Source organism: Pan troglodytes, chromosome 6 (genome assembly GCF_028858775.2).
Source record: "Pan troglodytes isolate AG18354 chromosome 6, NHGRI_mPanTro3-v2.0_pri, whole genome shotgun sequence".
Classification (NCBI taxonomy): Eukaryota; Metazoa; Chordata; class Mammalia; order Primates; family Hominidae; genus Pan; species Pan troglodytes.
Window position 1 is genome coordinate 145760311 of NC_072404.2, and position 53406 is coordinate 145813716.

At 40.2% G+C, this 53406-nt stretch overlaps 1 protein-coding gene across 8 annotated transcripts; it reads right to left on the bottom strand.

Annotated features, from left to right (window-relative positions):
• Positions 1–301: 301 nt before the first annotated feature.
• Positions 302–43118, bottom strand: CEP41 (centrosomal protein 41). 8 transcript variants are annotated; one of them, XM_054687705.2, is made up of 12 exons: positions 42310–42500; positions 30205–30321; positions 29369–29432; positions 18370–18417; positions 13642–13703; positions 12581–12650; positions 6028–6172; positions 4112–4263; positions 3349–3416; positions 2182–2296; positions 1514–1729; positions 302–497 (listed from the first exon to the last, which is right to left on the bottom strand). In XM_054687705.2, the coding sequence occupies exons 3-12, from the start codon at positions 29424–29426 to the stop codon at positions 349–351; spliced, it is 1083 nt and encodes a 360-aa protein (XP_054543680.1). In that variant the 5' UTR covers positions 29427–29432; positions 30205–30321; positions 42310–42500; the 3' UTR covers positions 302–348. The 8 variants fall into 8 exon arrangements, with proteins under 8 accessions (XP_054543680.1, XP_063671664.1, XP_016813648.1 ...); XM_063815594.1 differs by lacking the exon at positions 30205–30321 and adding an exon at positions 35268–35440 and having other exon boundaries at positions 42310–42498; XM_016958159.3 differs by lacking the exons at positions 30205–30321; positions 42310–42500 and adding an exon at positions 43035–43118.
• Between the last annotated feature and the right edge of the window lie 10288 nt (positions 43119–53406).

The following is a 53406-nucleotide window of genomic DNA, read 5'->3' on the forward strand; positions in this document are numbered from 1 at the left end:
TTACAAAACAACAAAGAGAGACCCAACAAGCTGGACCTTATTGGAAAAAAAAAAAAAAAAACTTAAAAACGTAGATACTTTTTTCCTATACAGTTTCACAAGACTTAAATATGCTGTAAACAACAGGGAGGAGACTAGAGCCTGTCACACCTCTGGTTTTTATGGTCACCTGTCAAAATACTTCCCGAGGGGAGAGGAACTGGAGACACGGAGAGGGAAGAGGGCCTATCCCATACGTATGTCATGGTTTTTCCTCTGCAGAAGTTTCTGGAAATGACCCAACTTGGGAAATGCTCAGGGGTTCTGAAAAGAGGAAAAACATTTATTTGCCTAAGTGAGACAAAGTCTTTACTTCCAGGGTTTGCCTTGCAGGTGGCCACTGCTGAGGGAGCGGGGGTTTGAGTGGCTGGCGGGGCCACCACCTGGCAGATTCTGAGCGCTTCGGGCACCAGGCACCTTGGACTCTCTTCCGGAGGAGTTAACTTGGTTCAGTCGGCCTGAAGGGAGCAAGAAAGAAGGAACAGAGCTGCAAGAATGATTCCAGGGACAATCTGCCAAGTACAGTTTTAAGCTAATGAAGTCCTAGCCTACAACCACTTTTAAGCTAATGAAGTCCTATGCAGTATCTACTTTAGGCCAACGATGACCTACTCCTCATCCTTGAGATCAGCCTGAAGGTGGGGAGGGGGACAGAAATGAAGGGAAACCCAGATAGGTTTTTTTTCCCTTCCTCTCCATCATCCCCAACAAACCTAGTCTGTCCTCCACTACTTCCTTGGTAGAGAGGATGCAGACGAGGAGTGATTTGGGGAAAGAAAAGAGAAAGCAGTACGGTGAAACTAAGGTAGGAAGACAAACCACGGAGGCTCTCAGAGTGGAGAAGCAAAAGCTGCAGAAGGAATCGAAAACTTTCCAAGAAGGAATCTGAAGGTCTGATGCTTAACTCCTCAATTTTACCTGGGATATACTTTTTGATGAAGTCTCTACATTTTTGCCTGGGCGTGGTGGCTCATGCCTGTAATCCTAGCACTTTGGAAGGCTAAGGTGGGTGGATCACTTGTGGCCAGAAGTTCGAGACCAGCCTGGCCAACATGGTGAAACCCTGTCTCTACTTAAAATACAAAAAAAATTAGCCTGGCGTGGTGGCGGGCACCTGTAATCCCACCTACTCGGGAGGCTGATGTGGGAGAATCACTTGAACCGGGTAGACAGAGGTTGCAGTGAGCCAAGATCATCCCATTGCATATTGCATTCCAGCCTGGGTGACAGAGCAAGACTCTGTCTCAAAAAAAAAAAAAAAAAAAAAAGTCGCTATGTTTTGATAAAGTCTCTCTTCAATGCGTAATTCTTGCCACTATCTGGGGTCACCTCCACTGCCTCCCCTCCCCAGCACCTGTAACATACCTCCCTAGTATTTTAAGAATCTAAATATAAGAGATGAAGGTTTTCATATGATGAGGTGATATTCAAAGCTGCAAACCAAACATTATCTTTAAAGGTCAAAAGATCTTACTAGGATGATCTGCAGGCCCTTGCTCCTCTTCCAGATAATATTCTATCTTTTTTAAGTCTTCTGGGGTAAATCTCCATTTATTCTCAGCTGGTAGGGGTGGCCCTTTGGGGCTGGATCGTTTCCGGGCAGACCCAGGAGGAAGGGCCTGCTGGCAAGATGCGGGCAGGGAACCAGTAATCAGTCCTTCCGGAAATTTCTGAGCTAAGACTTTTAGACCTAGGTTTGGAAAATCATCAGAAAAAGCTGCATTAATATGGCAAGGCCAGGCCAAAACCTGGAAAGAAGCCTGCATGTCTTCTAATCTCTGGTCATCAAGTTGAGGCCAACACAAGGACATGAAATCTTTCTTAACTATTTCATCATTAAGCAAATTATACCAGAAAATATGTGTTGTTACATGGGATTCTGAGAATTCCACAAGAAATCCTTTTGCTCGAGTCTTCAGCATTAGGGCTTTGTGACAGAGCCCTGAAGCAACATCAGGAATTAAAAACATGTGCTGATGAAGCTAAGGGAAGTTTCACATAACTCCTGACTCCTTTCAGCCAGCATGGCCTTTTCTCTTTCCAGAACACTGAATTCTGAGCACCAAGAGAGAAAAGGGGATGCAGGTGGGACTGAAGGATGATCAGCCTTTGAAGTCCCAAGCAGAGTATCACCTTGCTCACCTCCGGAAAGCATGAAGAGGTTTTCAAATCCACGCTCGCACATGGTGGTGGCCGCCTGACTGGCCAGCCTTTCATCATCGTCATACAGAATGATGATCTTGCCATGGGCATTTTTCTAAGAGTCAGATGAGTTAAGGTTCCAAGGCACTGGGCTGATGTCCCAAGACTACGAGAAACCCCCAAGGAATAAAAGGTCAGGTCCACCTGTCTGAGTTCCCGGGAACGATGGACAAGCCCATTCCTACCGTCACACCAGCAGGGACTGGATGGTTTCCCATGATGGAAACCACACAAGCTGGTATTCGTTTCTTTTGCAAACTGATGTTACCATGATCTAAAAGACAGCACTAGTTCCGGACTTTACATCCTTTAGCTCTCTCATCCCTACGACCCTGGAAAGTAAATATTACAATCCCCATTTTACAGATGAAGAAATAGAACAACTTCTATGCCTAATGTGTCCACTGAAGCCTATTTATGACAGTAAAAATGTGGGAGCCATCTAAAAAGTCCAAAATAAAGGAATATTTTAGTAAATCATAGTAAATCTGAAGATATTACACAGCATCAAAAATGTGGTTTACAGAAGGCTTGCATCAGCATGGGGAAATACATCGGAATATGAACTGAAAAAAAGCAGGATACTAAATTACATATATAGTAAGGTTTCAACTTTGTTAAAAAAAAACAAACGCACAGAAGACAGTCTGGAATAAAATATACTAATAATGTAATAGAAGCCACTGCTCAACTGTGTGATTATAAGATATTTCAATTTTCCTTTTAATAATTTTTGGTATTTAAATTATTTTCTGCTTGTATAATTTTTATCAATGAAAAAATTAAAATTTTAAAGGAAAAAATTAAAATAGAAAAAAACCCTAAGTTCTGCTATGGAAAGTTTTCTGGGACGAAAAAAACTCTCTTAGGACTAACTCTCAATGGATCCTAACTCTTAACCTAGTGTTTTTTGGCCCAGGGGTTTGAAAGCATCCGCCTAAAGAGTCAGGATTCTTGGCAATAGCTAGGAATCCAAATTCTAAAATATGCTCAGCCAAATAATATCAAAGGTCCTTCACAGCATTCTTATCAGGAGCGTGGTTCATGATAACTTTGATTCTTACAATCCTCATACCACCCAATTCCTTAAAATGCAACAAAGGATACATATTCAAGAATATCATTTGAATAAGGGTTCATTGTTCTAGACAGAGTTGCAATTGGGTAACTGTAAGCTGCAAAGAGAAGAAAAAGTTTAGGAAGTCTGTTTTTCTCTTAATACAACTTGGCCTCAATTCCCAGCTGGTTTAAAATCTAAGAGTTAAATACATCTTCAAAATCCATGAGCTGCTGGGCATGGTGGCTAACACCTGTAATCCCAGCACTTTGGAAGGCCAAGGTGGGTGGACCGCTTGAGTCCAGGAGTTTGAGACCAGCCCGGGCAACATGGTGAGGCCTCATCTCTATAAAAAATACAAAAACATTAGCCGGGTGTTGTGGCATATGCCTGTAGTCCCAGGTACTCGAGAGGCTGAGGTAGGAGGATCACTTGAGCCCAGGAAGGCAAGGCTGCAGTGAGCTGTGATCGCGCCACTACACTTCAGTCTTGGCAACAGAGCAAGGTATTGACAAAAAAAAAAAAAAAAAAATCAACAAGCCATAAACCTAAACACTTCTGTGAAAGAAAAGAAAGAGCACTATGAACGAAGCATGAAGCTTCACTTCCCTGCTTCTGACAGCCATCTGTGAAAATCAGCAGCCTCTCAGAGTATTTTATGGTGGAGCCAACCCTATAGGATTCCATAATGGATCCAGCTAACATACGGTTTCCTCAACTGTCTACCATGGGCTGTGGTTCCAGCCTGCCTAGACTCAAGAGCAGGCTCTCTGTTCTTGAGAGTGAGGCACTTTAAAGCCTTCTCTCTCTTACCTCCAACAATGTGGCACTGCTGGTAAGAATCTCTATCACGCACATCTAGCAGCAGGAAGGGGCAGTCAGGATAAGGTTTGTCTTTGGTATGGGGCTCTGCTTTCTTCACTGGCCCTTTGTCTAGATCCAGTTCCCCAACACCACTGATGACACTGCAAGTGAAAAAGTAGGTCAGCAGAAACTAGTCAGAGGTTGGTGGCTTAAAGGTCGAACGTGTCTCTTCAGAATAGTGAGGTGAGTGCTCAATGTCTTTTCAAAGGACGCTTCAAAGGGAAAGGAAAATGGACGTGGTGTCTCAGTTCTGCCTCTGAATGCAGGATCCTGTGGTTTTCTCTTCTACTACACTGGACCCCACAGAGGAGACCCACATGTCCACACTCACCTTCAGACAATGCGTGTCAGTGCATTACATGGCTGAGGGGGTAGGGACTGAAGGGCACATGCTGCCTCTAGCCACAAGGGCAGCATAAGAGGGAGAAAGAGGGGAACTGTGAATCCAGTAGAGCGAAAGAGGGAAGAATATGGTTGGTAGGACAGGAAAAAGGAAAGACATTTCTTTCTACGTGTAAGTAATAAAAAGTAACAATAATGCTTTATATATTTCATATACGTAGTCAGTGACATATCTGCTATGGTATTGAGTCTTAATACTTACATAGCTCTCTGTACTTATTCCAGTTTTGTAGGTTACAACATTGAGGTTGACGAGGCTTTAGATTTGGTGGCATTCATAGAATGAGGCAGAGGAAGAGCTGGGATTAAAATGAGGAAGCTAACCACTACCACTAACAGTTCTAATTCTAAGGTCATTCAATCACTAAAACTGGTCACCATCTTAATATTATACGGAAAATGTGGTAAAAACATGAATCAAAGTAATAACAAGACTAGGTGTTATGAACAAAATGGCAAGCAGTGAAATATCCTTACTGGAATAAGAAGATGGTTACTTTCTTAGGAAATATTAAGACTCATATGCTAAATCACAGATTAGTATGTAGCATAGCTCCTTTCCCATAACAGCAAATCAAATTCTGCATTTAAATCCAATAAACACTATAACTCTATGCTATATAGTGCATATTTTGTTGAACCAAAGGAGAAGAACATCTGTTTGATAAGAAACTGCATCCTCAGTGGAAGTCCTGTTGGCCTATCTCTTCTTGAGTGCAATGTTAGAGTCCTCTCACAAAAGTAACTATAATAATATAAAGCTAAAAGAATAATAATAATGGTGGGATGATGATAGCAATTCTTTCTCTGGTAGAACTAATTTCTCCAGAACTATTTTATCAGTCAAAGGGATGGATATCTGCTGAAAATCAGTACTGCCCTATAATCAACAGTTAATATTAGTGAGAAAGTACTACACGGACTAAAGTCCATGCAATCCTTGGAATAAGGAGGCCCATGCCTTAGAAGAAGGAGCAGAAAAATAAAATAAAAAGAAGGAACAGCCACATTCAGCTTTAGAATAAACACCAAGTACTGCTTTTTCCTTTGCACCTACTCAGTATCAGAGCACTATGTGTGGCACTGTCACTTCTGGACAGGGTATTATAAGCTGCAGCAGTTGGAAAAGGGGGAAAAATCATACTCTCTGAATCAAAAGATAGTATTTGTAAAGCTAATTCCTCATAACAAACTTACATGTAGGAGGGAGAAGAATGGAACGAGAAATGAAAATTAAACTCTCCTATTAATATATTCTCACGTTAACTCAGTAAGAATGCAGTGAAAAAGATTCAGGAGGTAGCATTTATATAAAGATAAAGTAGAAGGCTGGGATTAAAATGTGAGACTTTACTCCTGCCAGTTCTGTTTCTAAGGCAAGAAAAAAAAAAAGATCCCTGAAATTGGCCTCTAGATTAATATAAAGGCAAAATGCAGTGAAAATATGAATCAGCTTCGAGTACCTCTGAAGAGTTGAGCGGCTGGAGTCCCCTGCTCCTGCGTTGTTTATGAACTGCTCAGGGCTCGGCGACTGCTCACCTGGATTTCCTTTCCCATTGGTCCTGGCAGTGGTTTCAGCATCAGGGTCTGAAGCTGCAGAATCATTGTCTAATATTTACAAATGAAGAAATAACTAGATTGAACCTCAGGATTTGTATTTACTTATTAGTTCCACTGACATTAAGTCAAGAAAAGGAAATCTTATCATTATTATTAAATTGTTGTGGAAGTGCTAACGTACAAGTTCCCAAAGTGTAGTGGACCCCAAACATCCCCAAGGCCCTTTCAGGGGATCTGCAAGGTAAAAACTATTTTCATAAGATGTTACTTGTCTTTTTTACTGTGTTTATATTTGCACTGATGGTACAAAAGAAATGGTGGATAAAGCTGCTAGCACCTTAGTAAGAATCAGGGCTGTGGCACCAAGCTTTATTAGCAATCATTGTATTATTCACCATCACGCATGCATTCACAGTAAATAAGTATGGCAGTCACACTAAAAGAAGGTCCCTGTTAAAGCAGTAACAGTTACTATTCTTATTAAATCTCACCTTGAAGTAAGTACATGCTTTTTTTAATGTTCTGTGTGATGAAGTGAGGAGTCCACATACATCACATTTGCTACATACCAAATTACCAGGGTTATCTCAAGGAAAAGTATTAGTGTGATTGCTGAGTTGCAGGCTGAACCAGTAACTTTTGCTATGCACACCATTTTTGCTTGGAAGAAAAACTGACAGAAAAACTATGGTTAGTTAGACTTGTATATTTGGCAGACATTTTCTCAAAAGTGAACTAAATAAGCCTGTTTGTTATTTCAGGGAACACTACTGATGGCATTGTTGCCAATGATTATATTTTAAGCCAAACTCAGAATTTTGGAAACTATATTTGCCATCAGGAACCGAAGTATGGGGAGCTGCTTCCCCATGCTTACAGACCTTTTTGGTAAGATAGATAGTGAGAATAATATATGTGTTTTTTTGACAGTTGTATAATAAAATGTATTAACCTTTGGGAAGATCTTCATAACTCAGTGAACCAATATTCTCTAAATGGCCAGTGCATGATGCTATACAATCATGCACGGGTAAAAGATTCAAAGTATAAGACAGTTACACTGAAAGTGCCTGATTTTAATCTAACAGTATGAAAGATTCATTGATATGATTTCAGATTCTACATTACAGCTAATCCTTAAGAAACTAGCAGTTGTCAAGTTTTATCTGAAAGGGCTATTAAAATATTTCTCCCTTTTCCACCTACAGGTTTGTGTGAGCTGGATTTTCTTCACACACTTTAACACAAACAGCACATCACGACAGACACCGCAGAAGCAGAGAGGAAAATCAGCAATCCTTTCATTAAACCAGACACTAAAGAGATTTACAAAATATGTAAAACAACGACGTTCTCAGCAAAATTTTGTTTTGGAAATAATGCTATTTTTCATAAAAACATGTTATGTATGTTTGTAATGGGTTTAGTATGGTTATTTTTAAGTGAAATAATAAATACTGTTTCAGTTCCCAGTTTAAATTTTTAATACACTAAATATTAATAGACATAAAGCACATAAACCAAAGCTCTTTGGGATCTTCAATAATTTTTAATAGAGTGGAGGAAGAGAACAAAACGTTTGAGAATTTGCTGTTCTAACCAATACAATAAAGTTTTTAAAAAAATAATAATAACAGGGCAGGCATGGTGGCTCACACCTGTAATCCCAGCACTTTGGGAGGCTGAGGCGGGTGGATCACTTGAGGTCAGGAGTTCGAGACCAGCCTGGCCAACATGGCGAAACCCCATCTCTACTAAAAATATAAAAATTAGCCAGGTGTGGTGGCAGGCACCTGTAATCCCAGCTACTCAGGAGGCTGAGGCAGGAGAATCACTTGAACCTGGGAGGTGGAGGTTGCAGTGAGCTGAGATCGTGCCACTGCACTGCAGCCTGGGCAACAGAGCAGGACTCCATCTCAAAAAAATAAATAAACAAAAATAAAAATAACAAGTCTAATTATTAAAGAGGATATTAAATTTATTTTGCATATGATATGATAACGTACCTAGAAATTTTAAGAGAATAATATGAGAATAACTGCAATAAATATGTGGTTAGATAAAAGAAATGCTAAAATATTTGTCCTATACACCAATTAAAAAATAACAGGAAAAAAAATCTCATATACAGTAACAACTGCAGCTATAAAATATACTCTCCTGTGGGGGAACGGGGGAGGGAAAGCATTAGGAGATATACCTAATGTAAATGACAGGTTAATGGGTGCAGCACACCAAGATGGCACATGTATACATATGTAACAAACCTGCACATTGTGTACATGTACCCTAGAACTTAAAGTATAATAAAAAAAAGTATATAAAAAAAATATATATATATACTCTCCAAGAAATGATCCTAAACCAAATGTAAATAACCTATAAAAATGTATAAATCCTTTATAGGTCTTACAAAAATTTTACTTAGAGGCCTTAAAGAAGACCTCAATGAAGAGAGTGACACACTCTGCATGTTCCTGATTGGGCAAGTAAAACTAAAATGTTAATCCCTCCCAAATTTAACTTTTGTTCTTAATACTAATTCCAAAGGGATTTTTTTAAAACTTAAAAGGATTTAAAAAATAACAAGAGTAAACACACACACACACACACACACACACACTCAGATCCTTTTTTCCTATTCAGTTTCACAAGACTTAAATATTCTGGAAGCAATATATACCCATGGGTTTTTGATGTGTTGGTTTTTGATATGTATGAGGAAATAGGAAAATATATGTATAAACATACATAATTAGGGGTGATTTGGAGACCTGCCTTATCAAACAGTAACATATGTTAAAAAGGTAAATGATCAAAATAGTACAGCACTACAACCAGAACAATGGAATATAATAGAAAACATGGAAAAGAATATAAATAAAAAGTCAATACATCCATATCACAAATCAGTGGGTAAAGGGAGAACTACTGAGTATATGGTGCTAGGAATATTTCTCAACTATCTGGAAAAATCTAATTCAGATAATCACCTCGTGTCATATATCAAAATACATAACAGATGGTTTAAATGCAAACAAACAAGCCAATAGATGGTTACAAAATGTAGGTAAATAATTTACCAACACTGAATTTTATGAGTCTAAAGCAATAAAAGAAAACAATAGTACAGGCTAATAGATTTGATTATGTAAAAATTCAACCTCATATATATCAAAAACCAACACAAAAAAATTAAAAGGTGAATAACAAATTAGGAAAAAGATCTGTAACACATATGAATTAAGAAGGTTAATATACTTAATTTATAGATTTAAAAAATTAACTAGCTCTTTAATATAATGTGAAAACAGTAAAAATGCAATAGGATCATGTGCACGAGGTAAAAATGCAAGTAAGATTAAATTGTTAACATGGAAAGGAAGTCTTTCCCCCACCGAAGACATGCAGGCCCTCCTGCCTCCTTCCCCAAGGGAAGTATCAGTATATTAAACACCTTCACGTATTTATGTCTCATTCCAGAAATGAAACATTTACATGTGCTTGCATATATTTTACTTCTTCCCCCTTTTACAAATCCAGGAGAATTCTATTCATATTATTTTATACTTTGGGTTTTTGTTTTATTGTTGTTTTATTTTTACTTAATATAGCCTGGAAATTGTTCCAACTAATCAAGATTTTTTCTCATCCATTGTCAAGTTAATATTGTTCTCCGTTGTACAAAGATATCATAATTATTCAGAACTCTCACAAACCAATAAGAAAACGATGAACATCCTATTAGAAAGAAAGGAAAAAGAGCACATAAACTCCTTAAAAGAAGAAATATGTATTTATGACTAGTAAACACACACACAGAGCATAATCTTACTATCAAATAAATAAAAAACTGTTAGATACTATTTTTCATCTATTGAACTGGAAAATATTTACAGAAATGATAATTATTCAGCTTTGGCTAGGATGAGGAAAAACAGGTCTTCTCATTCACTCTTGGTGGGAATGCAAACAGGCAGAACCATGCTGGAGAGAATGTGGCAATCAGCACTGGGTGTCTAAAATGGTTCCACCCTTTGACCCTCTGCAGCAATTTATCTTCAGGGAATAATCAGAATCATACAAACATTTACATATATACACTGCAGCATTATTTTATAAAGGTGAAAAATCAGAAAAAACTATAATGCCCAACAAGAGAATAATTAAATTACGGTATATCCAAAGGACAGATATTAGATGACAACACAATCTTTACAGTCATGCTTTTGAAGCCTATTTAGTGACATGGGAAAGTATGAATGAAAAAGCGATAATTGAAAACAGCACAATACAAAATTATATACAAAGAATATAGATTTAATTGGGGTGAGGGGTTAGAGAGGAGGAAAGCGGACCAAAACATAAACAGTGATTATTAGTTATTTTTCTTCTTTATATACTTTTTACGGTTTCCTAACTTAGTAGAAATACACTTTTAAGTTAGGAAAAAGCGATAAACATTATAAAAGGAGATTTTTATTTATCCCTTCAAAGATAGCCAATATGCATACAGATACAATCTGTTCCCCAGGCACTCCTGAGTGAGTTATTATCTGTGTAGAGCACTAGAAAAACACTAATATTACTCACACATTATGGTGTCCTACTTTACAAGAGCCTACTTTGCTGTGCAAATTTATCTCAGAAGAGAAAATTGCATGTGCCCATATGTTCTGGTGCTGCAATCTCAACAATGAATTAAAGGACCAAATCTAGGTGCTTATATAACCCAGTTAAAATTGGAGTACTTGTATGAGGAGACTCAATTATCTCTGCTACAAGGAGCTCTTATTTCTCTGCTTTGTGAGAGGCATCTGTCAAAGATAAATTCCTGTCGTTTTCAGATTCTCTTTATCCTCCCTAACAAAAAACAGTCCAGGGAAATGACAGTTGAGTTGCACAAACCCAGTGTTCAGACTTCCTGAGAAACTTGTCTTGAAATCAGAAGTCAAATTCCTGACCTACATCAACCTTAACAAAACACATTCCTCTTCAATAAACAGCCACACACTGATTGCTGGGTACTTCAGGATAAAATAAAGACCTTAACTCTCTGTATTCTTTTCATGGGAGTACAACTAGGAGGTTTTATTTTCAACTTGGTATTTAAGAAAGGAGAAATGGAGCCTACCTGTCTTTCTAGCCTTATCTCCTACCCAGAGCCTACTCGTCCCTTAGACCACAGCCAGACTGGATGACTCGATTCCCCAAACATGCCTGGTGTGCTGTCCTCTCCATGCCTTTCACAGGCTGCTCCTCAGCCTGCAACAGCCTCATCTTTAACTTGTACCTGTTGAGATTCTACCCCACTTCAAGGCCCAGTTCCAGTGCCTTGAGGAAGCCTACCTCGGTCTTCTTCCTTTTTTTTTTTTTTTTGTGAGACAGAGTCTCGCTGTGTTGCCCAGGCTGGAGTGCAATGGCGCAGTCTCAGCTCACTGCAACCTCCGCCTCCTGGGTTCAAGCGATTCTCCTGCCTCAGCCTCCTGAGTAGCTGGGATTACAGGTGCACACCACCACACCTGGCTGATTTTTCTATTTTTTTTAGTAGAGACAGGGTTTCACCATGTTGGACAGGCTGATCTTGAACTCCTGACCTCGTGATCTGCCCGCCTTGGCCTCCCAAAGTGCTGGGATTATGGGGGTGAGGCACTGGGCGTGAGGCACCGTGCCTGGCCGCCTACCTTGGTCTTCTAACTGGAAGTGTCTTTCCTTCCTTGGAACTCTCCCACAACATCCTGCATCTTTCCTGAAGGTACTTTTCAGTCCCTTAAGGGTACAATGAAGGCAGCAAGAAGACACTGGATGCTACTGGGCACACTTAGATTTGTAACTCAGTTCCCTTCCTTATTAGCTGTATCACTTTGAGGAGGCAGCTTAACCTCTGCAGCTTGGGCCTCTCATCTGTAAAGTGTACCTTCCTTCCAGAGTTTTTAAGAAGCTTACGTAAGAAAATTCATGTGAATTCACCTTGCAATATACAGCCAACAAACGATGGTTTCCTTCCATTCCTCCATTTTAAAATTCTGCCACCTTAGTAATTTTGTGGTACTGTTATTCAGCCCACCCAACACACATACATGTGTGCACATGCACACATGTGACTGTCAATTTCATGTAAGCAGAGCTGTGTTTTGTTCATCTCTGCAGTCTCATAGCACTTAATGTGTAGGTACAAAGAATGCTAAAAATATTTGTTGAAAAAAGTAATTAGTATATTAAACACATCTAAAACATTTAAAACTGTAAGTGTTAGAGTCAGAAAACCAGATGGCTTTTTAAAATAAGAATTAACAACTAAAGTATCAGGTAGCATTTCCCTGAGAGTAACAATCTAATTACAAATAGACACATCAAAGTCCCAGTCCCTGGGAACAGACAGCAAATGTGTACAGGGTGAGTGTTTCAGTCAAATGGTCAGCCTGTTATTTTCCCCACACCCTCAATTCTCATTACCTTCCAGCCTTTGAATCTCCTCAGCTGTCACTTCCAGTGTTTGATCAGAGAGGGAAGCAACTTGGATGATCTGATAGAAAAAAGAATGAAATGTGTGGATGTTTGTTTGTTTTTAAACAGACGCAATTTTGTCTTTTACAAAAGACGAGGGAACAACAAACATCAAAGATCTCTTGTTTTAAGAAGCTGTCAGTGTCCTCAACTGAACGCTGAATCTCAGGCCTCCTTCCTTTTGTGTTGGTAATATACTGCAGATGATCATTTCAGAAGAAAAGCACACTTAGAACACTACATAAACTTAGAATGCTAAGAGGAAAATTTAGGACAAGAAACATGAATAAGAGTTTAAAACCACATCTGTATATATCGTGGTCCAAGCACTACACATTATTTCTTGAAAATGCAATACTGACCTAGCATAACATAGAATGGTATCAGCAATTATCCACGCAATGAAGAAGTAAATGTAATAACAAATATACTGATTACAGTGTTTTATACTTCTATACAGTATTCATTTTTAAAGCACTTTTCACAACTTACTTAGCTCACAAGACCCAAGATTCAACTTGAGTTATGCCAGTGGAACTCTTGGAGCTGGAAAGACACCTTCTCCATAATTTTCAAATAAAAGAAGAAAGTGACTTGCCCAAAATAACAAAACAGCTCTGGCAGGATGATTTGGAAAAGATCAGTCCAAGAAAAGGGGAAATCACTTGGTTTCCAGAGAAAAACGTTGAAACAATCCAGGATCCAGAATTTTAGATTCTAAATATTAAGTTAAATGTATAAGGAAAAAAACCCCTAACCACAAGTTTAATGAATTAAAGGTAGGGCAAACATTTACTTTATAGAATTCTTATCGAAGAAGAGAGAAACATTTCTCACCATCTTCATGTGAACACACACACCACATACCAATTAATCTTCCCATAGCTGAACGACATACAAAGAATCAGAAGAAACTCCTCTGCAAACTTTCCCTAGAGTTGAATTTAGAAATACATAAAGTGGCACAAATTAGACAGTCTTTACTGCAGTGGAAAGATCAAGAAACTTACCAGCTGGGCAAAAGTTGTAACTTTTAGTCTCTTGAAAAGCTCATCTTTTTTGTATCTATAATCTGAAAAATATGGTAAGACAAGTATTTATCTATTTTGCTTTTTTAGAGCTATTCTTTCTAGTTGTCAAGTGACGTGGTCTTTCAAGTTATTTACATGCTTTTACATCTATTATCTCATTTGAGCCTCATGATATCATCAAAATTAGGTGTGGCAGGTAGTAGTATCATCTGTTCAGTTTGTTTCCCTTTGCTTTGTCATTAGGAAGCTTAAAGTTGAATTTATAAGCTACCTTTGGTCTAGTGACTACCCCTTGCCTTTATTTTATTAGTCTACCATTTTCCTTTAACTAAGCTGTCTCTACTTCGACCACATTGTACTCCATGCATTTTTGTAAGCCGCCTCAAATCCTTTTCAGAGTAAAGCAGGGAAGAAATGTCCGTGTTTTACAAATGAGGACAGAGACTCAGAGAGGCTGAGCTGCCCCAGCTCAAACAGCTGGTGAGACGTTCATGCCCCACTATTCTGATTCCAGCTTAAAAAGAAAGCAATATTATTCCTGCCATTACACACTATGTTGGAGCCACAGGACAACATTTCTAAGTGTATGCTGGGCACACAGCTGTGATTGGTTCTGATCATCTCTCAGCTTCTCTCCAACTTCACTCCAATAAAAATTAACCTACTTAGTTTCGCAAGATGAAAAAGTTCTGCAGTTCTGTTGTACAACAGTATGAAAATACTTAATGCCACTGACCTGTACACTTAAAAACCATTACGATGGTAGGTGTTATGTGTTCTTGTTTTTGTTGTTTACTACCATTTTATTTTATTTATTTTTATTTCTCTGTCGCCCAGGCTGGAGTGCAGTGGTGTGATCTCGGCTCTCTGCCACCTCCGCCTCTCAGGTTCGAGGGATTCTCCTGCTTCAGCCTCCCGAGTAGCTGGGATTACAGTTGCCCACCACCAGGCCTGGCTAATTTGTGTATTTTAGTAGAGACGGGGTTTCACCATGTTGGCCAGGCTGGTTTCGAACTCCTGGCCTCAAGTGATCCACCCACCTCAACCTCCCAAAGTGCTGGGATTACAGGCGTGAGCCAAAGCGTCCGGCCCCACCATTTAAAAAAATAAAATAAAACCAACTTAGGCCAGGTTTGGTGGCTCATGCCTGTAATCCCAACACTCCAACTAATAATACAACTAATAATACAAAATACAACTAATAATACAAATCCCAACTAATAATACAAAAATTAGTTGGGCATGGTGGTGCACACCTGTAATCCCAACTACTCCAGAGGCTGAGGCATGAGAATCAATTGAACCTGGGAGGTGGAGATTGCAGTGAGCCAAGATTGCACTACCACATTCCAGCCTGGGTGAGAGTGAAACTGTGTCACAAAAACAAAACTTAAAACATCAATATTTATTCAGTGCTGTCTTGACAATTCTGAGCTGTAACTCACATATAGGTACTTCTGCACTTGTGTTAATAATTCTTCCCATCACATTAAACAGTTATTAAAAACTAAGCCGGTTGCACTTTATCTATTATCTGTTCCATAGATACGTGTTAAAGGTTAGCTTCCTTAAACTGTTTTGAAGATGACAGTCAAATTCTGAATGGTTTTCAGTGTTGAACTCTGCCCGCCCTCATGCTTTCCTCCTCACCTAGGTTTTTATATTGGTACCCATGACTCTTTAACTGCTGCCTCATTATTTCAGAATTATTAAAGGTTAGCTGGTTAATTGCTATGGCCTTCACAGCATAAATGTCTCATAAACCAAGACTCCTAGCAACAAAGGAAAGGATTAAAAGTATTTAAGATTATTTACCTGGTGTAACTAATCACTTTCATGAATTTTCCAAAAACCAGCACAGACCTTAAGACTCAGAGTCAGGAAATGATACTACTTTAAAAACTAGCCTTCTGTAAATATATCAAGGCTTTTTAAAAATAGGGAATTAAACTTCTCTGTTCTAAAATGTCTTAAAGAGAGCAATTTGGCTAATAACAGACCATTACTTCTAGGAAATGCTTAGAGATGCTGCTTCTGGATACAACAAGGTAACAAACCTATATGCAGTGGAACTTCTAAAACCTGCCGGGATGCAGACCCAAATAGGCCGAGCTGAGGCTTTACAAAGTACAACCAAATAACTACAGTGTTCCTTTTGATTGCCACCAACTTGCCCACCAAAAGTCGTTTATGCAAATCAAAACAACAATAAATCAGCAAATGGAAACAGCCAACAGCTTTCAAGTAGTTTGCACTGTGACATTTATCCACTGATATTCTTTTGGTATGGTTACAAGGTTTAAAATGCTTCTAAGCATAAAATGTATACTTTAAAATCTCCTTTAACTAAACAGAGATTAATTTAAACAAACAAAAAAAAGACTGCTTTATTCTAAAGACTGGGATTTCTACTGTCTTCTGCACAAGCACTAGCAGCCCCCTACATATTTGAACCTGAACTCCACGTACCTGGTTCTGGTTTAGAAGGACAGCCGTCAGTAGGACTTTCTGACATGATTACTCAGAGATAAAAGATCAAACTAGATGTTCTACAGTAAGTTTAAATTTTTATAAAAAGGATGACTTGGAAGGCTCTGTCAGTCTGTCCTCGCAAGAGCGAACAGAGCTTTAAGAATGGAGCTTCTGCTATGTGTCTTCTCCCAAACTCTGTGTTGAAGACAATCCTAGTTTCAGATATGTTATCAAGGTGTGCTTCTCGAGTAAGTCTAGGTTCTAAGTCTGTCTCTCTCGAGTTACTGGAAGGACAGAGACCTGACTATCTAGGATGTTTCACACTGGGTCCAACTAGTGTCATCTAACCACCAGAAACCAAGAATGGGCTTTGTAAATTGTCAATAGACATAGAGTGTCTATTTTCCCCAGGTAGAGTTGAAAGAATATTCAGATTACAAAGGATTTCTGCATTTTCAGGGTTCTGTTGAAATGCATTATTAGCAAAGGGAAGTTGGGTTCACAGTGGAAGACAAATCAAAGGAAGTAACAGAACAAGGTTTGTGGTTTCACAGAAAGAAATGGCATCTAAGGTAATCTGAGTAAAGTGATGGGTCTAGGGTATCAAGAAACAAGGGAATATTCTCCTCCCTTTCAACCCCAAATAATACTTACAACAGAAAATGGGGAAAGAGAAGGAAATATCTTCTAAAATGTAGATGCCAAACCAGAATCTAAAGCAATTCTGTCAGGGAATCAGCACAAAGTGTGTGAAATGGGGTAACAGGAATCTCCTGCTCTACTAAAAGGAAGCCCTCCACTCCTACAGAGGGAAAGTGAAGCAAGCATTTTTCAAGGCTCTGTTCCAAGGGTATTGTTCTGGGAGATCACCTCCACGTAAGGTTTAGATATTAAAGAAACCACATCGTACTTTGAAGAAATGTTTTAAGTGAGGTTATGGCAACCTGGGCAGAATGGGACATTTTTATGGGACAAATTTCTAGTGAGGACATGTGAACTCACACTCAGCTGCAAATGGATGAGAGGTGACAGAGACGACAAACCCAAAAAGAAGCAGGCCAGCTGGATTCTGCCTGTCTTGGATGAGTCAAGGATGGCAACAATGAAGTGTAGGTGAGTAAATGCGATCTTTCTCCAGAGTTTAAAAGTATATATTTTATATAGATATTTAAAATACATATACTTATGTAATATAAAATGTTCAGGAAGAAAAGAGAAGGATACTGTGGCATTACATATTTTTAAGAAGTTTGTAGCATTAGCCCTTATAGCTGAACATGGCAAATGAAAACACAGCATAAAGCAGCTCCTGAGTCCACATCTATTGGTTGGGGTTTCCCAATATTGCAGCAATTCAAATGGAACTTTGATTTCAAATAAAAGGTCTGCTGTGTAAAAGAAGAAAATGTTCTGATGTATTCTGGATGTGCAATTTTATCTTCCAAGAAGATGTACATTACCAGAGCCAAGTCCTGAACTATGATCAATCAGAGTACCTCTTTACCACCATTAACTAAATATCCCCTAGCACTGGGTTCTCTTATTCAAGATATGAGCAAATCCATCTTAGAAAATAGATGTTTCTACTTCTTCCTTAATTCTGGCCTTGAAGTATACACTTTACATCAGTTTTGGATGCAGACTGAAAAATTATGATTTTGTGCAAGGGCAATGCACTCAATGACTGGTAACATATCTTTGCAGATAAGTTTTTTAAAAGGATGTAGATGAAATATGATTTTTAATTAAAAGAAAACAGACTGCAACGAATTGATAATGCATAACACTAAGTTCTCACGTCCCTGTCTTCCATGAATCCTCTCATTTATACACACAAGAATGTTCTGAAGGAAGATATTATTACCCCCTATCTCAAATAGAGACAAAATAAGAGAGAAAAGATGAAATATCTTGAAGAAGGGCATGAAGACTGCAGTACAATGACACTAGAAGCTTAACCAGAGCTCATTCCACCAGATCTGACTCTGCAGGCCAACACTAATGTCTCCTACGGGATGGAAATAGGGCAGAATTTAGGCCTACAGGCCACAATCTGAGAAGCAGCCCAGTACAGCACCCAGGATCTCCCACAGCCCTTGAGGCACCTGCTAGGCTTATCGGACCATCCATAGCTCTCTGTGCCTGTCAGCTGTGGAACACAATTGTTAGTTAAGAACCAATTTATAGAACAACTATAGACTTCCACTCTCCCAAACCATCAAGAGTGTTACTTACTTTTCTTAATCTCTTCGAGCTTCTCAGTATATTTAGTCATACTGTTACCTAAAAAGAAAATAAGGGGTTTTAGATATACTTTAAATGGAAGCAAATGAGTAACACTGTGGAAACAGAATGGAGGAAAAGTATCCCCTAAGCTTTCCTATCCTGTTCTTAGGGGATTCTGGACAGCAGCAAACAGGCCACACACAGTAAAATCTTTTGGATAATACAGCGTTATTAAAAGTTGCAGAGCCGAGGGAAATGTTTTGGTAGAATGTGTTTAAGCTGGGATGCATACCCCCAAAACATTGACAAGTTCCAGGAGATACAGATGATCATTTTCTATCAGTTTGTTTTTCAAGTCTAGGCTTTCCTCCTCCTTTTATCTCCCCTGCCCCCGCTGACGATCTTTTTGTGGGGAAGATACACAGAAGAGGAGCAAAAAGGAGGCAGTGTTCTTTGAGTGTCTAAAATGTGCCTTTGTGGTTACCCAAGCAACTCTCTCCTCTCAGCTTTGTCTTCACAGTTTCCTTCTCTTTCCTGAACTTACTCTTCTACCGTTCATGCTCACGTTGCAGTCTGAACTAGACTACACAGTCTACACACTAGTATTCACCATAGATTTGATGTGCTGAGAAATAACAGCAGATTCTTGAAACTGCGGAGAGGCCCCAGCCCTCATGTTTTATAGTATGTTTCTATAATACTAGTACTGGCCAAGGTGGTTTGGAGGTTTTCAGACTTAAAAAACTCAGCCAGGAACCTTCTGGTTTCCAACTCAATTCTAGCTGTCAAGCCAGGGGCTATTATATTTTACTGGGTATGCTTCGATTTGATTCAATTCAACGCAGGAAGCTCTTTCTGTCACCTAAAAGGTATGGCAAAAGGAAAATATTCAAAATAATTTCTCATTTCTAAAACTGTGCTCCTAACTTTTTAAGCCTGGAGAGGATCTAGTCAGATGCAGCCCCAACATCAGATAAAAGAAATGCTTTCAATTAATAGTAGCATGAACTGACATTTTCAAGGACTATTCTGAACTTTTCTTCATGTTTGGGTCAGAAGCAGAAAAAGAAAATCCTTGCTCTGAAACCCAAAATACATTTTCAAAAAAACAACTTATTTCATTGGCTATTATTAAATCTTTACCATGAATTCATCATGGAATAAAAATCCACCATTGTTTTCTTTTCTTTTCTTTTCTTTTTTTTGGTGTTAAGACATTCACTCTCTGTATCCAGGACCAGAAAGGAGGATTCAGAGTAGGCCTGGACCTGGAAGTTCCAAGAGAAATGAAGGCAGTCAGGGCTGCCGGGAAGGCCTAAGCCTTCTCAAGAGAGACACTGAATACCTCTTAGAAGAGGCCCAAATATCACCAAGATTAGAACCAAATACAGTCTTTCCTAGGTTCTTCAAACTGCAATTGACCCGAGATGTGACCAGATCTTCAGAGCAGAAGCCACAATTTCTTCCTGGACACACATCTCTCCTGCCCACTGCAACTCTGAACTCAGGCGTGGACTTGCCTGGTCAATACAATGGCGGAAGAAGACGGCAAATCAGTATGCTGTTCAGCTTCCCAAGTCTCATTCTTAAAATATTTTACCCAGTAGCTTTAGGTTATATGTCCCTGAGTCACCCACAGTTGCATGTTATTGACGTGGCAGGTAGTTTCTTTCGGCTAGGGAAGCTTTAGGCAATCTAGTCAGAAAATGAGGGACAAAAAGGAACACCTGATTTGTCTGGTGGCATGGCAAGTTAGTAACTAAGCCAGGATTCGCATTTCCAACCTCCTGAAAAACACATCTTTTTTTGTTGTGTTGTTGTAAAAAAACACAATTAATCATGAGGTAAATTTGTAGGAAATGCTACTTCCTTAATAGTGAGAGGTGGGGATCATCTTGTGTTGTAAATTCCCTGAAGAATGGAAAACACTAGCCAACCTTATTTATCCAGTCTTTATTATTGAAACACTGCATTTCCAAACCACAACCTTATTTATCCAGTCTTTATTATTGAAACACTGCATTTCCAAACCACAGTGGTTTCTACTAACAAAGTGTCTACACTTCATTTCTCCATTAATTACAAACATTTCAGGGTAATTACACTTAACATTTATCTTGTATCAGCTGACCCTCACCACAATGCAGGGAGGTAGGCCATCATGCCCTCTATTTGTTTTCCCCCTAAAGGAGAAGGCTGAGAAACAAGTTTTTTGCAATTATACAAATATTTGGTGAAATTCAGACCAAATCTGAGAGGACTACTGATGAGTTCTTTTCACTATAGACATTCATTCTATCCAAGAATGGGGAAAAAAGGAGAATGGAGGATTTCTTCCTTGCTTTAATTGGACAAATGAGATAGCAGGATGGCTGACACAAAAATACCCCTAAAAATGGTTTGAGAAAGTATGAAAAGTAGCATTTTTATCCCACTTTGTAAACTGCTTATATCTTAACTATGCAGCCTATCTTACTGTATCTAATTGCATCTGAAGATAGTTTCTGACTACCTTTTAAAAAGATTGGAAATGAATCCATTTCATAATTCACTTATTTATAAACATGGCTTTGTTTCATACAAAAGAAGCCTAAAAGACTATCCAAGAACCAATTTTTTTAAAAAAAAAATTGAAATTACACATTACTGCCAGATACATTTTCCCAGATAAGACTTTTTGATCAAAAAGGGAAAAAAAAAGTCAGTGGCTCCCCATTGCTTCCTAACTAAAGCTGAAACTCCTTGCTCTAGCACTGGACACCAACTCACTACCTCTTAATGTTGCCTTAATTACTTAACTTGACAAACTCTTAGTCTTGCATTCTCTAACGTATCACCTTGCCACATACTCGTAAGAGCTCACTCAGCAGGAAGTGATCTTTCCCTCCTCTGAGCCTCTATAGCACTCGGCTTACAACTCACAAGGCATTTATCACTGTATTGTCTTACCTACCTTACTAGACAGAAAGCCAAGGACTATTTATGGGCACGTACACACACACACACACACACACACACACGTATGCATAATCTTTATCCCTTCCATTGTCTAGCATAGGAGACACTCAAAAATACTTGCTGAATGATGGTCAGGTGCACTGGATCATGCCTGCAATCCCAGCACACTGGGAGGCTGAGGAGGCAGGATTGCTTGAGCCCAGGAGTTCTGGACCAGCCTGGGCAAAATAGTGAGACCTCGTCTCTACAAAACACACACATACACACAAACTAGCCAGGCATGGTGGCACATCCCTGTAGTCCCAGCTACTTGAGAGGCTGAGGTAGGAGGATCCCCTGAGCCCAGGAAGGGGAGGTTGCAGTGAGCAAGAATGTGCCACTGCACTACAATGCGGGTGACAGAGTGAGACTCTATCTCAAAAAAAAAAAAAAAAAAAAGGCCAGGTGTGATAGCTCACACCTGTAATCCCAGCACTTTGGGAGACTGAGGTGGAAGGATTGCTCGAGGCCAGGAGTTCAAGACCACCCTGGCCAACACAGTGACAGCCCATCTCTACAATAAATAAATAAATAACTAGACCTGGCACACTGGCTCACGCCTGTAATCCCAGCACTTTGGGAGGCCGAGGCGGGAGGATCACAAGGTCAGGAGTTCGAGACCAGCCTGACCAACATAGTAAAACCCCGTCTCTACTAAAAATATAAAAATTAGCCAGGCATGGTGGTGCACACCTGTAGTCCCAGCTACTCAGGAGGCTGAGGCAGAAGAATCGCTTGAACCTGGGAGGCAGAGGTTGCAGTGAGCCGAGATCACGCCACTGCACTCCAGCTTGGGCAACAGAGCGAGACTTCATCTCAATAAATAAATAAATAAATAAATAAATAAATAAATAAATAGGAAAAATATATATTTGCTGAATGAAATTTACTATGGAGATCTACTATCTGAAAAATCCTTATAATGAGTTATTTTATAATGCAAATACTTCCCAATTTGGTCTGAGTTTCTGCACACCTGATTTTCTTTAAACTATGTACAACTTGACTTATATACAGTATATGTTATGTGCTACATATATGACTCATATTGCTTCACGACTTAAGCAACCTATAAATGTATAAGGTAGCATTTAGCTTCTACTTTGTTTACTTACAACTAAAGTTGTGATAAAAGATATATAACAAAACTTTACAATTAGAATCAAGAGGAAGAAACAACCCGACTATAGCAACAGTGCTGTGCAAACAGAGTGCAACTGATTGAGTGAATGAGTCATTCATTAGATTTTTTCCATTGTTTTCCTATAATTTAATAACATTATTTATACTGAGCCAATAAGAAAAGCAAGTGATTTTGTGCAGCAGTAATCTAAAGTAGATGAGATTTATAAGGCACGAACTCAGTTGCTAAGAGACAACTCCATGGCTTTATTTTTCTTCAATATTTCCCTCCTCTATGGAGAAGTTCTCTTGGCTCGGAAGAGCAGAAAGCATGAAAAGAGGCACAGTGGTCCTTTGTTAACCTCAATAAGTGATATGTGTGTATAGTGCTTTCTGGTTTATAAAAGCCTTTCACATATATTTCTTCCTTTGACGGAAGAAACAGAATTAAACAACAAATAAAAATGAAGAGTACCTAGTCTATAATGAGTTTGATGCTTACAGTCAAGGCTATTAGCAAATATTCAGGAAAAGTAAAGCCTAAAGAAGAAAAGAGGGAATGAATAGTTTGTCTAGAGATAATAAAAGGAAGGTGAATTTTTAAAAGACAAAAATAAGGCTAGAAAAGACTGAGTGGAGAAAGCCTACAGAATTTCAGAAAGCTAAAGAAATTGGAAATTAGATTGAATATAGATAGAAATGGGAGGACAATGCAGCCAATGAAAGACTGTGGGGACTAATAAAGGGAGAGCCCTGTGGTTTGGAAAGTGTCCCTTAATCAGCCTGCAGTGCTGCAAAACAGAAACCCAGAGAGGGTGCTTGAGAATATACAAGAACCCTGCGGTGGTGACTGAACAAAACGCAGCCAGGGATTTCATCAGAAGCATAATCCATTCATGGCACAGTCTGGCAGTGCTGGGGAGCTGGTAAGATACACACAGGCACCTATGGAACAAAAGAAATATTTGAAGTTCAAAATAATTCTGAGATTTCTAGCCATGGCTGCTCTCAGTGTTTGAGTTCATATGAGAAGCAGAGCCAGAGGTATAAAAACAAAAAATAATCTTTAACTAGGAGGAAGATAGCAGTCTTTGAAGAACTCAGTAGAATGTGATTTGGGTGAAGACAGGAGATATCACGAAATTCTTGATTTCTTGTGATTACTCTGAATTGCTTGCTGTTTGGTAAGAAAAGATGAAAGACCCATCTATTTAGCCTAAAAATGAGAAATGCTCACTCATTCCTGTGCCTATTTCCAATGCTCTGACTGCAGAGCTTAAAAACAAACCACAGGTAGAAACTCTGTACTCTTACTTGGGCTATAAGGTCCCTTTTCTGTTTTCTTAACTCCTCACCCTTTTCACCTCATGATACACATACAATGATAAAATGTGGATACAATGCTGGGTTTGGGTTGATCCAGGCCCTGTTGGCTAAAGGGCTGCAGGGATCTGTACCTTGGCACATAATGCATAGGCTGCTGCACACCAGGTAGAAAACTTTTTCTGAATACACAGGGAGGTAAGTCACAAAAATGCACAGAAATATAAGCATTAAAATAAAAATCTCTCCCCTAAACTGACTTTAGAATAATTTCTAAATTTGAAACAACAAAAAAAATCGAACACTAGAATAAGATTTCTCTCCCACACTGACTTTAAAATACTGTGAGTTTTAAGCAATGAAACACACTTTGGCCCTTCCAAAAGCTTTACAAGACTAGTTTGGGAGACTTCTGCTTCCAGAAAGATGGGGTAGATGTACTTAGCTACTCCTCCAGCTAAGAAAAAGAAAACCCTCGACAACCCACAGAATGGGAGAAAATATTTGCAAATCATATTTCTGACAAGACTCTAGTATCCAGAATATATAAAACAACTCTTTTTTTATTTTTATTTTTTGGAGACGGAGTCTCGCTCTGTCACCCAGGCTGGAGTGCAGTGGTGCCTTCTTGGCTCACTGCAACCCCCGCCTCCTGGGTTCAAGCGATTCTCCTGCCTCGGATTCCCAAGTAGCTGGGACTACAGGTGCATGCTGCCACGCCTGGCTAATTTTTTTGTATTTTAGTGGAGACAGGGTTTCACCGTATTGCCCAGGCTAGTCTTGAACTCCTGAGCTAAGGCAATCCACCTGCCTCGGCCTCCCAAAGTGCTGGGATTACAGGTGTGAGCCACTGCGCCCAGCCAAAAGAACTTTTATAACTCAACAAATAAGAAGAAAAATAACCCAACATAAATATGGGCAAATGATTTGAATAGACATTTCTCCATAAGAGATATACAAATGCCAAAAAGCACATAAAAAGGTGCTCAAACATTATCAGTCATTAGGAACATGCAAATCAAAGCCATAATAATATACCACTTCATGCCCACAAAGATGGTAATCAAAACGATGAACAATAACAAGCATTGGTGATGATGTGGAGAAAATAGAGCCCTCCTACATTGCTGCTGGGAATGTGAAGTGGTGTGGCTGCTGTGGAAAACAGTTTGGCAGTTCCTCAAAAAATTAGACATACAGTTACCATATGAAAAGCAATTCAAGTCCTAGGTATATGCCCAAGAGAATTAAAAACACATGTTCACACATAAATTTGTACACTGATGTTCTTAGCAGCACTATGTCCAGTAAGTGTAAACAACCCAAATGTCCATCAACTGATGAGTGGGTAAACAAAATGTGGAATAGCTATACAACAGAAGATTATTTGGCAATAAAAAGGAATGAAGAACCGACACATACTACAGCATAGATGAATCTTGAAAACATTTCACTAAGTGAAAGAAGCCAGACATAAAAGGCTACATACTGTATGATTGCATCTACACGAAATGTTCAGAATAGCCAAATCCATAGATAGAGAAAGTAGATTAGTGGTTACTCAACATAGTAAATATGTCAATTCTCCCCATGTTAACAAACAGGCTTAATGCAACTCCTATAAAAATCACAGCGTTTAAAAAGTAAATGTAAATATGATTATTCTAAAATTCATATGGAAAGGCAAGGGAATTAAAATAGCTAAAATAACTGTATAAAGAAAAAGAAAGGCTGGGCACTGTAGCTCATGCCTGTAATTTCAGCAGTTTGGGAGGCCGAGGCAGGTGGATCACTTGAGGTCAGGCGTTCATGACCAGCCTGGCCAACATGGTAGAACCTCGTCTCTACCAAAAAATACAAAAATATTAGCCGGGCATGGTGGCGCCCGCCTGTGGTCCCAGCTACTTGGGAGGCTGAGGTGGGAGAACTGCTTGAGCCCAGGAAGTGGAGGTTACAGTGGGCCAAGATCACAGCACTGCACTCCAGCCTGGACTACAGAGTAAGACCCTGTCTCAAAAAAAAAAAAAAAAAAAAAAAGAAAGTGGGCATAGTCAGTTTAACCAATTTTAAGTATCCAATTTACTATACAGCTATAGTAATCAATATTAGGATATTGGCAGAAGGCAGACACAATGGATCATGGGATCAGAATAGAGAACCCAGAAATAGACCCACGTAAATAGGCCCAACTGATTTTTGACAAGGATGAACACGAAATTAAATAGAGAAAAGGTAACCTTTTTAACAAATGGCACCAGATCAATTGAATATCCGTAAGCAAAAACTTAGTCTTGATGTGAGTCACATCTCTTATATAAAAATTACCTCAAAGTTTATCATGAACTTATATATAAAACTTTTAGAAAAAAAATCACGGTAGAAAAAAAAATCATTGGGATCGAGGCCAGGCAAAGACTTTTTAGACTAGACAACAAAATAATGATCCATAAAAGGAAAAGCTGATAAAATGGACCTCATCAAAATTAAAAACTTTTGTTCTTCCAAAGACCCTGTTAAGAGGATGAAAAGACAAGTTATGAACTAGGAAAAAATATTTGCAAACCATATATCTGACAAAGGATCAGTAGCTAGAATGTATAAGGAGCTCTCAAAATTCAACAGTAAAAAAGCAAACAAACGAATTAGAACATAGGCAAAAGATATGAACAGGTATTTCACCAAAGAAGGTATATACAGAAAACAAACAAGCACATGAAAAGATGTTCACTATTACCACAGGAAAATGCAAATTAAAACTGCAATGGGCTGGGTGCGGTGGCTCATGCCTGTAATCCCAGCCAAGGCGGGTGGATCACTTGAGGCAGGAGTTTGAGACAAGCCTAGCCAACATGACAAAACCCCATCTCTACTAAAAATACAAAAATTAGCCAGGCATGGTGGTGTGCACCCGTAATTCCAGCTACTTGCAAGGCTAAGGCAGGAGAATCGCTTGAACCTGGGAGGCAGAGGTTGCAGCGAGCCAAGATCATGCCACTGCACTCCAGCCTGGGTGACGGGATAAGACTCTGTCTCAAAAAACAAACCAAACCAAAACAAAACTGCAATGATATATGCCACCACACAGCTATCAGAATGGCCAAAATAAAAGCTGGTGACAACACCAAATGCTGACAAGGATGTGGAGAAAATGAATCATTCATCCATTGCTGGTGGGAATGTAAAATGGTACAGTCACTTTAAAAAACAGCTTGGCATTTTCTTTAAAAACTACATGGGCAACTACATTGTGACCAGCAGTTGTACTCCTGAGCACTTATCCCAGAGAAATGAAGATTTAGGTTCAAACAAAAATATGTGCATAAGTGATAGCACTTATACTTTAATAGCCAAAAAGTGGAAACAACCCTGATGTCCTTCAACAGGTGAATGGTTAAACTTGGTACCTTCGTATCATGGAATACCAGCCATTAATAAAATGGAACAAATTACTGATATATGCAACAACCTGGATGAATATCCAGAAAATTATGCTAAGTGAAAAAGCCAATCCAAAAGGTTGCATACTGTATGATTCCATTTATACGCATTTGTGAAATGACAAAATTACAGCAATGTAGAACAGACTGGTGATCGCAGGGGCTAAGGGGTGGGAGTAGAAAGTGGATGTGGCTATAAAAGGGCAACATAAGGAATCCGTGTGGTGATGGAAACGTTCTGTATCTTGACTGTATGTATCAAATGTCAATATCACAGTTGTGATAGTGCATTATAGTTTTGCAAAATGTTACCTCTATGGGAAACTGGGTAAAGCGTACATGGAATCTCTCTGCATTATTGTCTACAAAATATATACGTATCTACAATTATGTTAAAATTAAAAGTTTAACAAAAAAGCCAGTTTAAAAATCTCTGGATATAAAAGGACATATGTATTTAATATGTATTGTAAAAAGCAGATATACTTTTATCTCAATATCAAAAAAATGAAATTAATCTTAGGCACCATTATTGAGTCAAATTTTGGTTATGAATTGAGAAATTAAAGAGGAAGAAGGGAGCTGTCCTTCACAAATCCCAGTTTAATTTCCAGGAGGAAAAAAAACAAACAAACTATGAAGGCATAGACAAATCTATATATCTGAAATAAACCTCAGCTCTTAAAGTTTTAATTATAAGAAAGTATACAGATTCCAAAAGAAATTCCTTCCTTTATAGTAGTCTGTAAAATAATATCTAGACTCCTCAGAAAAAATACAGCATTTTAAATCTAGGTGCTTACCTCACAGAATCACTTACTTCAGAAGGGTGGATCACAGTTGCAATTAGGGGTTAGATGGGTAGAGATGAAAGAGCTGAGGGTTTTTGTGGCAGAAGAAACAAGGCTTGGGGGAAATACAGGAACAGTACGGCCTAAGAAACAGTACACCAGACTTGGCACCAGATCTCCAATATTGACTTCCTCATCCTGTATATAATCCTAGTTCTCTCTCCTTTATTGAACTCCGAATAAATCACAAAATCCCCGTGCCACAATTTCCTCTTCTAAGACAGAGATAATATTTTCACCTGCCCATCAAGCGGGATATTTGCAAGGATAAATATCTGTACGGCATGGAAATGTCTGAATGACGGGTACCAAGAAATAGCATCTGCAAATGAGGTGAATTTAAAACACTGAATTTAAGTCTATTTTATATGAAGAAACATGCATAATGGAAGATAATGATTTTTTGAAGGAGACTGGAGAAACAGAAACAAAATAAACAAAATGATTTAAACAAAGTCAACATCGTCATTTGCTTTTCTCAATTGTCTTGAGGTTACTAGTGGGAAATTCGGTATTGCTAAAGGCATACAGTACCCCAATCCACTAGCGAAACCATTTTAATCACGTGAATTTTCCACAGCAGGCTTTAAAAGGTTGAAAAAAAACAAAAACAACCAACCAAAACCTCACAAGACTGAAAATCCACTAGGGTCTGGGCAGCAGTCTTTATCACAACACTGAAAAATGGGAACAGCGTGGAAATAAGCAGTTCATTTTACCTGCACTGCAGCACTAATTAAATTCTGACTGGTATTTCAGTTACTCATTCAAGTCTGTCTGCCTCCGCTTGAATCTAAACTCTTTAACTAAAAAAAAAACACAATTCATACTCAGCTTTACATCTCTCATGGTCCATAACTTGCCATATGGTCAGCACTTTGCAAACACTGCATTGAACAAATATGCATGTGTCTAATCCATTACTGCCAGTTTAAAGGAATATGCTTAAGGTATTCCAAAATAGAGGCTGACCTCCTGATATTTATTTAGCTTCAGCCCTGAAACTTACTGAACAATGGTTTTGATTTCTGGAATTTCATTTTCTCAGTTTATATTATTTCTTATGTGGTAAGGAATAATAAGCTAAATTATGTAAATATGAATTTTTACTGATAATCTGAAAAACATCTTTCAAGGATAAATCCTGAGCCGAGAAAGACATCAGGCAAAACAGTGAGAAACTTTTAGCTGTGATTTATACCAGATATGTGGGGTTGCTTTCTGTCAATAATTAGCTATTAGATTTTTTTTAATTCTAATTTTCTAATCTTTACTCACCAGTGTCCAGTCTTGATTTGATATGCTGGTATCTTGGGTTCTGTGGTATCCTTTTCATCAGATACTAAAAAATAAAGAAATTCACAATTAATTGGGTTAATGTAAGGATAAGGATAAGGTAAAGTCAGGAGTCAGATACTTTAAAAATGGAAAAAAAATGCTAAAATTTCTTAGAAATTAAAGATGGTGCCGGGCATGGTGGCTCACGCCTGTAATCCTAGCACTTTAGGAGGCTGAGGTGGGCGGATCACCTAAGGTCAGGAGTTCGAGGTCAGCCTGACCAACATGGTGAAACCCCATCTCTACTAAAAATACAAAAATTAGCCAGGCACGGTGATGGGCGCCTGTAATCCCAGCTACTCGGGAGACCGAGGCAGGAGAATCGCTTGATCCCGGGAGGCAGAGGCTCCAGCGAGGTGAGGTGAGATTATGCCACTGCACTCCAGCCTGGGTGACAGAGAGAGACTCTGACTCAAAAATAAAAATAAAAAATAAAAAAAAGATGGAATGAGCTCTAGAGGTCCAATTGCCTTTTCAATATAGGATTCTTTTCAACAGCATTTCCATAGCTGAATATATTTATCTTGTTTCTGTCAGAACACTTCCATATTTCATCAAACTCATCTCAGCACACTACCTGATAAGAAAAAAAAAAAAAAGCTGCCTAAAAAATTACTTTTTGGCCAGGCTCGGTGGCTCACACCTGTAATCCCAGCACTTTGGGAGGCCGAGGCAGGTGGATCACAAGGTCAGGAGATAGAGACCATTCTGGCCAACATGGTGAAACCCCTTCTCTACTAAAAATACAAAAATTAGCTGGGCATGGTGATGCGTACCTATACTCTCGCTACTTGGGAGGCTGAGGCAGAAGAATCACTTGACCCCAGGAGGCGGAGGTTGCGGTGAGCCGAGATCGTGCCACTGCACTCCAGCCTGGGTGACAGAGTGAGACTCTGTCTCAAATAAATAAATAAATAAATAAATTAATTAATTCTTACATTGAGCCCAAATCAGTCTTTCCAATTTTCATTCAGTCCATTGTTGCAACCCACTGTAAGTCATCTGCCTCTGCCTCAAGAAATCTGTTAAGATGACCAAAGGCAGTTGTCCTGACCCTCTTCCATTTCACTTTCTTTATGATGGTTTCTAGGCCATTTCCTCTGGACACCCCTGAGATTTTATCCATCTCTCCCCTGCAGGGATCCAGCCCTAAGCACAGTGCTCCAGATGTGGGCAGGCCAGGCCCCAGGTGGGCAGGCTCCCGCTGCTCCCCAGAGTCTGTAGCTCCAGGGATGTCGACCATGGCATCTGCTCTCATGGCAGCTGAGGCTCACCTGGGGCTCAGCTCAAGTTTAGGGTCAGCAAAAATGCATATGTCAGGTCTCCTTTGTGCTGCTGTCTGGTAGTTAACTCTTTGAATCCAAGCATAAGACATTAACCCACATTAAATTAGAGTGGCGATTGTGAAAGCCATTAAGTGAGGAGAAGCTAATGAACAAAGACATTATGAAATAGCACTTTTTGCTCAGGCCTTTTTCTGGCCTGCAGGTATGAAAGTCCTTTCTTCAGTAACAGGTAGCTGTGGAACATGAAATTACTGCAATGTCTTCCTGGCTTTATCTTCTGCCACCCTTCCTCATGTTCCCATGTTGAAGTTGCTGGGAATGTCTCCTTAATGCAGCACACTCATTCAGGTTGCCAGTCTTTGCAGATGTCTGCCTAGAATGCCTTTCCTTCACTACTCCTTGGGCAAAATGTATGTCCTCTGTCCAGTACGGAACTAGGCACTTTCTTCTCCCTGGCTCCCAGAGTACTCACAGCCCGCTCCATTGTTTAAACCTCAATCTTCTTCCCTAGTCTAGGATTTCCCTGAAGGCAGGGACAATGACTTACTCTGGTTGTATTCGCCTAGGACCTAGTGCATGGTAAGTACACTTATTGATATTCAGTCAATAAGTGAATACCGAAAATGAAGATTGCATTACAGCAACTATCTGGTTCCTTAGAAGAGAACATCGGACTTATAAAAACTGCATCCTTTGCCTTTGAAAACAGTTAACTACAGCATACTCTGTCAGGAAGATTGCAGAATAAACATTTACGTATAAAATAATGGTTCAAATGACCCACAAAGCATATAAACGATATGGGATACTTTAGTGTCTTACAAAATATCTGTTGGCCAGAGTTTTGGATTTCAGGACCAGGGAGAATTTTTTAAAACTAGAGGCACCTTTTAATATTGCCAAGGACATAAAAAACAAAACCAAAGCAAAAGCCTCACAACAACTATCTGCTATTTTAACATCTAAAGGGAAAAAAAAAAATCCCAGAGTGAAAGGGTCAGTCCTTCAGTGTCATTAAAAACCATTCATGACATTGTGATTTTCACTTCACCCCAGGCAAATCACATCTTTATCACCAACTCTTAGCATCGGTCCTCAGATTGTGTTTGGAACCACTGAGCTATTTTATCCTTAGAAAAAGGTTGGAAAGCTTGTTTCTCCAAATGATCAGTAACTTGTCTATATGAGAAAGTAACTATAATGCCAATTTCAATTCCTTCCCTAGAGAAAGACAGAGCAGATTCTTGAGTAAAAGAAAGAAAACATACAAAGATTGAAAAGCCAGACTTCAGTATAAATTCTCCAGAGACAGGCAATATCATGGCAAAATGAAACAAACAAACAAACAAAAAACAGGGAAAGTATGTGCCTGGTAAATTGAGTCAAGTAACGCTAATACTACATTGCAGTTATCTTGGGCTAAGGGATTTTTTTTCTGCACTCTGTATTTTTTTTATCGTTTCTATACTCTATTTCCTGTTTTTACTTTTGTTTTGTTTTTCCTACTAGTTTCCTAGCAAAGCTTCTTTTAAAAATTCCAGGCTAGTCTCTGCTGAACCAAGGGGATTTGTCCATATCTAAGCCAAAATAGCTAAGAAGTGAGGGTGTCTCTGGGGACCAGGTGTGGTGGCAGCAGAATGATGAGGGGAGAGAGTGTGGACAGCTGCAGTGGCTGAGCCCTTCCCGCCCCCGGTTTTCCCTTACATAGACTAATGAGAAATCCATATGCTGCAAGAGAAAAAAATGTAGTTTCTTTTCTGTGTTCCCATTGCAGTCCAATTTCTTGTTCCTGACTTTCTAGTACCAACCGCAATGTAAAACTATTTGTGCTCCACTGCAAGACGAGCACCGTAGATTTTATGGGACTGACATACTTTTTTTTATTTAAAATTCTTGCTTTGTGGGGTGACTGCTTTTTGACCTACTGACCAACTGGCTTTCTTTCAATTACATAAACAGGATGGAATGGTGCAAAGTGAAGAAGCTGAAAAAAGAAGCTGTTTTCAAGGAAGACTGTTCATTCCACAAAGACTTATTGAGCACCAACCATTCATTTGGTGGACATTTACTGAGTGCCTACTAGGGGCAAGCCTCTGTGCTGAGGACAGAGAGGTGAGAAACACAGTCTTTGCCATCCAGCTTTCACTGACTGCTGGAAAGACAGACAAGTGGATAAACAGACGCCAGGCTGCATGAGGAACAAGGAAAGGGAAGGAGGGGGTGTGACAAAAGCACATCAGATTGGCACCTAATCCAGGTTAAAAGAGTCAAGAACTGTTTCTTGAAAGGTCACTTCTGAGCTGAATTCTGAGGGTTGAGGAGGTTAGTCAAGCTAAAGGAGTAGTGGGTGAGAGCTACGGGGTTTCTGGCGAGGGAAAAGCATGGAGAAAGAGTGGAGACTAGAGGGAGTACCAACAGTTTTCAGCAATCTAACAGTAACTGGCCGGCCTGGAGCATAGCGGGAAATACGGGGACAAACAATGCTGGAGAGGCAGCAGGGGCAGATCACAAAAAGCCTTGCATACATGTTTAAAAAAACTTGGGTTTCATCCTGTAGATCAGTGGATCTCGAACAGGTACCATTTTGCTCCTTGTACCCCCAAGACATTTGTCAATGTCTAGAGGCATTTTTGGTTGTCCCAACTGGGTGGTAGGAGGTGCTACTGGCATCTTAGTGGGTAGAGGCCAGGGGTGCTGCTAAATACCCTACAATTACAGGACAGCCCCACCACAAAGAATTAGCCAGCCCAAACGCCAATAGTGCCTAGGTTGGTGAAGATGATGAGGGGTCACTGAAGAAGTTTGAAGGAGGAGTGACAAGATTATATTTCTGTCTTAGAAAGGTGACCCTGGCAGCAATATGGAGAATATGAGTCAAGAAAGGAGGCATGAAAATCAGTTGAAAGGCTATCGTGCTAAGAGGATCTGTAGTCTTAAGGAAGTAAGGAAGTGGTAGTAAAGATGAAGAGGAAGAGACCGTTTCAAGAAATCTTTAAAATGTTAAATCAATATAATTTAAAATTGACTCATGTAGTAACAGGACAGTGATACCATTCTCCAAAAAAGGGAGTTGAGGAAGCACATATTAAAAACATAATATGGTCAGTTGGAGCGTGCTGAGTATGAGATATCTGTGGGTTGTCTAAAATGGAACTATCGGCTGGGCACAGTGGCTCACACCCGTAATCCCATTAATTTGGGAGGCCGAAGTGGGAGGATCGCTTGAGCCCAGGAGTTCAAGACCAGCCTGGGCAACACAGGGAAACTTTGTTTCCACAAAAAAAAAAAAAAAAAAAAATTAGCTGGGCATGGTGGCATGTGCCTGTGGTCCCAGCTGCTCGGGAGGCTGGGGTGGGAAGATCCCTTGAGCCCAGGTCAAGGCTGCAGTGAGCAATGTTCCTGCCATTGCAATCCAGCCTGTGTGACAGAGTGACACTCTCACTAAAAAAAACCCCAAAAAACGAAATGGAAGTACCTAGTTGGCTACTTGCGTCTAGAAATCAGGAGAGAGACCTGGGCTAGAAAAAAACAAGATTTGGGAGTTGTCAGCATACAGGCAGCAGAGGAAGCCATGGAAATGAACAAAATCATCCTGAGGAGAGTGCAGACTGAAAAACCCCAACATTTAAGGTCAGGTGGAGGAGAGGCACCTGGGATGAAACTCAGAAGAGGCCATACAAAAGTGGGTCATGAAAATTAAATCAGGAAGAAGGGAGTGGCCAACAGTGAACAATGCTGTCAAGTCAGAGAACAAGAGGTCAAGTATGAACAAGTGAACAAGAATGCTGTTCAAGTAAGAGACCAAGAGAAATGTGAATTTGAATTTAGCACACCAGGACATTGTTGACGGCCCTGGTGGAAGCAGCTACGGGAAACTGATGGGGCAGATGCAAAAAACAGCAGATCAAGTATATGAGAGGCGAAGGAGGAAAGAGGACAGTAGCTGGATGATCTTTTCTTTTTCCCTTAAGAGAGTTGCTAAGGAATAATCTTTGTTGCTGTTATTTTGTTTTGAAAAAAAAAAAAAGGAGAGATTTGAGGATGTATATACAGGCTAATGGGCAAGATAAGAGAGTTTGAAAATGGTATGGAGAGAGTGGGAGAGGATGAGGTCCAGAGCCCAGACAGCAGGGTCAATTTTGGATCTATTTAAGATAAAGATATAAGATAGGTAGGTGGTCAGAATGAAGTTCATCTGGAAGAGGCAGGAAGTTGAGAAAGTTCCTGTTTGTGGTATCATTACAGGCTCTTTGAAAACAACCAAAAATGTCAAAGACCCTTTGAGGGTTTACATAAAAGAAAATGTCCTCCCTGTCTACCCACCACACCCCAGCTATTTCACTTCTACGTGACTTCCAAGACTCAGGGCAAACTTATCTTCTGGGAAGATTCCTCTGAAGGCCTTAGTCAAATGGAAATCGCTTCCTTGACTGAATATTCACAGTTCTTTGTACCATTCACACGTCTTACTCCTGCACTTGGGACAGGGGCTCTATCTTGTAGATCTCTGTACCTACTACAAGAGCCTCTACTAATGAGAGAGCAACAAGTACCTGCCAAATGAAGACTTGAGCAACATGTAGTGTGCATGCTGGTGCCACGTGGGCAGCACGGACATGGAGGGCTCTAGGGAGGAATGTCAAAGGAGATTGTTCATCCACTGGGGGTGATAAGAAAGACTTCATGGAAGAATGGACACTGGAGCTATGTTTTAAGGGTTGATCTTCTGTGGATAAAAAAGATGGGAAGAAGGAATGGAAAAAGTATTCCAAGTGGAGAAATTTTTAATAGCAAAGCCACTTTAAAAGCAAGTTTAAAGAACAAATTGTTCTATTTGCCAGAGATGATTTAACAACAATAAGAAACATGGTAATGCTGCTAACATTTATTGAGTACTTACTATATCATCAGGCACTAAGCGTTTTACCTACATTATCTCATTCCCCACAACCACTGTAACCAATGTTACATATGCTATGTGAATTACATCTCAAAAAAGCTCTTACAGAAAAAAAATGTAAAAAGTAAATATATTTTTTTAAAAATTGCTTTTTGCTCTACAAAAGACCCTGTTAAGAAGATGAAAAGATAAGCTACAGACTGGGAAGAAATATTTGCAAAGCACATATCTGACAAAGGACTACTATCTCAAATATATAAAGAGCTCTCAAAACTCAAAAGTAAAACTATTCATTGCATCAGTGTTTGTAACTGCAGGTAGTCAAAAACAACCTAAATGACCACCATGGGGAAACTGATAGGTAAAATGTGCTCTAGTCACATGCTAGATTACTATACAATAGGTAAAGTAATAAACTGGACATATTTATCAACATAGATGGATCTGAAGCATAATTTGCATGATAAAAGCAAATCGTATACAAATAGCATAACACTATTTTTGTAAAATTTTTAAGCTCACAAAATAATGTCTGTTTTATATGAAAAATATGGCTGCTGAATTAGAAAGATATACATTAAATATATGGGAGCAGATGTCTATAGTCAAAGGAGAAGAGTGGGAATAAAAGCAATAAGAACCAAAATTGGCTATAACTGAAGTATACGGATAATCAAATCATATCAGTCCATTTGTACAACTGAGGTCTTACAGAACCAGCAAAACAAAAAAACAAATAAACAAACAAAACTGTGATACAATCACACCAAATACTTAGGTAAGAGTTAAAAGGAAGTCATTACACTGAGGTATATTTTTCTGACATGGAAAGATCTCCAGGATATATTGTTAAGTGAAAAAAATCAAGTCAAAGAACTATATATACAATGTTGTAACATTTATGTAAAACAAAACTACAAAATAAAACTCTTATATTTCTCTCCTTCCCCCAATCACACACATGTTCAAATGTACAGAGAAGGTTTGGAAAAGATAACTATGAAAACATAGTAAGTAGTGATATAAGAAAATGTCCTGAATTATTCATTAAAAGTATATAATTAAAAATAAAGGAAACAGAAACTCCAGGAAAAAACAAAAAGCAGTAAGAAAGGAAATGTAATCCTACATTTCCTTGTTTTGCAATAATATTTACAGTCATCACCAACAACACAAAAGGAAACAAAAACTCAACAGTTAAGAAAAATAGAAAATAGGCAAAAGACACAAAGAGATATTTTACTGAAGAGGATATATGGATGACAGATAAGCACATGAAAAGATGTGCTTGGTATCCATTAAGGAAATGCAACTTAAAACCACAATGAGATGGCACTACACATCTATTATAAACATTAAAATAAAAAATATTGACAGTATTGAACGTTGCCAAGAGTATGCGAAAACTGAATCTCTCATACACCCTTGGCAGGAATGTAAAATGGTACAGCCTCTCTGGAAAAGTTTGGCAGTATCTAATAAAACTAAACATATGTTTACCATACAACCCAGCAATTGTACTCCTGGGCGTTTATCCCAGATAAATGAAAATTAACATCCACACAAAGAGTTATACCCAAATGTTATCTTTATTGGTAATAGCCCAAAACTGATGACAACCAAAATGTCCTATACTAGTTGAATGGTTAAAAAACTGTTGTACAGGCCAGGCACGGTAGCTCACGCTTGTAATCCCAGCACTTTGGGAGGCCGAGGCTGGTGGATCATGAGGTCAGGAGTTCAAGACCAGCCTGGCCAAGATGGTGAAATGTTGTCTCTACTAAAAATACAAAAAATTGGCCGGGCACAGTGGTAGGAAGCTGTAATCCCAGCTACTCAGGAGGCTGAGGCAGGAGAATCGCTTGAACCCAGGCAGCAGAGGTTGCAGTGAGCTGAGATGGTGCCGCTGCACTCCAGCCTGGGTAACAGAGTGAGACTCCGTCTCAAAAAACAAAACAAAAAACTGCTGTACATTCATACCACAGAATACTGATCAGGTACCAGAAAGAATGAACTACTGCTACATGCAACAACTTGTATGTGACTCAAGGACATTATCTTGAGTGAAAAAAAAAAATGCCAATCTCAAAAGGTCACATACTGTATGATTCCATTTATGTAATATTGTCAAAATGACAAAATTATGGAGATGGTTACCCAGGGTTAGGATGATGAGAGGGAAGAAAGTAGGTGTGACCAGAAGAGTAGCTTGGAGATATTTCTAGTGATGCAATAGTTCTTTATCTTGATTGCAAATCTACATATATGCAAATCTTGATTAAATCTATACAAGTGATAAAATGGCCTAGAACTATACATACATTGTGCAAATTTCTATTTTCTAGTTTGATACTGTACTGTACTCATGTAAAATATAATCATTGGGGGAAAATGGGTGAAGGATACATAGGACCTCTTTGTACTATTTTTTTTTTTGCAACTTCCTGTGAATCTATACTTATTTTGAAATGAAACGTTTTTTAAAAGTACAACAGAGCAAAAAACAGAGCTCTTAAAAATTAAAAACACGGGCTGGGCACGGTGGCTCACACCTGTAATCCCATCACTTTGGAAGGCCAAGGCAGCAGGTGGATGGCTTGAGGTCAGGAGTTCAAGATCAGCCTGACCAACATGGTAAAACCCCGTCTCTACTAAAAATACAAAAAAATTAGCTGGGCGTGATGGCAGGTGCCTGTAATCCCAGCTACTTGGGAAGCTGAGGCATGAGAATCGCTTGAACCTGGGAGGCGGAGGTTGTACTGAGCCGAAATCGCACCACTGCACTCCAGCCTGGGCAACAGAGTGAGAGTTTATCTCAAAACGAACAAACAAAAAAATTAAAAACATGATGGCAGAAATTAAAAACTAAAATGAAGGATTGGAAGATAAAAATTAAATCTCCCAAAGGGAGCAGAAAGACAAAGATGAGGGAAACAGGAGATGAAAGTTAGGAAAATCAGAGAACCAGTCATATAGGTTATCTATATGAATACAGAACATCAGAATAATGAATTCAAGAAAAAGAGGATGGAGAAAATAGGAGAGAGAAAGTTAAGGAAATTTTCAGACTAAAAAGACATAAATTTCTGGTGCCTATCAAAATGAGTGAAAATATAAATATCTTTGTAAAGTCACACTGGGGACAAAAAAAAAGGTTCCACAAGCTTCCTGAGAGGAAAATTCTGTCACGAAGCAAGAGAATGGCTTTGGACTTCACAACAACACAAGACACTAGACCACTAAGCAATGTTTTGCAAGATGCTGATGATGGCCAGGTGTGGTGGCTCACACCTGTAATCCTAGCACTTTGGGAGCCCAAGGCAGGATTGCTTGAGCCCAGGAGTTCAAGACCCTCTTGGGCAACATAGGGAGACCCCATCTCTATAAAAAATACAAAAAAATGAGCTGGGCACGATGACACACACCTGTGGTCCCAGCTACTCAGGAAGTGGGAGAATCATTTGAGCCCAGGAGGTCAAGGATATAGTGAGCCATGTTTGTACCACTGCACTCCAGCCTGGGTGACAAAGCAAGACTGTCTCAAAAAAAAAAAAAGAAAAAAAAAAAAAGATGTTGATGATTTTCAACCAATAATTCTATACTCAGCCAAACTCACTGGCAAATAAATGTTAAGGTAGAATAAGAATATTTTTAGACATGCCTAACATTTTAGACATAAATTTTTAAAACTATTTCTTATGAATTCTTTCTTAAGAAACTACTAGAAGTTGTGCTCTATTCAAACAAGAGAGTAAACTGGGCATCTTTGTCTCGGGCACAAACATAACCACACGGAACATACTTGCTCCTCTTTCCCCACGCTCCTAAAACTATTCCTCCTTTTCGTTCTCCCATATTCTTGATCTCACTCATGGCGCCAGCACCAATGAGTAGTCTAAGCTGAGACTTAAGTCACCCATCATGCATCTCTCAAAGCTAATCAGGAAGTATTGATGATTTTGCCCCCGTAAATATTTATCCTCGATTCCATCCCTAGTTCAATGGCCTTAGTTTAGATCTCTATCAAAATAGTAACTATTGGCAGGGCGCGGTGGCTCATGCCTGTAATACCAGCACTTTGGGAGGCCAAGGCAGGCGGGTGGCTTTGAGCTCAAAAGTTTGAGACCAGACTGGGCAACATGGTAAAACCGCATCTTTACAAAATACACAAAAATCAGCCAGGCTTTGTTGGTGTGCGCCATAGTCTCAGCTACTCAGGAAGCTGAGGCTGGATAATCGCTTGAGCCCGGGAGGTGGAGGTTGCAGTGAGCTGAAATCTCCCCACTGCACTCCAGCCTGGGTGACAGAGTGAGACTCTGTCTCAAAAATAAATAAATAAATAAATAATAGTAACCACTTAACCAATCTCATTTCCAGTCCTGGAGCCTCCTCAAACCCATCTTCCACAATGTAGCTACAGCCATCTGCCTAAAATGCAAATCTGACCATGTCACTCCTTTAATAACTCAAAAAAATTCTCAAATCCTGACCAGCAGACAAGATAAATATGTGGCAAACTGCCATTCTCCTCACCTATCTCTCCCACCCCCATGATACACAATATTAACATTTTTATTAATATTTTGATAGACAAATCATAACTTTATACATTTATGGGGTACAATTTGATGTTTTGGTATATACACACACACACAATGTGGAATGATTAAATCAAATTAACATATCCATCAACCCACTTATCATTTTTTTGCGGTGAGACATTTGAAATTTACTCTCATAAAATATACAATTTACTCTATTTTGAAATCTACAATATAGTTGAACTTTGGACAACATGGGCTTGAACTGTGCAGATCCACTTATACCCAGATTTTCTTCTGCCTCTGTCACCCCTAAGGCAGCAAGACCAACTCCTCCTTTTCCTTGCCCCTTAGCAATGAAGACAATTAGGATGAAGATGTTTATGATGATACACTGCCACTTAATGAATAGTAAATATATTTTCTCTTCCTTATGATTTTCTTAATAATAATCTTTCCTCCAGCTTACTTTAAGAATTCAGTACATAATACATACGAGATACAAAATATGTTAATCAAGTGTTTCTGTTATCAGTAAGCCTTCCAGTCAATAGTAGGCTATTAGTAGTTAAGTTTTTTTTGGAGGGGGGAGTAAAAAGTTGTACATGGATTTTCTACTGGGGGTTATGAGTCTGCTGTAATTATTATTAACTATAGTCACCATGCTGTGCCAGAGATCTCAAAAACTATTCCTCCTGTTTAACTGTAACTTTGTGCCCTTGGATCAACATCTTCCCATTTCTGCCCTCCTTCCCCCCACCCTCCAGGCTCTGGTAACCACCATTTTATTCTCTACTTCCATGAGCTGGACTTTTTAAGATGCCACGTATAAGTGAGATCATGCAGCATTTAGACATTACTAATTGACCATGGCTCTCTTGCAGGGCTTAGACTCAGCCTTACAGCTTTCTCAGCCTAGTACCAGGCAGCCACCAAGAGATGAAACAGTTACAACTCCTATTTGGGATAAAGGCTAAGAACCTCAGCAAGGCAGAGAAAGCCTGGACTCCTACAGGGGCCTGTTCTGAGTTCGCACACTCCTTACCTTCACTTGGGCTGTTCTACCCGGGATGATGCTTCACCTGGCTAATGAATGGCCTTGCCACCCCTTCCATCTCCACAACCCTTCTCTCACTCCCTCAGTTGAGTACTACCTATTTTCTCGTAACATCTTGCTCCCCGACCACACTGTACTCAAATTCTGTTCACAGGCTCCTTCACTAGACGCAATTTATTTATTGTTTATTTTTATTTTTTTGAGACAGAGTCGCTCTTGTCACCCAGGCTGGAGTGCAATGGCACGATCTCGGCTCACTGGAACCCCCACCTCCTGGGTTCAAGCGATTCTCCTGCCTCAGCCTACCGAGTAGCTGGGATTACAGGCGCCTCACCACCACGCCTGGCTAATTTTTGTATTTTTAGTAGAGACGGGGTTTCGCCATGTTGGCCAGGCTGGTCTCAAACTTTTGATTTCGTGATCCGCCCGCCTCGGCCTCCCAAAGTGCTGGGATTACAGGCTGAGCCACCGCGCCTGGTCCACTATACGCAATTTATTACAGGGCAGAGGCCTTGTCTTCTTTGTACGTCTAGCACCTACTGCACCGTGGAAGTTTCCAATAACGTTTGTTGAAACTGCCACAAATGCAGCAGGGGACTAGCGGTGAAACAGATGAAGAAACTGAAGGGTCCTATGGAGAGAGGGGCAAGCCTAATGTCCTATTTTGCCCGTTTTCCAAAGGTTTGGTCAGCTTACTCCTGCTCTTCCTGTATCCCCACAATCAGAGATGCTGGCTGGCTTTCAACACGTGCCATTAGTGTGCAGCGCTTCCTTTGTCTTTTCTGTTTTGTAACTGTCACTCCGAGACTGTAAACCATTTGAGGGCAAGGGCTGTGTCTTTGGGTACTTCGCTCCTCGCAGCCACAAGTACTGGCGTGCGTACGCGGGGAGAGATCGCTCCTCAAAACGGGGTCCTGAACGCTGCCCCGCGGCCCCCAGGCCCGGCCCGCCCCGCCCCTGCATCCCGACCCCTCCTCACGCCGGCCCCTTCCCGCCTTCCGGGCGGCGGAAGTCGCTGGCTGCTCTTCCCTGCCCACATGGAGCCTTTTCCGGTGCGCCCGCCCCCTCCGGCTCTCCGGCCGGGACCTGGCCCTCACCTCAGGGTTCCCAATGTGCCTCCGGAGGGACATATTTGCTCCAACCGACCACGTTCGGGGTTCTAGCCTCACGGGTTGCCTCTAACCCTAGCTTCCTACCCCCACAACCTTGTTCAGCCGCCTCCCTATACCCTCTTCTCCGATTGGCCCGTCTTCCCCGGCCGGCCAATGGGGGCCCCGTTTACTCTCTCATCTCAGGGTCGCAGAAGGGCAAGACGCCGCTCAATGGTTGCCAAGGGCAACGCGGGACGCCGGCTAGCGAGGCCTTTTGTGCTCTGGGCTGGGGCTCGCCGGCTCCAGCCTTAGGGCGGAAAGAGAGGCGCGGGGGGAGGGGAAGGCTGGCGCCTGCGCAAAGCCGGGGGCGGGGGGCAGTGGCTTGAGAGCCGGGACAAAACACGAGTTTTAGCTAATGTGGAACCATAAATACAACACAAGACTCCCCATCCCCCAGCTCCGTTTTATGGCCGTTTCAACCAAACATCTGGGCTACTGATTCCACAATAGGGAATATTATATGGGCCAGGGTTGTTCAGCAGAAATGGGAGAGTATGGTTTATTCTTTTCTGGTTAAGTTAATATGCGAATTATGCAAAATACATGGGTAAATACAGTAATTATCGGTGCTTTAAAAGCTTTTAGGCTAGCTATAGAGCGACATCCTTAATTGCAAAGCACACGCGCTATTCTGTGGTTCATCGTTCATTTAACAAATACTTAATAAGCACCTTATGAGAAAAGCTGCAGTAGGTCTTGTGGAGAATGGGAGGATGACTAGGACCCAATCCCGTCGTCATGGAAACCATTGTGACTCCTGCCACCAGCCACCACCTGTTCCCATTCCGGATCTGAAAATGAAGTCCTAGCACCTTTACAAAACAATTACACACACAGTTTGACTTGGCTCCTCAATGTCCCACCAAATCCATCAAAATTATTATTTCCTTTTACATGGAAGGAACAACACAGTAACCCTTTGTCCTTTACTCTAAGTTGTTTTTCCAGGAATGGAGAAAGGTTACTCTGAGCAGTTCATACTCGCCAGTTGTCTGTTAGTGAATAATAGCACACATTTGAGCTACTTCAGGGTCTGTGAGATGACCCATTCAACAACATGGCCTCTCATGCCCTTGTTGTCTTAGGCACTTCAGCAACCCAACCTTAGGGCTACACCTTGGATCATGTTGCCAGTCAGTGCTGCTTGACCAGAATTTTGAATTCTGGCCACAGCTGCTTCTTGGACTTTTCATGTCACTCTTTCATGTTTATTAAGTTTTGTCTTAATTTCCATAATCTTTGCCAGTTCTTTAACCCCTCTAAAATTCTCAGTCTCTCACTCCTCTGCTAATGAAGGGTTTGAAGGCTGCAAAAAATTGGAAGGAGGCAGAGGGAAGAATGTTCATCTAGAAGCTTTTGCATAGCAAGCAGAAACTTCTAGATTCATTAGTATTTAGAATGTATGCTTACCTGGTGCACCTTGTGGGTAACCATAGAGATTATGGATAGAATAACGGGAAAGGAGAGAGGGAGATGATAGGGGACTACACTCAGAGGTGGTGAGAAAGACAGGAAAGGAGAGATTTAAAGACATGTGTAGGTAAAATCAATAGTATACATGAGAAGAGGTAAGGGGTGCAAGGAATAGAAATTCATCAAAGATGGCTATAGTTTCTCTAACTTGAGGAACTGAGTAGATGGGCGATAATGCATTAATCAAGTTAAAGAACAACAGTCAAAAAGCCAAAACAGCAGAAAGTACAAGTAGGTCCAACAGTCCATTCAACTTCCATTCTTCAGTGTTTTGGCTCACTTCTTTGTACAGTTGTCTCTCTTTTGTTCCAGAGAACATCTGGTTTACTTGCCTCACTAGTCATCGTGGTTGTCACATTTGGACTGCACAGGAAGCATTATAGAGAGATTATAGAACCCGGCTGGTTCTTGGATCCAACTGACTGTGTGTCTGTGTGTCTGGGTGGGGTAATTTAAATACATGTTCCCTCCCCAATCCCTCAATTCTGATTCTGGCCGGCGGGTGGGGAGCGGGGGGGTGTTGTGGTCCAAGGAGACTCTCCTTTAAAAGAGTCACCCCTTTCCTTCACATTTGGCCTCAATGGAATCCTTGGAAAGCTTAAAGCTATAAACCAAAAGACTTTTAACATCATGAATTTCTCTTTAGGATTCCTTTTGGATCCTGCTATGCCAAAACTGGATCAAAACGAACGCCAAGTGCTTACTTTGAAAAAATAGGCAAATGGTGGTGGCAATGGCTCACGCCTGTAATTCCAGCACTTTGAGAGACCAAGGCAGGAGGATAACTTGAGGCCAAAAATTCAAGACCAGCCTGGGCAACACAGTGAGACCGTGTCTCTATTTGTAAAAAATAGGCAAATGGTACAAAATGATAATTGATAAAAGAAAAACATCCAATAAACATATCAAAAAAACACAGAGCACCGGGCGCGGTGGCTCACCCCTGTAATCCCAGCACTTTGGGAGGCTGGCGGATCACGAGGTCAGGAGATTGAGATCATCCTGGCTAACACGGTGAAACCCCGTCTCTACTAAAAATACAAAAAATTAACGAGGCGCGGTGGCGCGTGCCTGTAGTCCCAGCTATCCGGGAGGCTGAGGCAGGAGAATGGCGTGAACCCAGGAGGCGGAGCTTGCAGTGAGCCGAGATCACACCACTGCACTCCAGCCTGGATGACAGAGCGAGATTCCGTCTCAAAAAAAAAAAAAAAAAAAAAAAAAAAAATACAGAGCAAGATAACTAGATCCCATTTTTCAACTATCAAATGTACAAAAGTTTTTTTCTTTAACAATAATGCTTAGTGCTGGCTAATGATTCATGAAACAACATGATCACATATTGTTAGTGCGAATATAAAGGAGCATGATCATTTTGAAGAATAATTTGAGAGTAGGTATTGAGAAGTCCTCAAATCTTAATATGCTAAGAATTCCTCCTAAAGAAATAATTGGACAAATGTACAGACATTACATCCATAGATGTTTACTGGAAATATATTTAAAATGATAAAAATTGAAACAATCTAATTGATCATCAATTTAAAAATGATTAAAATAAATGCTGGCATATCTATACAAAGTAATCTTATGGAATCATTTAAAAGTATGTTTCAAGGCATAATTAAGGCAGTGGAGAACTGTTCCTGATACAGTAAATGAAAAGAGCAAGAAACAACTTTTTATTTAATATAATCCTGATTTGCATGGAGAAAAATACAGGTATCTGCAGAGAAAAATTGAAAGCAAAATCAAAAATATAAACCATCTTTGGATTATGGAATGCGGATATTTGTTTTATTCTTTATACTTTTGTGTATTTCACAGATTTTCTTCATTGACTGTGAATTAATTTTATAATTTAAAAATTACATTCTCCCTCTAAGAAACAAAAAACCTGATGTTGACTTCAGCCTGGAAACTGTCTATGGCTTTTGTGTGGACTGATTTAGACTGAAGCTGAATTCTGAGTAATTCCTCTATCTAAAGTGCCGCAGTTCTTGGCAGTAAAAGACTCTCCAGGCACTTTAGTAAGAGTCTTGCAATCAAAGTCGTGATTGCTAAGAGGTTCAAGCTTTGTTTGTAAGAGAAGAAATTCTGATTCTTTTCTTTAAAAGTTCCTACTTCCACTGATTAATCTTATTTTTCTCAAAGTTACAAGTGCTCTTGCGAACTTCCATTTGTTTGATGTCTTCTTTTTAACCCTCTATGTGTTCCAAAAAGCTTTTATTCTCTGCAGAGCTGGTAGAAGCTCTAGATAGCTAAGTGTGGCTGCTTTAGGGCTATTTTGTGTTTTAGGTGCTCGTTTCCCTTCCCCTGGAACTAAATGGGCATTTTGGTGTCCAGCAGGCTGGCCCTCTCCTGAACCGAAAGCCCTCTGGACCTTCTCCCATTCTGAATCCCTCTCCTCCAACCTCACAACCCCCAAAGAACTCTCCACTCCCACCCTCAGCGCTCAAGCCTGATCTCCTAACTGCAGCCCAACACCCTCCCCTCAGACCTGTCTCATGATGTTACTTCTCTGATGTGGGCCTTGGCTCCTTCCCTTGGCTTCATTTACCCTCATTCCCTAAATGACGTGCAATTCCAGATGCTTCTGGAACAATTCTGTCTAATCCAGTCCAGACCCAGGGTCCTTCCCCTGGCCTCCAGAAATGGAACTACACCTGAGGCAGTGAACCCACAGATCTGCAGGTCCCACTCTGCAATGAAGTCCCTGCAATTGTGGTAGCAATTTGATTTCATTCCACCTAGTGGCAGAATGTGTCCGAGGGAGGGACATACCAGCCTCTGAGTGGAGGCCTGGCCCTTGCCTGCCTCCAGCTTAGGCTAGAGTTGAAGTACTTGGCCTGAGCCCAAAGGGCTCAACCATCCCTATGGCCCCTTGCAGAGGAATAATAACTACCTCCCAGAATTTCTTTGGGACCATCACAGGCTGTGTTACTTTCTGATGAAACGAGGAAATTGGCATCCTGGTTGCTTGATGGGGTTGGCATTCTCACCTAGGCAGTTCTGGAGCCACCTCTGTGGGCCACATGGAACTCCTGGCTGTGGCAGAAGAGATGCATGATGGCCCTTCCAGCGAGATTCAAGACCTCCTTTACCATCTGTGAGCAAACCCAGTGCATTTGGTTGTCACATGCCATGATCTGGTTTCTGGCGTGGGATTTGCATAGAACAATGCTCTGCCACAGACTTAGTTCCAAGGGGGCTCTTGAACTGACCTGGGTCTCAGAACGGTCTGCCCCAAGGGGATGAAGGAGGAATCAGTGTTGAGAGGTACCTGTCTCGTTCTGGCACAATGGACAACTGGCGAGCCTGTGCCCTGCGAAGAGGCCAGTAAATGTGGATCAACTGTGTCAGATATTCACATATCTTAAAATAATCCAGAAACCTAGGTTTTCATGTGAAACCTATGGGCCATTAACTTGTAGTCCCTATGCTAGATGCTGCAAATGTAATTCCTGTCCTTCCTGGTTCTTAAATAATCCACATCATACCCATAGTAAAAACAAAAACAAAAAACAAAAACCACATTAATGGAGTTCTGCTTTGATTTAGGATGTAAAAAGTTGCAAGGGAACATCACTCCTATCCTAAAATAAGAAAAATGAATAGCCTACAAAATCATAAGTTTCCTTTTTTTTTTTTTTTGAAACAGAGTCTTGCTCTGTCACCCAGACTGGAGAGTACAGTGGCATGATCTTAGCTTACTGCGATCTCTGCTTCCCAGGTTCAAGTGATTCTCCTGCCTCAGCCTCCCAAGTAGCTGGGACTACAGGTGCCCACCACCATGCCTGGCTATTTTTTGTATTTTTAGTAGAGATGGGGTTTCGTCAAGTTGGTCAGGCTGGTCTCAAACTCCTGACCTCAGGCGATCCACCTGCCTCAGCCCCCTAAAATGCTGAGATTACAGGCCTGAGCCACTGCACCCAGCCAAAATCATAAGTTTTCTTGTATTCTTCAGAGAGTTGAGGTCACAAAGCAACCACATAACGTAATTCCAAAAGTAACAAGCTCCACTGAGAACAGAACAGATACACAAACGGTTTCACATTTGGCAGAGCACTAGGGGAAAAGGTAACCATCATAGAAGTGGGGAAGAAGAAATCAGCTCAAATTTTCACTAATCCTAAAGGCTGAGTTTGGGCTAGTGGATCAGGATAGAATGACTGGAAGCCTGTGACAGCTAATTTTATGTGTCAGCTTGGCTAGGCCGTGGTACCCATGTATCTGATCAAACACTATTCTAGATATTTCTGTGAAGGTATTTCAAAAGACGAGATAACATTTAACTCAGTTGATTTTGAGTAAAGCAGATTACCCTCTATATGTGGGTGGGCCTCATGAAATCAGTAGAAGTCCTCAGGAGAAAAGAGACTGATCTCCTCCAAGGAAGAGGGAGTTCTGCCAGCAGACCGCCTTTGAACCCTTCCCTGGTTCTCCAGCCTGCCAGACTACCTACCCTGCAGATTTTGCACTTGTCAGCCTCTATAATTGTGTGAGCCAATGAACAAGTTCTTTGAAATAAATCTTCCTCTCTGCATACACACACACACACACACACACACATACACATGCACGCACTTACCCTATTGTTTCTGTGTTTCTGTTTCTCTGGAGAACCCTAATACAGAGCCCCAGACACAAGGGGAATTTATGTTTACTTGTTGCAGTGTCTTCTCCAGCAGTGTCCACTGAGTGCTCAAAAGAAAGATGGGGGCAAGATAGGAGACCAGAGAGAGTCCCCCTTGGTGGTGTACATTTGCAGGACGTGACTTGCTGCTGCTTCTGAAGACAGTCACAAACCACCACCCATATTTTATGACCCTTCTCTTATTAAAGGGCTTTAAGGGAGGGGCAGCAGCCTCCCAGGATCACCAGGGGAGGGGTAGAAGCTAAACATGGGAAAGGAAAAGAAATCATCCTTTGTGCTCTCATGATATCAGTAAATATCTAATGCTTCAGTGGGAGGGCAGAAGTAAAAGCTATTTGCTTCTAGGGTGGGGGTGGGAGGGTCAAAAAAACCTCTTGGGTCCAAGAACCTGAACCAATATAAAGTAGAGATAGACTACCTATGGGAGAGATACAGGTAAAAGTCTTCTGCCCAAGGTCCACCAAAGATACAAGGCAGAGTTTGGCTACCGTGGGGCAGGTGAGGGGAGGAGGATAGGAATTTGAGAAGGTCCCATCCCCCAAGCCCAGGTGCGTAGGCCTTGCCTAAGACTAAGGCTGGACTAGGAGATACAAGAATCACTACCTGGCTAAGCAACAACCCTGGCAACAAGTAGCAAGCAACAAGAGTCTATTGCTGAAGTGGAGGCAATACTATGGAGAGAAAACCCCACTCAACAGTACAGGTATGCAGGTACTGCTGAAAGCTGATGACAGAACAGGAATACTGAGAAAAACTCTCCACTCACCACACTAAGCACAAGATAATGGCACTTTCTGGTGCACTAAGGTTAGTGATAGCAAAAACATAACTCAGACATAGCTCAACTGCTAACTAGATTAACTCAACCCTCCACAATACTAACTTAACAAAAGAAAGAGCATGGCCATTTCCAGGTATAACTATTTACCTCATCTCTCCTGGCTTGTACACATGATGTCCAGCATTCAATAATAAATTATAATACAAAAAAAGAAAAGAAAAACAAAACAGAGAGAGAAAGACAGAAGAGAAGAGAGAAAAAGCTTATTGTCAAGAGATAAAACAACCAACAGGACCAGGCTCAACAGAACCAGGCTCACCAATAAGGATACATAAGACAGGGATTTTAAAATAACTATCACTAATATATTAAAAGATCTAGCAGAATAGAAAATACATAGGAACATATGGGTAATTTGGAGAATAGATAGAAACTATAAAAAAAGTAAATGTGACAAATAAAAAAACACAACATCAAAAATGAAGAATCCTTGTAATAGGATCATCAGCAGGCTGGACATAGCTGATGAAGAAATCAATGAACTTGAAGATAGTATGATAGAAATGATCACAAATGAAACAAAGAGGAAAAAGTTGAGAAGGAAGTTACAGAACTCATCATTTAAAAACTGGAGAACAATATGAAAGAGAGGACAGAGAGGCAATAGGGGAGAGGAAATATTTAAAGATATAATGGCCAAGAATTTTATAAAATTAATGAAAGATAAGGAACTACAGATCCGAGAAATTCAACAGCATAAATACAATAGAATGGAACAAAATCAAAATAAAATTTACTTATACACTCATTATAGTCACAGTGACAAAAACCCAAGATACAGAAAAAATCTCAATGGCAGCTAGAGAAAAAAAGAAGTATTATATACAGAAGAACAAAGATAAAATTACAGCAAACTTCTAGAACCTTAGTTGTACAAAACAGAAAACAATGGAGGGACATTTTTAAGTGCAAAAAGAAGAAAAAGAGTCAATCTTTAATTGTATACCCAAGGCAAATGTCTTTTAAAAATGAAGATGAAATAAATTTTTTAGATAAAAATTGAGAGAATTCATTGCCAATAGACTTGTATTACACAAAATGTTGAAGGAAGTTCTTAGACTGGGCAACATAGTGAAACCCCATCTCTACAAAAAAATACAAAAATTAATAAGGTGTGGTGGCATGCACCTGTAGTCTCAGCTACTTGGGAGGCTGAGAGGTGGGAGGATTGCTTGAGCCCCAGAGGTGTATGTTGCAGTGAGCTGAGATCGAGCCACTGCACTCCAGCCTCAGCAACAGAACGAGACCCTGTCTCAAAAACAAAACAAAACAAAAACAAAGGAAGTTCTTTGGCAGAAACAGTATCATACTAGTGGAAATTTTGGTATACACAAAGAAATGGCTTGGGCACAGTGTCTCATGCCTGTAATCCCAGCACTCTGGGAGGCCAAGGCAGGCAGATCACCTGACGTCAGGAGTTCAAGACCAGCCTGGTCAACATGGTGAAAGCCTGTCTCTACTAAAAATACAAAAATTAGCCAGGCCTGGTGCTGCACGCCTGTAATCCCAGCTACTTGGGAGGCTGAGACAGGAAAATCGCTTGAACTTGGGGAGTGGAGGTTGCAGTGAGCCGAGATTGCGCCACTGCACTCCAGGCTGGGTGACAGAGCAAGACTCTGTCTCAAAAAAACAAACAAAACAAAACAAAAAAAACAGAGAAATGAAGAGTAATGAAAATGGTAAAAAGCAGTATAAATTTAAAAGACAATTAACTTTAAGTTTTTATTCTCTTTAAAAGAAAATGTACTAAGTACAATAGTAACAATGTATTATGGGATTTATAGCACATATAATTAAAATATATGACTACAATAACACAAAGGTTAGCAGAGGAATTGGCAGTGTACTATTGGGACATTCTTAGGCTATACATGAAGTGGTATTTATTTCAAGGTAGACTCTAATAAGTTTAATATACATATTATAAACCCTAGAGCAACCAGTTCTTAAAAAAGAGGTATAACTTGGCTGGGCAGGGTGGCTCACGCCTGTAATCCCTGCACTTTAGGAGGCAGAGGCAGGTGGATCACTTGAGGTCAGGAGTTCGAGACCAGCCTGGCCAACATGGTAAAACCCCGTCTCTACTAAAAATACAAAAACTAGCCGGATGTGGTGGCAGGCACCTGTAGTCCCAGCTACTCGGGAGGCTGAGGCAGGAGAATCACTTGAACCTGGGAGGTGGAGGTTACAGTGAGCCAAGATCCCACCATTGCACTCCAGCCTGGGCAACAGAGTGAGACTCTGTCTCAAAGAAAAAACAAATAAATAACTCAAAATGGATAAAAAACCTAAATGTAAGAACTACAACTAGAAAACATAAGGAGAAATCTTTACAACACTGGATTTTGCAATGAATTCTTAAATATGACACCAGAAACACAGGCAAGAAAGAAAAAAATAGATGAATGGGACATAATAAAAATTTAAAATGCTTATGCTTTGAAGAACGCCCTCAAGAGAGTGAAGAGATAACCCACAGAATATGAGAAAATATTTGCAAATCATTTATCTGATAAGCAATTAATATCCAGAATATATAAAGAATTTCTAAAACTCAACAAGAACAAAACCCAAATAAGAAATGAGCAAAGGACTTGAATAGACATGTCTCCACAGAAGATATAAATATGACCAATAAGCACATGAAAAGATATTCATCATAGTTATTCAAGAAATGCAAATGAGGCCGGGCACGGTGGCTCACCCCTGTAATCCCAGCACTTTGGGAGGCCAAGGCAGGTGGATCATCTGAGGTCAGGAGTTTGAGACCAGCCTGGGCAACATGGTGAAACCCCATCTCTATTAAAAATACAAAAATTAGCCCGGTGTGGTGGTGGGTGCCTGTAATCCCAGCTACTCATGAGGCTGAGACAGGAGAATCGCTTGAATCTGGGAGGTGGAGGTTGCAGTGAGCCGAGATTGCATCATTGCACTCCAGCCTGGGCGACAAGAGCGAGACTCCATCTCAAAAAAAAAAAAAAAAAAAAAAAGAAAGAAAGAAAAAGAAATGCAAATGAAAACCGCAATGAGCTACCACTTCATATCCAGTAGGATGGTTATTACGTTATTATTAAAAAGAAAGAAAGAAAGAAAGAAAGAAAGAAAGAAAGAAAGAAAGAAAGAAAGAGAGAGAGAGAGAAAGAAAGAAAGAAAACCAGTGTTGGTTAGAATGTGGAGAAGTTGGAACCCTTGGGCATTGCTGGTGGGAATATAAAATGGTGGGCTGCTGTGGAAAACAGTTTGGTGGTTCCTCAAAAACTTAAATATAGACTTACTAGATGACCCAGCAATTTCACTCCTCAGTGGTATATACTCAAAATACTTGAAAACAGAGACTCAAACAGAAACTTGTCCACCAATGTTCATAGCAGCATTATTCACACTAGTTAAAGGTGGAACCAACCCAAGTGTCTATCAACTGATGAATGGATAAGCAAAATATAGTATATATGTATAATGAATATTATTCAGACATAAAAAGGAATGAAGCTCTGAAACATGCTGTAACTGGCATGAACCTTAAAAACATGCTACATTACATAAGCCAAACAGAAAAGGGAAAATGTGTGATTTTACTTATGCGAGTTATCTAGAATAGGCAAAGTCATTCAAAGATAGAAAGTAGAGTAGAAGTTACCAGGGGCTGAGGGGAGGGGAGAGTGGGGAGTTATTGCTCTAAAGTTACAGAGTTTCGGCCAGGTGCAGTGGCTGATGCCTGTAATCCCAGCACTTTGGGAGGCTGAGGCGGGTGAATCATCTGAGGTCAGGAGTTCGAGACCAGCCTGGCAACATGGTGAAACTCTGTCTCTATAAAAATACAAAAATTAGCCGGGCAGGGTGGCGGGTGCCTGTAATCCCAGCTACTTGGGAGGCTGAGGCGACAGAATCGCTTGAACCCGGGAGGCAGAGTTTGCAGTGAGCCAAGATTGTGCCACTGCACTCCAGCCTGGGTGACAGAGCAAGACTCCCTCTCAAAAAACAAAAACTTAAAAACAACAACAACAACAAAAACAAAAAAACAAAGTTACAGAGTTTTAAAGTTACAGAGTTAAAGTTTTGGAAATAGATGGTTATG

Bases quoted from the DNA above. Each gene is read 5' to 3' on its own strand.
- CEP41 (XM_063815594.1), bottom strand. From the start codon at position 35,399: ATGAAGTCTTTCTTATCACCCCCAGTGGATGAACAATCTCCTTTGACA. The intron at 29,433-35,267 runs GTACTTGTTGCT...TTTATTTTTTAG, and splicing joins CTCAAGTCTTCATTTGGCAG to TATCTGATGAAAAGGATACC. The intron at 498-1,513 runs GTAAGATCTTTT...TGCTCCCTTCAG, and splicing joins AGGGCCTGCAGATCATCCTA to GCCGACTGAACCAAGTTAAC.